General features: G+C 44.9%; 1 protein-coding gene, 1 long non-coding RNA gene and 2 pseudogenes across 2 annotated transcripts in view; 1 reads left to right on the plus strand and 3 right to left on the minus strand.

Moving 5' to 3' along the window:
• The window catches only part of LOC116991583 (UDP-glucuronosyltransferase 2C1-like), a 5,920-nt gene extending 4,388 nt beyond the window's left edge, over positions 1-1,532 (minus strand). The window contains exon 1 of the mRNA XM_033050297.1: positions 1,409-1,532. The gene's annotated coding sequence lies outside the window, so the exon portion shown is untranslated. The remainder of the gene's footprint in view (positions 1-1,408) is intronic.
• Positions 1,533-39,021: 37,489 nt separating this feature from the next.
• On the minus strand, positions 39,022-44,944 carry LOC116991461 (annotated as a pseudogene).
• On the minus strand, positions 41,082-49,330 carry LOC116991462 (annotated as a pseudogene).
• A 3,232-nt stretch (positions 49,331-52,562) lies between these two features.
• LOC116991629 lies at positions 52,563-60,640 on the plus strand. Its single transcript, XR_004416844.1, has 4 exons — positions 52,563-52,573; positions 53,394-53,399; positions 56,297-56,300; positions 60,533-60,640. It is a non-coding gene; the product is annotated as an uncharacterized LOC116991629 (long non-coding RNA).
• The last annotated feature ends 308 nt before the right edge of the window (positions 60,641-60,948 follow it).

The following is a 60,948-nucleotide window of genomic DNA, read 5'->3' on the forward strand; positions in this document are numbered from 1 at the left end:
AGCGGGAGGGGGACTGAGTTTTATATAAAATCAATATACAGTGCAAACAGTAAGTTGGCAAGTTTAGACTTTAAATCATTTCCCATTTCAAACCAACCACCACCAACCATTTGCTGTGCTTTATTTCGAACCAACCACCACCAACCATTTGCTGTGCTTTATTTCAAACCAACCACATTATCATTTTCAAACTACATTAAGGGCACTCAAGGTCAGTAAAACCAAACTCAGTTTAGTAGACATGTGTTCAGTGTTATTCACAGCTCAGACTGAGACGTGACCCTCTCGATTCCCCCATCTTACAGAGACTGAGGCACTCAACACCTCCGGGTTTTATAGTCCCTCTGGAAGGGGCGTGGCCTTCAGGAGAGAGACACAACTTTTTTTAAACACTAATAACTTTTATTTTTAAGCTCTTGTCCTGCACAGCGAGGGGGACTCTGAGTAAGATGGCCAAAAATCACCGCCCTAAGTGGCAGCGTTTTTTTCTAAAATTAATATACAGAACAACAGGAAGTGGTCAAGATCAGACTTTTACTAATATAGATTAATTAGAGATATGTCAAAAAGTAACGATGGAAGAGTAGGTTTGAAAATGAGACATTAAAGGGGACGGATATCAAGGAACAGGTTGTATGGGATTCAGGAACTATAATAATGAAGTCTGTGCTTGAGACGGGAATCATGGCCAATGCGTAGGTGTGAGAGCTGGGCTGGCGCCTGGCCTCAGCACGGAAGGATGAAATGGTTAAGTGATTAATGCTAGTTTACAACAGCATTAACTTTGTCAGCGGACATCGGGATTGTTAAAACAGCTCTCATTCTTCATCAGAGATCAAGGGAACATTGCGACAAACGCAAGTGTGTATGCGAAGCCCACAACAAAACATGGGATAGACACAAAAAGCTGGAGTATCTCAGCGGGCCAGGCAAGATCTCTGGAGAGAAGGATCGGGTCGAGACACTTCTTCATACAAAACATGGGCTTCAGTTTAAAGCAAGTAAAAGCAAAAACAGTCAAATGAGCCGGGAATGGGATAATGGATTTGGAATATTGAATATTGAGCGAAATCTGGGGAGTAGAAATGTGTGTGTATGGAGGATACAAAATACATGTGTTTTGATAATATCGAGTATGAAAACCATTGGTGATGAACCGAGATGCGAGAGAAAAAATGATAAATAGAAATCATGCATTGAAACAATACAGAGATGGGGAATTTAGAAGTGTTTTCAACTTATATACTCATCGATTAATTCGATGTAATTTGAATGTAAGGAAGATGTGACTGCGGTGGGACTTGGACTCTCGGACACTGCGGCCGCTTCCCATCCCCACAAGAAAACAAAACACCGGCCCCCTAACACCTTGCTCACTTGCCCGCGAGTAACACAGGAAAATACTTACGGACAAATACAACACCAAAGCACCCGCTCCCAAACTGTATTTTAAAATAACCGCAAGTATGAAAGTTCATTTGGTAAATACAATCGCGATGGAAGTTTCCTTTCCAATGTCGCTTAAATTTCAATCGAAATGATGAACGATTTTCAGTTGATGGGACAAAGTCTAAGAAGAGCTTTGGTTGGGTAATGTTTGCTTTGATGCGTTTATTTTACATTCCGAGCTGCATAACATGTTTGGTTGGTCTTTTTTTTTTGGCAAGAATAAATTTAGTTTACATGTTGCCTCGGAGTCAACACAAAGTTCAACCTCCTGACTCTGTTACCCTAGACTTCCAGGAATACAAACTGATCAAGTGATTTTTACTTTTCCGTAATAAAAATATTAATGAACCAGATGGATTTTATAACAATCCAGAGATTGCATGGGCTTTGCATTTAAACGTTGCTTGGCAGAAGAGAGTAGTGGTGGATGCCTTTTTGTTTTGACCGGGGCACTATGACCAGTGTTGTTCCACAGGTATCAGTGCTGGGACCTTTGCTGTTTGTGAATATATAAATGATTTGAATAAATAAATTATTTGAGTTTATAAATGATTTGGTGGGTTGATTAGTAAGTTTGCAGACAAGACAAACATTGGGCAGTTTACAAACCCAGCAGTATGAGTATTTTAGTTTAGTTTAGAGGTACCGTGCGGAAACAGGTCCTTCGGTCCATTGAGTTCGCGCAACCAGCGATCCGTCCACATTAACACTATCCTACACACAAAGGGCAACTGCCAATTTTCACCCAAGCCAATTAGCTTCCAAACCTGTACATTTTGGAATGTAGGAGGAAACTGAGAGAAATCCCATGCGGTCACAAGGAGAACGTACACACTCCACACAGACAGCACCCGTAGTCAGTATCAAACCCAAGTCTGGCGCTGTAGGGCAGCAACTCTACCGCTGCGCCACCGTGCCGCCCTCTATTAATATTAATTTATCTAATCTGAATGGATATTTTTAAGGTGGAGAATGGCAGATTCTTGATTATTACGGGTGTCAGGGGATTTGGGGAGAAGGCAGGTGAAAGGGGTTGTGAGGGGAAAATAGACCAGTCATGATTGAATGGCACAGTATTTCAATGGGCCGAAGGGCTGAATTCTGCTCCGATAACTTCAGAACTGTAAGGTATTCTCGTCCGAGGTAAGGCTTCGTTGTGACTAGCACAAAAGACAGGTCCACACCGGGTTTGTGTTCCAGAGCAAGAGCATGTTTAATCTGCAATCATTGCGTTTTATCTTGAAGGTCACTTGACCTCAGTCACGAGGCTCATGCACGAGTTTCTGTTACATTGATTGCAAAGACATCACAGACATCACATCTCCCTCTTTACTTTTCAGATGTTACAGGCACTTGTATTTACATTATATACATATTACATTTATTACATAACGTTGTATATATATATTACATTTATTACATAACGTAGCAAGAAATCACATCTCCCTCTTTTCACTTTGTTTATCATCTTTTTTACAGATACATCTCCCCCTTTTCACTTTGTTTATCATCATTCTTCAGATCATACATCTCCCCCTTTTCACTTTGTTTATCAATTTCCCTGGTGTCCACTTAATTTTACACTCTAGCAGAGGGCCTCTCTCAACTGCCTTCAGCTGCGACTGGGAGACTGGCTCCCACCTCTCGTCTAGCTAGGCTTCTGGGGACTTCTTCTGGCATCTAGGAGACGGGCTCCTCTGGCCATTTCCCACCCCTGGAAGACTGGCTCCGCTGACTAAGTTTCTCCTACTTAAAGACCCTTCTGGGAGACTACTGCTGGATTCAGGAAGACAGGCTCCTCTCTCCAGGTTTCTCCCATCTGGGCATCTGACTTCTGATGCTCCATCCACGGCTATCCAGGGTTTTTTTACACATTGCTACACAGGGCTACAAGAGAAGAGATAATGAACTGCATGATCAAGACAAAACATTGATTGCCCCCCAATTAGTACACCCGAATCACCTGTGCAGACTGAACAGTTCCAAATGCATGTTTTTTTAACTCAAAGCACAATGGCAGTATATATCAGATAAACAAAACCCAATTGGGAGAGACCCATTTCTTACAGCATGTCATACAGCATTTCAATATAATTTCTTTTACAGCACTTCCACATGTGTCTGTGTCTTTGCTCTTCGCTTCTTCTGTTGTGACTTCATCTCTCTGCAGGTCCCGCTTCTCTGCCCACCGTTGGTTCTCGGGCTCACCTGGTTGCTGCCATACCGGTCGCTGCTTCTTCCGTCGGGGCTGCACCTCGCTCCCCTGCGTCGGGACTGCACCTCTCGTCGGGGCTGCACCTCGCTCCCCTGTGTCGGGCTGCACGTCTCTCCACCGCTGGTCACTCCAGACCTCCGATACGGGTTGCCTGCTGACCTTCCTCTTTACCTCTTTCCCCTGCGTCGGGGCTTTCACGACCGGGCTGACACTCCTTCCGGCCGGGCTCACTCTGTTTCGTCGGTCTTGTAGTGGCTCCACTGTCCTGTTTGAACCTTCCTCTTTTACTTCACTTCCATGGAGGCTTGAGGCTTGTTCTCCTCTACTTCTTTCCCTTTTTTCTTTGTTTTCTTCTGACACCATGTAAGGTATTCTCGTCCGAGGTAAGGCTTCGTTGTGACTAGCACAAAAGACAGGTCCACACTGGGTTTGTGTTCCAGAGCAAGAGCACGTTTAATCTGCAATCATTGCCTTTTATCTTGGAGGTCACTTGACCTCAGTCACGAGGCTCATGCACGAGTTTCTGTTACATTGATTGCAAAGACATCACAGACATCACAAGAACTGATTAGCACCTTTTTCTATTGTTAAATTAGTTTTCTGCCTGATTTATAGTTTAGCTCCCTGGTCAGTCAATGTATGCTGCATTCTGACAAACACCTTTCACAGTTTATTCAATGGTTATAACTCTTGTCATCTAAACTGTCCTTCTCCCTCTACTCATCGCAAATAAGTGGTGCAGCAGATAGGGTTGCTGTTGCATAGCACCGGAAACCAGGTGAGACCCTAAACTCTGGTACTATCAGTGTGTAGTTGGCACATTGACCATATGAGTTTTGATCGGATGCTCCGGTTTCCTCACACACGTCAAAGATGTGTGGGTTTGCAGGTTAATTGGCCTCTAACTTGCCCCCAAATGTGTCGGGAGTGGATGAGAAAGTGGGATAACATAGAACTAGTGTGATCGGGTGATCGATGATCAGCATGGACTAGGTGGGTTGAAGGGCCTGTTTCCATGCTGAATTTTTAAACATAGACTGTCTGGGATAAAAATGTCACATTGCTATTGTAAGTTATTGGGGCAAATCCTCCAAAATTATAGAAGAACTCGGGGATGATGACCATGGACTATTTTAAAACAGACTTGCTGGCTGCAAAGGAAAAATTCCCAATCCACAAAGGAAGACCCAGTTTCAGACCTGTCTGGGCCTGGGCATTACACAACTATGCGAATGGTGTGAACAGGAAAGGCTGAGACGGAGATAACGAGATTATTGGAAAGACAAAGGAAGGAACCGAGCCTCAGCAGACTAGCGGTAAACAGCCCAGCAGCAACACAGTCACCATCGTGGATGACCCATCCATCAGGACAATGGGAGCCCATCCAGGTGGTGGGATAACTGATCAGGCTGATCATGACATCAGCAAACCCCTTATCATCGGAAGCCTATTGTTCATGCCAGATCGAAACTGGGAATCATCGAAAGACCCTTTTGTCCAGAGGACAACCTGGGGGGTTTCAAGGGAGCAACTCGGGTATAAAAAGCAGGAGTCAAGCCAGAACTCGTTCTCTTTTCTGCTCTGCTGGACGGCTCCGGACCCTGCATCAATCTAGCTGTAAGCACCCCAGTGACCTGGTGAAGTTCCCGAAATAGGATAGAGGTGTACTTGTAAGTAAAATTGTGTAAAGTAAGTTTTACGACGTGCCCGATAATTTTCCTTCCATAGTCTTAGTTTAAAGCATAAGTTTGGCCACGTATTATGTAGTGTTGGTGAGATTCGATTTCTCATTGTTTAATAAAGCCTGTAAATTTTAGACTTGCTTTGAGTCCGTCTTGGTTTCTGTTTTCTCTCATCAGCAAGCTCTGGTCAAGTCAACCTTTTATCATATCGCACCATAATTCTGAGGTCGAGAACCCAGGGGAACCCCTTTCTCGGGCAGTTGGGCCCGAAGTGGAGTCAAGGGAACCAAAACCCCTAAAGAATGGCGACTATGGCAGGACCTCGGTGGTTTGGGATAAGTGATTTGCCAGAGGGGGTGAGAGAACGTAGCAAGATAAAGGGATAAAGGAAAAGGAGGTGGGGTAGCGTTGCTGGTTAGAGAGGAGATTAACGCAATGGAAAGGAAGGACATTAGTTTGGAGGATGTGGAATCGGTATGGGTAGAGCTGCGAAACACTAAGGGGCAGAAAACGCTGGTGGGTGTTGTGTACAGGCCACCTAACAGTAGTAGAGAAGTTGGAGATGGTATCAAACAGGAAATTAGAAATGCGTGCGACAAAGGCAAAACAGTTATAATGGGTGACTTCAATCTACATATAGATTGGGTGAATCAAATTGGCAGTGGTGCTGAGGAAGAGGATTTCTTGGTATGTATGCGGGATAGTTATCTAAATCAGCATGTAGAGGAACCAACGAGAGAGCAGGCTATTTTAGACTGGGTATTGAGTAATGAGGAAGGGTTAGTTAGCAGTCTTGTTGTACGTGCCCCCTTGGGCAAGAGTGACCATAATATGGTTGAGTTCTTCATTAGGATGGAGAGTGACATTGTTAATTCAGAAACAATGGTTCTGAACTTAAAGAAAGATAACTTTGAGGGTATGAGACGTGAATTGGCCAAGATTGACTGTCAATTAATTCTAAAAGGGTTAACGGTGGATATGCAATGGAAGACATTTAAAGACTGCATGGATGAACTACAAAAATTGTTCATCCCAGTTTGGCAAAAGAATAAATCAGGGAAGGTAGTGCATCCGTGGATAACAAGGGAAATCAGGGATAGTATCAAAGCGAAGGATGATGCGTACAAATTAGCCAGAAAAAGCAGCATACCACTGGGAGAAATTCAGAGACCAGCAGAGGAGGGCAAAGGGCTTAATTAGGAAAGGAAAAATAGAGTATGAAAGAAAACTGGCAGGGAACATAAAAACTGACTGCAAAATTTTTTATAGATATGTGAAAAGAAAGAGATTAGTTAAAACAAATGTAGGTCCCTTGCAGTCAGAAACAGGTGAGTTGATCATGGGGAACAAGGGTATGGCGGACCAATTGAATAACTACTTTGGTTCCGTCTTCACTAAGGAAGACATAAATAATCTGCCGGAAATAGCAGGGGACCGCGGGTCAAAGGAGTTGGAGCAAACGTAACCCCACTTTTTAAGAAGGGAGGGAGAGAGAAAACGGAGAATTACAAACCAGTTAGTCTAACATCGGTAGTGGGGAAACTGCTAGAGTCAGTTATTAAAGATGGGATAGCAGCACATTTGGAAAGTGGTAAAATCATTGGACAAAGTCAGCATGGATTTACGAAAGGTAAATCATGTCTGACGAATCTTATAGAATTTTTCGAGGATGTAACTAGTAGCGTGGATAGGGGAGAACCAGTGGATGTGGTGTATCTAGACTTCCAGAAGGCTTTCGACAAGGTCCCACATAAGAGATTAGTATACAAACATAAAGCACACGGCATTGGGGGTTCAGTATTGATGTGGATAGAGAACTGGCTGGCAAACAGGAAGCAAAGAGTAGGAGTAAACGGGTCCTTTTCACAATGGCGGGCAGTGACTAGTAGGGTACCGCAAGGCTCAGTGCTGGGACCCCAGCTATTTACAATATATATTAATGATCTGGATGAGGGAATTGAAGGCAATATCTCCAAGTTTGCGGATGACACTAAGCTGGGGGGCAGTGTTAGCTGTGAGGAGGATGCTAGGAGACTGCAAGGTGACTTGGATAGGCTGGGTGAGTGGGCAAATGTTTGGCAGATGCAGTATAATGTGGATAAATGTGAGGTTATCCATTTTGGTGGCAAAAACAGGAAAGCAGACTATTATCTAAATGGTGGCCGATTAGGAAAAGGGGAGATGCAGCGAGACCTGGGTGTCATGGTATACCAGTCATTGAAAGTAGGCATGCAGGTGCAGCAGGCAGTGAAGAAAGCGAATGGTATGTTAGCTTTCATAGCAAAAGGATTTGAGTATAGCAGGGAGGTTCTACTGCAGTTGTACAGGGTCTTGGTGAGACCACACCTGGAGTATTGCGTACAGTTTTGGTCTCCAAATCTGAGGAAGGACATTATTGCCATAGAGGGAGTGCAGAGAAGGTTCACCAGACTGATTCCTGGGATGTCAGGACTGTCTTATGAAGAAAGACTGGATAGACTTGGTTTATACTCTCTAGAATTTAGGAGATTGAGAGGGGATCTTATAGAAACTTACAAAATTCTTAAGGGGTTGGACAGGCTAGATGCAGGAAGATTGTTCCCGATGTTGGGGAAGTCCAGGACAAGGGGTCACAGCTGAAGGATAAGGGGGAAATCCTTTAAAACCGAGATGAGAAAAAAAAATTTCACACAGAGAGTGGTGAATCTCTGGAACTCTCTGCCACAGAGGGTAGTTGAGGCCAGTTCATTGGCTATATTTAAGAGGGTTAGATGTGGCCCTTGTGGCTAAGGGGATCAGAGGGTATGGAGAGAAGGCAGGTACGGGATACTGAGTTGGATGATCAGCCATGATCATATTGAATGGCGGTGCAGGCTCGAAGGGCCGAATGGCCTACTCCTGCAACTAATTTCTATGTTCTATGTTTCTAAGATGGAGGAGAGAATCTCCTCTTATCTGTTTAAAAAGATCAATCTCACCAAACAATGGGTGATAGCACTTTTGACAGCACAGCAGCCTTCAGAAGCTGCAGCACAATGGACGGAAAGCAAAGGGTATAATAAAGGGCAGGAAAAAGGCAGTTTGGCTAGCGTGCCTATCACAGCAGGTAGCCAAAATGGAGAGACAGGTAGATAGTCTGGAAGAGCAACTGAGAGAAGCTAGGGCCAGCGCTGAGGAAAGCGCTAGAGATGGGGAAGGGCTATATGAGGAACTCAGTGAAACCAGGCAGTGTATCTTGCAGGCTAGGGAGTCCCACAGAAATGCCCAGGAATTCCTCCAATGCCAGGTGGTAGAGGCAAAGGAGAGGGAACAGAACGCCCAGGTACTCCTGGCTCAGAGTACACAGAAGTACAGGGAGCTGGAGGGAAAGTTCCAAGATATCCAAGCAGCATACAGGGTGGCCCGTAGCGAGCTAGTGGATTGTGATCACGGTCCTTGCCAGGCAAGGATAGCGCAGCTGGAGGAGACTCTGTCCAAGACTAGGGGACGGGTCCCCCTGGTTGGACCAGGGGGGCCCCCAGGGGCATAGGGCTTCCCTCAGCAGATGATTCCCCAGGGGCAAAGGGAAATAGACCGCCTCCTGAGGCGCCGGGAATAGGTCCGGGTCGGCAGTTGGTGTTCGGGTTGTCCGGGGAGGGACAGGCCCAAGGAGGCGCGAGAGAGCACCCTCAGTTAGTGGCATCTGCGCCATGTGTAGCACACCACGAGGTGGTGGGGTTACCGATCATGGTGGGAGAGCCGGGGGTAAAGGGGCAACAGCCCCGGGTAGGGCAGATGTGCCCGGTACGGCAAAGGAAATATGGTCGCCCGGTAGGGCAGGCAGATAGGGGGCCCATAGAGAGTGATATCAGGTTCCCAGGTTAACCAGGGCGGGAGACCCGTCATTGCATTTTATGGAGGTGCAGCAGGCAGCCGACATAAACGATTGCGATGAGGTAGAATGGGTAAAGCTACTACTGATGACCCTGGATTCCTACCTATGCAAGGCGGTGACCTCCAGGGAAGGGGGAAGACCTGAAACATGGGTAGCGGCACAGACGGCGGTTCCGGAGGCCATGGGGTTGAATCAGGGTAGCCCTTTCGCCAGGGTGGGGGAGACGAAGCAGCAGGTAGCTGAGTCCCCGGACATGTTCGCAGACAGACTATGGGCAGTGTATGAGGGAGCGTGTCGGACGCTTTTAGATAGGCGGAATTTAGATGAGAGAACAGCCTACTGGCTGAAGACTCTAGTATCGAATTGCCTAGTTAGGGCAAAGGCCAAGCACTGGTTCGACCCAGCGGACCCAAACCTTAACGAGGCGGAGGTGATAAGGAAGCTCACCCTTGCGTATCGCAACGAGGAGAGAAGTGAGGAGAAGCCCTTTAAGGGCAAGGTGCACAATATAGTACCGGCATCCCCCAAAAGGAGGGAGTGGAAACAGGAAGGTAGCCGGACCTCTTCCGAGATGAGGCCGGTGTGCTACGGGTGTGGGAAGCCCGGGCACTACAAGAGGGAGTGCAGAATCCCAAGTAGAGCAGCGGGGGATAGGACCCCGGTAACAGCCGCCCCAGCCCCGGAGGGAGCAGCAGTGCCGGGAATAATAGACGTAAAATATCTATTGGCCTATTTGCAGTCCAAGGCGAGAGGTACCGGACAGGTAGCCATGGCAACAGGCCAGGGCGCGCCCGTATCCGCACTCCCGGCACCTTTATGACTGCCAGCGAAACAGCCCACGTTCCTATGCCCGTTAAAGTATGGCCCATGTGGGAGACCCTGGGTCAAGATGGAGGTCCAGGATGTGGTCGGGAGTTACCTGCTGGACACAGGTACTTCCAGTACTATTGTCCACATGGACAATCCCCATACATCCCCTCTATCTATTGGGGCGCCCTATAATCCACGGGGTGAGGGAAATCAGAGGGCGGATCGCTTGGCCAGAGAAGGAGCCAGGAGTGGGAAAGCATGGGACCCCTATGAGGAAGGACAGGTAGCTGCAGCCAGGGAGCAGCCTCGAGAAAAGGAGAGTGCGGGAGTGGTTTTGGCCCCGGACCTGACCACGGTCCAGGCACAAGACCCCATTTTAAAGGCTGCCTTAGCAGCCATTTGCAGGCAGGAGAAGATGGGGGTAAAGACATGTCAGTAAAGGAAGGCATGTTATTCAAGGGAGATAAGTGGGTAGTGCCTTCCCTGTACAGAAGGGAATTTTTAAAACTAGCCCATGAGGGTCCAGGGGCAGGTCAACCCGGGCAAGAGACCACATGGCAGCGAGTAGAGATGGCAGGATGGTGGCCAGGGCTCAGGGAAGACGTTCGCGACTTTTGCGCAAGCTGTCTGGTTTACGCAGCAAACAACCCAGACCCCCAGAAAAGGAAGGTTTCTATGGGACACACCAGGAGGGTGGAGGGGCCATGGCAGTCGATTCAAATCGACTACATCGGACCCCTTCCAACCGCTCAAGGGGGTTACAAGTACTGCTTAGTCCTTGTGGATGTGTTCACAAAATGGGTAGAGGCCTTCCCTTGCAGAGCAGCCACCACTATGGGTACGGCAAAAATCCTGGTTAGGGAGGTGTTCACCAGGTGGGGACTCCCACAGTTCGTGGAGTCAGATCAGGGGAGCCATGTCACGGGACAGGTCATGCAGTCCACCCTTAGAATACTGGGCATCAAGGCCAAGTGGCATGTGGCCTACCACCCCCAGTCCTCAGGTCCGGTAGAGCGGTTGAACCAGACAATAAAGGAAAGGATAAGGAAGGAAACAGGGGACTCACCCAACTCATAAAACTCATAAGGGTGGAGGTTTTACTCCTGGTCCTTATGGGGATTCGGGCCAGCCAGTCCAGGAGTACGGGGTACTCTCCCCATGAGCTTATGATGGGCCGGGTCATGAGATCGCCCATGCACGTTATGGTCCCAGCCCTAACAGAGGGACAGCTCAGGGAAGTGAACCGGGACAAGTTCGCCAAGAAGCTATTTGAACAACTTAGGCAGGTTCACTGGCAGGCAGCCAGAAACATGGGGGCCCAGCACCAAAGAAACAGGCTACTGCTGGAGCCTCTCAGGCATTGCGAGTGGGCAGTGGGGGACAAGGTAATGGTCAGGAGATATGCTAGGGTAGGGGTGTTCGAACCCTTGTATGCAGGCCCATACAACATAGTGGACAAGGCCAGTCCCATGGTATATGCCATTCAGCTTCCCCGTAGAGTCAAATGGTTCCACATCAACCAGTGTAAATTGTTCGACCCCCACAAGGGCAGGGTAAAGTAAGAAAGGGGTACATGTCATGTTTGGCGTGATCTTTTTGGCGTGATCTTTGATTCCACCCTCTCCCTTGAGCCTCACATCCGTCATGTCATTAAAACCTCCTTCTTTCATCTCCGCAACATCGCCAAACTCAGACCCTCTCTCACACCTCCCGCTGCTGAAAGGCTCATCCATGCCTTCATCTCCTCCCGACTGGACTATTGCAACTCACTTCTCCTTGGCATCAGCTCCACCTACATCAACCGACTCCAACTGGTCCAGAACGCAGCCGCCCGACTCATCACCCACACCAAATCCTGGCATTACATCACTCCAGTCCTCAAACAACTTCACTGGCTTCCCATCTCCCACCGGATCACCTACAAAATCCTGATCCTCACCTACAAAGCCCTCCACCATCTGGCCCCCCCCCATATCTCACTGACCTCCTCTCCCCCTACCAACCCTCACTGGTCCCTCAGATCCACATCAGCCGGTCTCCTCTCCATCCACAAGTCCAACCACCGCAGTTTTGGGGACAGAGCCTTCTCCAGGGCAGCTCCCAGGCTCAGGAACTCCCTCCCCCAACTGATCCGCAATTCCGTGTCCCTCACCATCTTCCAGTCCCGCCTCAAGACCCATCTCTTCACCTCTGCCTATCCTTAGCCCCACGTCCCCCTCTCTTTTCATCTGTGCATTAATTGCCTCATATTGTGTTTTGAATTTTATTCTGTCTTTACTTTGTGTACTAGTCATGTCTCTACTATTTATTTCATTCCCCTTACATGTTTTTCCTCTACCTGCTAAATTTTTGTAAGGTGTCCTTGAGACTCTTGAAAAGCGCCCATAAATAAAATGTATTATTAGTATGTCAGGGAACAGGATCAAGAACACACCCGGGTTGATGTGGAAACCGTAGGGGAGCCAGGCGAGCCCACAGGTAGTCAGCCTGAAGTAGCCTGCTGTGTCCCAGGGCGAGGACTGGAAGCAGCGGGGAAGGATGCTGACTCCAGCCCTCCGCAGGCAGGTACCATAGACTGCCTAAGAGAGGCAGAACTAGCAGAAGCAGAGGAGATGGAGGTATCACCTCTAGTGTGGGAACCCCCGGTCAGACGTAGTGGTAACAGGGTCACTAAACCCCCAGTAAGATGGTCCCCATCCCTAATTAAACCTAGGGCTAGGGCCAGCCACAGGAGGGCCGGGAAGGAGAGTGGCCGAAAGAGGGCACTTCGGAGTGCGGCTGGAGGGAGCCCAGCCTCCGCAGGGAACGTAGGAGTATCTCGAAACCCCGTAGTGCAAAGGGAGGTGAGGGGCAGTCAGGCCCCTCGACAGGAGGAGTTCTGGCCTGCACGGGTGGGCCCACCAGAGGGGTGGCCCCAGCGTGACGGGGACCAGTTATGAGTTGGCCACCCGGAGACGGGTGGCGTTGTATATAGCATTGGTTTGTGTGTGAGTAGATTTTTATTAGTGTTTGGTAATTAGATATAGGATTTTGTATAGATGCAGGGGAGTACAGGGACGGACAGTATGGGAACGTCGGCTGCATCGAAGGGATGGGCTGTGGAAAAGTAGACCACAACAGACAAAGACAAAACCCCGAATGCCATTATTAGGCAAATAGCTTTGTGGAGGCAAGGAGGTGTTTTGCTTTGTTTTCCAGATGGGTAGCCCCGCCGTATGGATGATGGCAATGATGCACCCCTCGTGTCTACTGGGCAAGGAAACCTGGTAGCAGATAGCCAGGCCGGATACTCCCATGAGGGGAGATGGCCTGTGTGGCTGGTGTCGAACTCGACCATGTTCTCCAGCCACAGGAGCTTCGCCTACGGGGAAGCATCCGTACCCTGTGCCGAGATACAGGTGGCTACTGACCGGGTTAGGGTGACTGAGGGCAGGCGGGTGTGTTTAACCTGTAAGGGGGACGTTCCTTTGGGGAGATGGTGGTGGCTCAGAAAGCTGAGCTCGGACATGAGGGATCGATCCTCGGACTGGGAAAGACTGGACAATGATACCTACCGGACCATCATGGGGTTACTGGGAGGGATCACTGTGTGTTGGGACAAATGATGGGCCTATGACCAGGGGCTTTATTTATGTCTATGGGGGTCTGCCAAGGTGTGTAGGGGCATCAATCACCTTCGTCAAGTGGTGGCAGGACCCCGGGAACGGGATAGATTGGGACCGCAGTGGGCAGGCATGTGTGGCCCCCAGGACTGGGATGATGGTAAAAGCCACCAAACTGCTAGTTCAGGTGAAGAAGCCCCTACCCACAGCCCAACCAATCGACCCTCACAACTGTCCAACCACCACCAAAGGGCCGGAGAATGGGTTAGCGCTTGTCCCAACCAAGAAGGTGCTGTACTAGGGAGTGCATTACGCTGCGGCCTCAGTAATATTAAATTTGACTGAAGTGCGGTTACCCGCATGGTGCCCCCGCGAGACGGAATTATTATATCAGGCCCTGTTAAAAGACATGTTCCAGAAATTCCACAACCTGGATTTCGGGGACATAGACATAGAAGAGATGTACTGCGGGGGAGGAGATTTCACTATGGGGTCCGGTAGGCAAAGACGAGGGGTGGTTAACGACGGGTTTACAGCATTTAACATGGGGACGTCCATTATTAATAGCATGGACAACGTAGAACTGGCGCTGCAGATCAATCAGTTGAAGGGCCAGTTACGAAAGATTCTGGGGGAGGAAAATGCGGTGGTAGGATCGGGGCTACAGGAAGAGGTGGCAATGACTCTACAGGCAATGACTCTACATCTAAAAGAAATCATAGCACAATTGGAGACACATGCAAAAACGATAAACGCTTTGATTAAAGAGGACCGGAATGCGTCCGATCAGGCTGCACAGAATGAGGTGTGTGGGGCTGTATGGTGCGTAGTTGTTGGGGGAGGGGAGGAGCAACCTGGAAGACCTGAGGCAAGGTCGGGTCCCCTCCTGGATAAGCAACCAGCACCTAGCAGCGCTACACCCTTATTTTGTACAATGCATTGGTACAAAAACGATGTTAACATATTACATTCTCTGTACAACTTCCCTTTTTTTATTTTTAAAGAGAGAAGTGAGAAAGGAGAGAAGAAAAAGAGGTTGTGAAAAGTGAAGAATAGATTAGTAAGCGTGGGTGAAAAAACAATAAAGAAAAAGTGAAAGAGAAGGAATAAGTGAAGAAGGAAAGCAGGAGGGAGATTATTCCATTGCCACAGTGAGATGATTTTTTTAATATTCTAAATCATCTTTCACCCATACCTGAAACTGTTGGTTTTCATGATACTATGTCACCACATGAATCCAAGAAATCAATAAATGGGGACCAACTCCTTAAGAATAGGTCTTGTTTGTCTATTAGGAGGAGTCTCATTGTGTCCAGCATATTACTGATCCACATTTTAAATGTTGGTATATTAGCATTTTTCCAAAATTTAAGTATAAGTTTTTTTGCTGTTATTAACCCATAATTGAAAAATGAGTTTTGGTGTGTATTTAATTTGTTCCCATCTCCACTTACTCCAAATATAATCATTTCAGTGTTAGGTTCCATTTTTGTCTTAAATAGCTTTGAGAATAAATCAAATATATCACACCAAAATTTATAAAGTTTTGAACAAGAGACAAATGAGTGTGTAATATTGGCATTTTGAGAAAGACATTTATCACAAATGGGAGAAATATTTGGATAAAATTTATTCAACCTAGTTTTGGAATAATATAATCTATGTAATATTTTAAATTGAATTAAGTTATGTCTAGCATTGATCGAACATTTATATATATGTATCAAATATTTTTCCCATGTTTCTTTTGAGATTTTTATCATTAATTCTTTTTCCCAGTCTTCTCTAATTGCCTCTGTTGATGGTAATTCTATATTTAAAATACTGTTATACAAGTATGATATTAATTTTGTTGACTCCGTATTGATATTCATTACTTCTTCCAGTGGGTCTAAAATTATACTTTGGAATCTTGGTATATATTTCTTCATAAAGTCACATACCTGTAGGTATTTAAAATATTGATTGTTATTCAATTTAAATTTTGATTTTAGTTGTTGAAATGATAATAAATTTCCCAATACATACAAATCACCTACCTTTTTAATTCCCACTTTTTCCCATTGTTTATATATTTTATCCATACCAGATGGTTTAAATACTGGGTTATTCACTATTGGTGTTAACACTGATAAATTTCTTAATTTTAAAGTTAATTTTATTTGTTTCCAGATTCGTTTTGTATTTTGTATAATTGGATTCTTCTTATATAACATATTATTCAGCTTAATTGGGGAAAAAATGATCGCTCCTAGATTGTAGTCCTCTTTCTCCATTCTTATCCATTCCAACTGTTGAGCAGAACTGTCCAACCAATAAATTATATTTTTAATATGTACTGCCCAATAATTGTTTATAAAATTTGGTAATGCAAACCCCCCCCCCCCCCCCCCCCCCACCTCTTTCGGTTTGCACAAGTGATTTCTTTTAATTCTATGTGCTTTATAATCCCAAATAAAATTAAAAATATTCGAGTCTAATTTAAAAAAAAAGTGTTTTGGTATATGTATCGGTATAGATTGGAATAAATATATTATTTGTGGTAGCGCTATCATTTTTATAGCGTTTATTCTGCCGATTAGTGACAGTGGGAGCGTTCTCCAAAATTTAATCAGTAAATCAAATGTATTTAATAATGGTATAAAATTAGCATTAAATAATGATTTATATCTTCTAGTAACTTGAATACCCAAATACTTAAATTTTTCCGTTGCGATTTTAAATGGAAATTTTAATAGGTGATTCGCTTTCTGGGGTTTTAATTACATAATTTCACTTTTATTCCAATTTATACTATAACCGGAGAAAGAGCCAAATTCCTCTATTAGATTTAATAAATTCGGGATGCTCGTTTGGGAATTTGTAATATATAAAAGTATATCATCTGCATATAGTGATATTTTATTAATAGTATCCTTAGTATTATATCCCTGAATATCCGGATGCCTTCTTATCCTTTCAGCAAGCGGCTCTATCATAAGTGCAAATAGCAGGGGTGATAAAACACAGCCCTGCCTATTGCCCCTCGATAATTGAAATTTTGAAGATAATATATTATTAGTTAGTATTCTTGCCATTGGTTTATCATATAGTAATTTAACTCATCTGATAAAATTCTCTCCCATATTAAATTTTTGGAGTACTTTGTATAAATACTGCCATTCTACCTGATCCAATGCTTTCTCTGCATCCAGAGATATAACTGACAAGCCTTCCTTTTCCATTTTGTATGAATACATTATTAAAAAGGCGTCTCAAATTGTTAGATGATTGTCTTTTAGGTATAAACCCCGTTTGGTCCGGATTTATCAATTTATTAATGTATTTACTCAATCTTCTTGCTAAAGTTCTTGCTAAAAATTTCTGATCTGTATTTAGGAGTGATATGGCTCTATATGAGCCCGGTTCTTCTAAGTCCTTATCTTTTTTAGGTATTAACGTAATTGTGGATTCGGCTAATGTTTCTGGTAATTTACTTTCGGTAAAGGCATATTTATATAACTTAAATAACCGTGGTACCATTAACTCCTGGAAACCTTTATAGAATTCATTATTAAAACCATCTGGTCCTGGCGTTTTCCCATTTTTCAGCTCTTTTATTGTTTCACTTATTTCTTCCCTTGTGATCTGTGCTCCTAATTCATCTTGTTCCAAAATATCCAATTTTGGCAGATTACAATTATCTAAAAAATCTACAATTATATTGTCTTCTATTTTAGTTTTAGACGTATACAAGTTTTGATAAAATTGGGCAAACCTTTTATTGATATCATGGGGTCACAGCTTAAGGATAAGGGGGAAATCCTTTAAAACCGAGATGAGAAGAACTTTTTTCACACAGAGAGTGGTGAATCTCTGGAACTCTCTGCCACAGAGGGTAGTCGAGGCCAGTTCATTGGCTATATTTAAGAGGGAGTTAGATGTGGCCCTTGTGGCTAAGGGGATCAGAGGGTATGGAGAGAAGGCAGGTACGGGATACTGAGTTGGATGATCAGCCATGATCATATTGAATGGCGGTGCAGGCTCGAAGGGCCGAATGGCCTACTCCTGCACCTAATTTCTATGTTTCTATGTTTCTATGTTAATAGTTCCCCATTCTCTGATTTGATTTTAGTAATCGTCTTTTCCTTCTCCTGTTTCTTCAATTGTCTAGCCAGAAGTTTATGTGGTTTATCACCAAATTCAAACTGTGCCTGTTTTGTGATCTGAAATAATCTTATTACTCTTGCCGACAATATTCGATTGTTTAAATTTCAATAATGTGATCTTATTATGTTTATCTATAGTTGGGTCTTTTGCGTTATCTAATTCTAATATTTTAATTTCCTTTTCTAAAGTCTCTTGTTCTATGGAGTTCTTTTTATTTTGGTAACTTTGATATGAGATTATAACTCCACGTATAAATGCCTTAAAAGTTTCCCATAATAAAGATGGTGAAATGCCTGGTGTCTCATTTGTAATCAAAACAGAATTTCATTTGTTGTTTTAAATACTCATAACCTTGTGGATTATTAATTAACTGTATTAAAACGCCAAAACGATTTTATACCTGGCGTTCCCTCTAGTTTTAAAGTAAAGGTCAATGGTGAGTGATCAGAAATAATACTATTGTGATATTTAGGGTTAATCGTATAAGGAATTAATTTTGTGTCCACTAAAAAATAATAAATTCTCGAATAAGTTTTATGTACCGCTGAGTAAAATGAGTATTCCCTTCCCGTAGGGTTGACTATTCTCCATACCTCTGTTATATTAGTGTTTTTTATATATATGTTTAAAAATTCACTAGTTTTAGATTCAACCTTACTCTTCCTTACTTTTATTGATTTATCTAAATATGTATCTATAACACAATTAAAACCCCCCCCCTAATATTACATTTTGGTAATTATACTCATCTATTATATCCGTAATTTTCTTTAAAAATTGGGGGTTATCAAAATTTGGTGCATAAATATTTATCAGTCAGTAGTGTAGAATAAATTTCTCCTGCCACTATAGTGTACCTTCCTTCCTTATCAGATATAGTGTTCTTTGATATAAATGGTATACCTTTCTGAATAATAATAGCCGTACCTCTAGCTTTAGAAGTAAATGACGAATAATAAGTTTGGCCTATCCAATTTGATTTTAGTCTCATCTGTGTTTGTAATTTCACATGCGTTTCTTGTAAAAACGCAATATCCACCTTTAAAGATTTGAATTGAGCCATAATCTTACCCCTTTTAATTGGATCGTTCGCACCCCTAATGTTCCAACTACAAAATGTGATTCCTCCATTCCCTTTTCCCCTAATGTCTTGCATTCTTAATTAGTTTTGCTAGTTTTAATTCATGTGGTGTGGTTAAATACCTTGAGGTTTTGGGTGTGGGGTAACCGTCCCCTATTAACGTTATTTTACATCTCCTCCGTCTATTGAACCACCATAGGAAGAAAAAAGAAGTGCGTTGAAAAATACATAGAAAAAACAGAATACTATTATTAAGTAAACCATATAACAGTGAATTATAATTTTAAAAAAAGAGTGATTTTAAGGTATCAAAAATGGGATACCTTAAATTCTCGTTGCCACCTAAGGTGGCCCGAATATTATTGACTTCCGCCGGAATTGTACATTGAGCTCAGCCCCCAAATTAAGCTGTCCTAGATAATATCATGCCATTCCCCCTTAATATAGCCAAAAATCTTAACCTACATAGAAAAAATAAAAAAATAAAAAATGTAACCAGTCAAGCCAAAAAAAACAAAAAAAACAACAACCAAAATTTCATCATAAAAAATTATCATCATCATTACTTTTCCACGTAATCTCTTAAATACCCAAACTTTAAACCTTCTATAATTCTTATTCCTTACTTACAATCATGAAATCATAAGACATAAGGACAGGCCTTGTCCTTATACTCAGAGATGCACCTAATTACCAGCCTGTTCCAAGGGTTAATTTTCCTTATCTTAATAGTAACCATCTTCCTGTCAGAACCTTTGGAACTATTCCAAATCCTTAACCCCCCCCCCCCCCCTTTACTACAGGTTTATAGTATTATAATCTTCTTATACCTATTTTCATTAGTTATTGTGTATTAGAATACATCCAGGATATATTTCCTTACATTTCATCTATTGGAATTATTTAACTGTTAGTAATTTAATAAGATTCATATAATTAGTTGGTTCTTTACCATTTAATCTTCATTATAATAGTTAAAGCTTTAAATTCAGTCCATAATATCAGTTCTGCTGTTTTTCTTCAGCCTGTCATTTTTTCTTCAGTTGTTTATCTTCTAACTTTTCGTTCAAGGTGAAATCTGAACTCTGTCATTGAAAACACATTCCATTGAGATAAGGCTGTCTGGTTAGTGTCTGAAGCAGGTCCGCCATCTTAATTGTAGTACAGACTTTTATTGAAAGTTTTAATCATCATCCTTCTCAATTTTCTGTACAATCTCTTGTGTGTACTTAAGTGCCTTCTCCGGATCCCTGAATGAACGTTGAGTTGTTTTGTAAGAAATAAACATCTTGGCCGGATAGACCACGCCGTATCTTATCCCTCATTGTCCTTGCAAAGTGTTGCTTGCTTTTTTGAATTGATTCCTTTTCTCCATTACTTCGCGAGGGTAGTCCCTATAGAATCTCACGGACTCTCCCTCGAATATAAGCCTCTCACCGTGTGGTATCATCTTCAGGAGTTTTTCCGGGGTTGAAATATCTAAGAACTTCGCAATAATTTGTCTTGGGGGAGCATTTATTTCTCTTCGGGGAGGACCGACTCTGTGAGCCACATCAATCCTCACATTTTCCTTCAGCTTAAAGACCTCTTTGATTATTTTGGAGACAAGCTCCGGCATATCAATTCCTTGCTCTCGTCCCTCCTTTACTCCTACAATCCTTAAGTTCAGTCTTCTTGACTTCGCCTCCAAATCTTGACATTTGTCCGTCAATTTAATCAATTTCTCCCGATTATCACTTTGTTCCTTTTTCAGAATCGATATTTCACGAGCCATCTCCTTCATTTCAGTTGTAATCTCTTCTGTCACGATGTCAGACTGTTTCATCTCTTCAATCAACATATCAAATTTCTTTTTATGATCACTTTCTAGTCTTTCAAATTCCAGTGCTGTTCTCTGATCACAGTCACTGAGTTTCTGCTTCAGAGAAGTATACATTTCCCTTGATTCTTCTCAAGCAGCATCAATTTTCTTGGATAAATTAACTTCCAGTTTACAGAGATTGTTCTCCAGTGTAGTATTAATACTGGCAAACATTTCGGAGAAGTCTTTAGTAAGATCTTTAGTAAGATTAGCTCTTCCCGTTTGTTCCAGCTGTTTCAGCTCCTTCTCCTTTTCTTTGGCCTCTCCTCTTGTAGCCATTTCAAATACTGCTTGTTGAGGAATGGACTCTTCTTCTGAGCTTTCCGTTGTTTGATATGAAACAGACTTTGTTGATTGAAGAGCTTCCAAATCTTCTTGAACCTGAAGTCTGATAGTGGCTTTCCTGGGTACTCATGTGAGTTTTCCTTTTCTCTTCTAAAGGTCCCGTTAAACTCCGATTTTTGTTGTTGATTTATGATGACGTCACTCCCACGACACCAAGCAACCTTCGTTGAGTATTTTTTTAAATCGTTCCCTACTTTAAAATGGCTTTTTATGCGATTCACTGGGAGCAGAGCTCAATGCTGTGCCCTCACCACAACATGGCCACACCGGAAGTGCGCTACACCCTTATAACAGCACTTTGAGTCCTTGCCAGCTTCGTGTGGCCTCCGAGGCCTACCCGGTACCGGTGGATTGCGGAAAGTCCAATCACACCATAATGGGAGTGGTCGTAAGAATCCCAGTGATGGGAACCTCGGCACGACCAGCTCCTCTGTACCGAGTGGAGAACGTGGGAGTTGTTCGTGGGGGGGTGCATATTCGCTACGGGAAGGTCCCGCCCTATGTCATAGTGAGGGAGCAAGCTGTGACAGGCATTGACCTTTTGGGTTGTCGGAGCCGGGGAGCACAGGTAATCCTGTGTCCCCAGCACATGGGCGCCGAGGCTAGGCCTCAGTGTGGGTTCAGGGCTGTTGGTGCACAGCCTATAAACTGTACCATGGAGGCAGACCATGTCCCTCCACAGGTGGCGTATATAGGCAGTGGGACGTACCAGCGGTATCAGCACGGATCACAGCTGTGGTGCCTGATACCGCACAACAGCTTTTGTTTTAAACTCAGGGCAGAAGTCCATGTGGCACAGCAGCGAATATTACCCATCCCGGAACCTTCTTCGGTTCAGCACTCGGTACGAGAAAATGTAACTGACTTATTTAACTATGTGGCCCATTTCGGGTATGATATTCCCCCAGTGAAGGAAAAATTTAAAAAGGTTGTTGGTGGCGGTCAAGTTGTCGCACAAACACTTCTTCTCCCTGGAACAAAAGACACTGGATATCGCCAGGGAGATCAAAGAGATCAAGTCTCCACATTGATGGGACCTGGAGTCCTGGATCATAGTTCCAGAATGGGTCCGCATCGTGTCCCATGTTCTGATCATCTGCCAGATGATAATTGTGGTGTATTTGTTATGCATTAACTGGAAATTTAGAAGGCGGAGGAGGATGGCCAAATTACAACAGCTGGTAAATCGAGCCGCCCGACGTCGCTGTAACGACACCTCGTCACTGTAAAATGTCTGTACTCTATTGCAATGGTTTCGTACATATGTTGTGATCCCTGCATTTTCAGGGAATGGTCGTGATGGTACTGTATGGTTTGTGGGATTGATTTAAAGTAAAAGGTGTATAGTGTAAATTAATGTGCTTCGAGGGCCTAGTTTCGCAATTAAGGGGTCTTTCGGGGTACATAATTTCACCATCTCGCCAGGAGTGTTTACAGCTCTTGAGGCTGGAGGAGTTGCCCACTAACTTTTTCAATCGATACGGTCCGTGCAAGCCTGGACGTATCGTAGGGGCATGTAAGTTATTGGGGCAAATCCTCCAAAATTATAGAAGAAGTCGGGGATGATGACCGTGGACATTTTTAAAACAGACTTGCTGGCTGCAAAGGGAAAAACCCCCAATCCACAAAGGAAGAACCAGTTTCAGACCTGTCTGGGCCTGGGCATTACACAACTATGCGAATGGTGTGAACAGGAAAAGCTGGGACGGAGATAACGAGATTATTGGAAAGACAAAGGAAGGAACCGAGCCTCAGCAGACGGCGGTAAACAGCCCAGCAGCAACACAATCACCATCGTGGATGACCCATCCATCAGGACAATGGGAGCCCATCCAGGTGATGGTGTTCACATTGTTTTTGATTTTTGTTTTGGACTGAATTCTGTTTTTAATTTGTGTTTCTGTGATGTCTTTATTATTTATTTTATTCTGATTATATGTTTATATTTCCTGTTAACCTATGTAAGGTGTCCTTGAGATGTCTGAAAGGCGCCCAATAAATAAAATTTATTATTATTATTATTATTATTATAACTGATCAGGCTGATCATGACATCAGCAAACCCCTTATCATCGGAAGCCTATTGTTCATGCCAGATCGAAACTGGGAATCATCGAAAGACCCTTTTGTCCAGAGGACCACCTGGGGGGTTTCAAGGGAGAAACTCGGGTATAAAAAGCTGGAGTCAAGCCAGAACTCGTTCTCTTTACTGCTCTGCTGGACGGCATCAATCTAGCTGTAAGTATCCCAGTGACCTGGTGAAGTTCCCGAAATAGGATAGAGGTTGAGAGAAGAAGGGGAAAGGGGGTGTACTTGTAAGTAAAATTGTGTAAAGTAAGTTTTACGACGTGCCCGATAATTTTCCTTCCATAGTCTTAGTTTAAAGCATAAGTTTGGCCACGTATTATGTAGTGTTGGTGAGATTCGATTTCTCATTGTTTAATAAAGCCTGTAAATTTTAGACTTGCTTTGAGTCCGTCTTTGTTTTTGTTTTCTCTCATCAGCACGCTCTGGTCAAGTCAACCTTTTATCATATCCCACTATAATTCTGAGGTCGAGAACCCAGGGGAACCCCTTTCTCAGGCAGTTGGGCCCGAAGTGGAATCAAGGGAACCAAAACCCCTACACTATTTTGGGGGAAATTGATTGCCTCTGACTTACAGGAAATCCAGATTGTGTTCAATTCACAGGAGAGCAACTCTTACATAACCTGGGGAACCCCTGTATACAGTAGAGCAGGGTGGTGCAACAATAGAGCTGCTTCCTTACAGCGCCAGGGTCCCGGGTTCAATCCCGTCTGTGGGTGCTGTCTTTACAGAGTGTTTGTGTGCGGTGATCACTGGCCGGAGTGGACTCGGTGGGTTGAAGGGCATGTTTCCGCATGGTATCTCAAAACTGAACTAAACTAAAGTTAATGGCATGACTGCTTAGGGGCACTGTGATACAGAGAGATCTTGGATTGCAAATCCTTTGCATCCTGAATGTAACAACACAAGTGGGGAGGGTAGTGAGGCCGGCATAAGACTAGCTTGCCTTCATCTGTGGGGGCATTGAGTACAGAAAGTTCCAATTCATTTTGCCTTGGGCACATTTAGATTATTGTGTACATTTCTTGTCACCACATCACATAAAGGTTATGGAGAAGAGTGAAGAGTGCGCTGTGATGCGGTTTTCTACAAGTGATCCGGTTTCCTCCAAATACAGGCTTGTGGTTTAATTAGCTTTGGTTAAAAATTTGTATATTGTCCATAATGTGTAGGTTAATCCTAGTGTATGGTGTCTGGGAAGGGTTCTTACTAGAAACAGCATCTAATCTTTTTCTCCAGTGATGCTGCCTGACCCGCTGCATTACTCCAGCATTTTGTGTCTATCTAGTGTATGGAGTGATCGCTGTTCGGCGCGGACTGAGTGGGCCAAAGGGTCTGTTTCCGCGTTGTATCTTTAAAGTCTAAAGGAGGCTCACTGTGATAATGGGGTACTGGAACGAAGGCAAACATGCTGACAGATTGAGAGTGACAGAGTTGGCATGATTGACTGGAAGAGATTATACAGGCCCGTACGAAGCTTTCCAAAAAGGGGGTGGCATGACAGGATTACAAAAAATTTAATGTGAAATAGTGTGCGCACTGCGCACATCATGAGCGCGAAGCATGAAGTCCCTCGATGCCAGGGTCCAGGGCCCGCTTAAGGGCACAGGAAGCTCTGGGGTTTTAGATGCTCTCTGATGCATTCTGAGAATTATTTTGGAGCATTTTGCACCAAATTTTTGAATAATATTTCAGAAATTAACAAGAATCTGAAGTAGCTTTTTCACACAAAGGGTGCTGGGTGTATGGAACGAGCTGCCAGAGGAGGTAGTTAAGGCTGGGACTATCCTAATGTTTCAGAGACATTTGGATACGTACATGGATAGGACAGATTTAGATGGTTATATGGGCCAAACGCGTGTGAGTGGCGCTAGTTTAAATGGGACATGTTGTTCGGTGTGGGCAAGTTGGGCTGAAGGGCCTGTTTCCACACTGCATCATTTTAAGACTAAAAAGCTAAGAAGAAAAATGAATGTAGATAAGTGGAGCAGATTTGAAAGAGGAGTGAAATGTAAAGACAGAGAGGTTTATGGGTGGGAAGGAACATAGGAAAGGAGGGGGGAGAGTGGACTTGGGCAGATGGGTGAAGGGAAAATAGACACAAAGTGCTGGAGTAACTCAGTGGGTCAGGCAGCATCTGCAGAGAATATGAATAGGTGACGTTTCACAGACCTCCCAACCGCCATACTCAGCCTGACCCGCTGAGTTACTCCAGCACTCTGTGAAACGTCACAGAACAGGGCAAGATTAGCAAGTTTGCTGATGATACAGATGTGAGTGGTTTTGCATATAGTGAAGATGGTTGTGAAAGATTGCAGCAGGATCTGGATCAGTTAGCCAGGTGGGCAGAGGAATGGTTGATGGTTGCATGATTCCTTGAAGGTCGTGTCGCAGGTATATCAGGTGGTCAAAATGTATTTTGGCACTTTGGCCTTCATCAGTCAGAGTATTGAGTATAGAAGTTGTGAGGTCATGTTGCAGTTGAATAAGACGTTGGTGAGACCGCATTTAGAATATTGTGTTCAGTTCTGGGCACCATGTTATAGGAAAGATGTCAAATTGAAAAGAGTTCAGAGATCCCCATCCTGGATTAATCAAATCAGGGTTGTGTCGTCTGCAAACTTGAGAAGCTTGACAGAGGTATTTGTGGAGGTGCAGTCATTGGTGTGGCGAGAGTAGAGGAGAGGGGAGAGTACGCATCTTGCGGTGCTCCTATGCTTAGCGTTTGCGGTTCCGAGAAAAGCTTTCCCGTCTCACATGCTGCTTCCTGTCTGTCACCGACAGAGGGGTCCAGACACAGTCAACTCAGAAAGTTTGGAGCATAGTAGTTCTAGTACAATGGTGTTGAATGCAGAGCTAAAATCAACAAACAAAATCCTCGCATAGGTGTCCCGGCGGTCTAGGTGCTGGAGGATGAAGTGTAGGCGCAGATTGACTGCATCATCCACAGATCTATTGGCCCAATATGCAAAATGCAGAGGGTCCAGCAGAGGGATTGTGATATTTTTCAGCTTGGCCAGCACAAGCCCTTCAACGGTCTCCATAACTGCAGAGGTCAGTGTGACAAGCCTGTAGTCATTAAGACCAGTAATCCTTACCTTTTTGGGTACAGGGACAATAGTGGAGACTTTGAAGCAGGCAGGGACAGTGCATTGTTGCAAGGACTGGTTAAAAATGAGTAATTGGTGTGAAGTGTTGGTGGGGGTGGGAAAGGGTCCACTCTTTTCATTACTGGAGTCTTGCCTTAAGTAGGTGTAAGGTGGTGAATGGGAAGGAGAGGGTGCAGGGTCCATTCTTTGCAGACTGGCGTCTGGCTGTGTTTGTTGGGGAAGGGGTACCAAGGTTACGTTTCTGATTTTCAAACCTGCAGTAAAACTCATTCAGTTAGTTCGTCAGCTGATGATTGTCCAAAGAGCGGGGGGCTTTCCTCTTATAGCTGGTGATTTCTTGCATGCCCTTCCAAACTGAAGAAGAGTCACTAGCTGAGAACTTGCTCATCAACTTCTCAGAGTACCTTTCCTTGGCAGCTCCGATTCCTCTTCTCAGCTCTTTATCGATTAGGCTATCTTTTAACACTTTAACGATTAGGTTATAGGGTTGACGCATATTTGCCCCACCCCTCCCCCCCGATCTCGAAATGGAAATGTTACATCTTATATCTAATGATCCCAGTAAAATGTATATTTATGTCACAAACTACGGAATTCATATTTTTCAGTATTATTATCAAGGAGAAGAAAGCAGTTCCAATTATTTGATATTATTTGATTTTGTTTAAAATTATTCATATGGAGGAGAAAATATAATAGCTCTAAAACCTACCTTAATTTTGCAATCTCACTAAAGATAATCCCCCTTTCCCTCTTCCCTCCCCCATCTCTCTCTCCCCTCCCTTCCCCTCTCTCTCTCCCCCTCCCACATCCCCCCCCCCCCTCTGGTTAGGGGGACGAAGATGAAGGTGGCATGGGCCCAGCGGGGGTGGTGTGGGCCCAGTGGGTGTCAGCGGGGGTGATGTGGGCCCAGCGGGGGTGGCTAGGGCCCGGTGGGGGTGGCGTGGCCCCAGCGGGGGTGGCGTGGGCCCAACGGTTTCTTCCGATTACGATTTTTTTTTTTTCCCCCTCGGGATTTTTTCTTACTCTGGGGGGGAAATGGGGGGCGCGGTCGCACCCAACGCACCCCCCCCCCCTTTGGAAGGCCATGGAATAGTGCAGTAAAGGTCCACTCTGTCAGTGAATCCCAAAGGTTTGTGCCCAAATAACCAAAGGTAACTTAATTTTGAATAACTGTCGGTAAATTTAAAGCTTCGGAAAATGAGGTTCAGCTATTGACACTTTTCATCTGCATATCAATGCACAAAAGTTATTATTTCACTCACCTTTCTGGCTTTTATTAGACATGTTGAATCCAAGTTTAGTAGAAAGGTGACTCCGTGGATCAAAGGCATGAAAAACTTTATTTGATTAATTTGAAAGAATAAAATATACCAAGGGAAAACAAATCTCACTCAGTCTTTTGCTTTTTGGTACAAACAATACGACAAAGTTTCTTCAGTGTTCCAACCACCAACACAGTGAACAGGAGTAACACAGACAACAAAAAGATCATCACATCTACACAATAGTAAGCGTACCAAGGGAGTCGGTGGGATTCTGAGCGTAAATGCCCCGCTCCTTTGTGTCGGGCAACGTACTCAACCCAGAAAACGGTTCTTTCCAATGGCGACTCTGGCTGGTCCCGATGGAGAGTGGAGAGTCTCTTCATGTTGTCCCCATAAGACGCGCAGTTCATCACATCGTTGAGTACCTGCAAGAGTTCTGAGGAATGCATGTTTACAACATTGATCACTTTTGCTGCTCCTCGGGATTCGAGCTTGAGTAGATTGTCAAACTGGTCAAAAAGCAGAGGCATGCCGATCACTGGCACCCCATGGTAGATGGCTTCATAAATCCCATTGGTGCCATTTTGCCAGCAGTGTATTATTCCCTATATTGGGAGGGGTCTATGGGTGAACTGGGGCTGGGGACTGGACATTATGCCTTCCCTCATGGTGGGGGCCATTGTGGGGGGGTGTTCTTTATGTTTAAAACTCTTATTAATGTTATGTCTGTATTCCTTCTTCATGTGCTGTATTGGCAAGAAGCATTTCACTACACCTAGGTGTATGTGACTAATAAATAATCTTTGAACTTTTGTCTCACCATCATATCTCCAGATAACTTTCTGGGGGATTTGAGATAAAGCTTCTGCTATTTTCATTGTAATCCCCATTGGTAAAGAGTGGACAAAGGTCCCCAATGACATTACAACAAGTCCATGTTTCCCTGAGCTTTGGACAAACTCCTCAAACTCTGCTGCCAGAGACCGTGCTGGTTTACACTGGAAGCCTCCGATGTACACAATGTTTGGCATGGTGGGTCTTGGGAATTCAAACACAAAATCCACCCTCATCAGCCACACATCAGCTCTGAGGAGAATCGACTTGATGTACGTGTCTGGTCCCAGATACCGATGGCAGATTTCATTATGAAGTGGATGTATCAAAAACTCTGAAATCAAGTGTTGAAAGAGACTGTGAATGACATTTTCTGTTCTTTGGAGAAAATCCATTTTGTCTGTGAGTAGTGAGCCAGGAAATGGGATGTAGGAAAGTGGTGACGGGGCAGTGAGAAAATGGGCTTCCCCCCTGATCTGCCATCGAACGTTGTACACCAGCGGTACTTTTAAATAATACGCAAGCATTGACCCGGTACCAAATATAGGATCTGTGAGAATTAGGTCAAAGTTTGCATTTTTAAATTGATTCAACAAGATTTTGTTTTCAAAAATCGCCATGTTAACATTTTGATAAAATCTATGTACATTGTACATAAATGTAACCATTAGATTTTGTAACATTATGTTGCCCCATAATGTGTGACTATTCTGTAACCTGTCCAGCGACATTCACACAAATGTTTCCATCACCTCTTTACTTAAATTTGCTTCAATGTTTTCTTGTGCTTGAACTATGATGGTTTGATACAGATCGGGTCTCTCTTCGACGTGTCAGTTTGCGGAGTGAAAGAGCACAGTGATGTTGTGGCCACGAAGGTTCAGTTCTTCCATTAGAATTTTCATATTGATCCAGTGACTTCCATCAACAGGCACGACCAATATTCTAGCTGCTTGGGTAATTGGACAAGACAGGGCGAAGATGATACCGAGAACAAATGTGACCTTTGATCTGCTTTTCCATCCAAGACCACCCATGTTGAGGAAAGATGATCACACTGATCCTGTGGTAGAATTGACTGGACATGTTGGTAAGTGACAAACATTGGCAAAAAGAAACACAAAATGCTGGAGTACTTCAGCACATCAAGTCTTCTCATTGCTGATCTATCTTTCCCTCTCAACCCCATTCTCCTGCCGCCGCCCTCTTGACTCATGAAACATTAACTGTTTCTATTCATCAGCGATGGTGCCTGACCTGCGGAGTTAGTCCACCATGGTTTCTTCTCTCATCCCAAAGACATGCGGATTTATAGTTAAATTGGCGTCTCTATATTGCCTCTAGTGTGTAGAGAGTGGATGGGAAATTGTAATAATACAGAATTAGCATGAACGAGTGATCGATGGTCAGGGTGGACTCAGTGGGCCAAAGGGACAATTTCCGTGCTGCATCTCAAGGGTGTAGACTCGTTAATTGTGGTGGTTAGTGGGTTGTTGTGGACATCAGTGGATAATGTGGTGAGTTTGATTAAATGAAGGAGTTCGGCATGGGTGGAGCTGGCAGCTCAGATACTGTCGTCAATGTGGAGAAAGAGTTGGGGGGATGATGCCAGTGTACACTTGGTTTGTTTGACATAACCAACAACAATAACAGGCATAGCTGGAGCCCATGCAGTGCCAAAGGACTTTAAACTTCTGAGAGACAGCGTGGAAACAGGTCCATCAGTCCACCGAGGCTGCACAGACCAGTGATCACTTTGGACAATTCACATTTTACAGATGCCAATTAACCTACAAACCTGCACATCTCTGCAGAGTTTGGTAGTCACGGGGAGAACGTACAAACTCCGTACTGACAGCGCCCGTAGTCAGCATCAAACCCAGGTCTCTAGTGCTGCGCCACTGTGCAGCCCCTGAATTGAGGTATTTAAAGATGAAACCTGTGGGGCCGGCACCGGCAGAAACAATGGGTCTGCCAGGGCTGTCCTGTTTGTGGATTATGGGATGAACACAGACATAAAATGCTGGTGTAACACAGCGGGACAGGCAGCATCTCTGGAGAGACGGAATGGGAGATGTTTCTGGATCGAGACCCTTCTTTAGACTGAGAGTCGGGAGAGGGAGTCAAGCGATATAGATGGTGATGTAGATATGTAGAACAAACTCCCGTTGGGTCCCATGTTCACAAGGGAGGGCTGGTCCCCCAACGCAATATTGCACCACTCACCATTTCCAATATAGGTGGCCAGTGGGGGGGGGTTCTGGAGCGCACGTATGGGCATTGTGGGCCAAATGGATTCTTGGGGAGGCAGCTCAGTCACTCAAGCCTGATGTGCTGGCAGCGCACTCAAGGCTGCTGGGCTAGCAGTTGACTCACGGCTATTCATTGAAATTCCATTTCATGCAGGGTGCAATGCCACCAAATTCAAATGCAGTTTCCTACCATTTCAAACAGGGTGCAAGGTCACCAAATTCAAATGCAGTTTCTTACCACTTCAAGCAGGGTGCAAGGCCACCAAATTCAATTGCAGTTTCATACCACTTCAAGAGGGTGCAAGGCCACCAAATTCAGGTGCAGTTTCCTACCACTTCAAGCAGGATGCAAGGCCACCAAATTCAAGTACAGGTTCATGCCTCGTCAAGCAGGGTGCAAGGCCACCAAATGCAATGTTGTTTCATGCCATTTCAAGCAGGGTGCAAGGCCACCAAATTAAAATGCAGTTTCATATCATTTCATGCAGGTGCAATGCCACCACATTCAAATGCAGTTCTTACCATTTCAAGCAGGGTGAAACCACCATAAAACCTACACAAAACACCACAAAAACTCCACACACAGTTCAGTAGACTGTGTTCAGTTGATTCACAGCGCGGACAGAGTCGTGACCTCTCCCTCCCCCACCTTGCAGAGACTGAGCCACAGCCACACTTCCGTGTTTTATAATCCCTCCCCCCCCACCGGAAGGGGCGTGGCCTTCATGGCGTGATCGACGGGAGAGAGATTCTCAACATTTTTAAATACTAATAACACTTTTATTTTTCATTGATGGAAAGAATCCTCTGCACCTGATGAGCGGAGGGGGCCTGAGTAAGATGGCCAAAAATCACAGCCTTAAGTGGTAGCGTTTTATCTAAAATCAATATACATTGCAAACAGGAAGTTGTCAAGTTTAGACCAACAACCATTTGCAGTGCAGCATTTCAAAACAACCATCACCAACAACAATTTGCAGTGCAGCATTTCAAAGCAACCTCCACCAACAACCATTTCCATGCAGCATTTCAAAGCAACCACATTTTCATTTTCAAACCACATTAAATGCACACAGTTGAGTGTTCAGTGTTATTCACAGCTCAGAGCGTGACGTGACCCTCTCGCTTCCTCCATCTTGCAGAGACTGACCGAGGCACAACACTTCCGGGTTTTATAGTCCCTCTCCCCTCCCACCAGCAGGCGCAGCAGAGAGAATCTCAGCATTTTTTTCACATTAATAACTTTTATTTTTCATCGATGGGAAAAATCCTCTTGTCCTGTGCAGGGAGTGGGACTCTGAGTAAGATGGCCAAAAACTCACAGCCATAAGTGGCAGCGTTTTTTCTAAATCATGAAACAGAAAAACAGGAAGTGGTCAAGATCAGAGTTTTAGTAATATAGATGAAATGGAGATATGCAAAAATCTAATGGTGGAAGGGTAAGGTGTGAAAAAGAGACATCAATGGGAACGGATATCGAGGAAACATGTTGTATGGGATTAGAGGACTGTAAAATTGGAGTCTGCTTGAGTCCGTGGAGTCATGGCCAATGCGGAGGTGTGAGAGCTGGGCTGGCACCTGGCCTCAGCACGGTAGGATGAAGTGGTTTAGCGATTAAGCTAGTTTACAACAGCATTACCCTTGTCAGCGCACATCGGGATCGTTTAAAACAGCTCTCATTCTTCATCAGAGATCAGGGGAATACTGCAACAAACTCAAGTGTGTATGCGAAGCCCACTACAAAATATGGGATATACACAAAATTCTGGAGTATCTCAGCGGGCCAGGCAAGATCTCTGGAGAGAAGGAACAGGTCGAGACACTTCTTCAGCCAAAACATGGGCTTCAGTTTAAAGCAAGTAAAAGCAAAAACAGTCAAATAGGCCGGGAATGGGATAGTGGATTTGGAATATTGACTATTGAGTGAAATATGGGGAGTAGAAATGTGTGTGTATGGAGGATACAAAATATATGTGTTTAGATAATATCGAGTATGAAAACCATTGGTGATGAACCGAGATACGAGGGAAACATGAGAACAAATGTTGCATGAAACAAAATAAGTTCTCGGCAAGTTTGTTCAAGTTAAAAATAAATTTCAATATTGCTATTCGTTGCCGAAATGATAAATATAAAGCATGCACTGATACAACACCGAGATGGTGGAGAATTTGGAAGTGTTTTCAACTTACATACCTTGGGTATCAGTGAATTCGATGTAACCTGAATGTCAGAAAGATGTGACTGCGATGGGACTTGAACCCGCGGCTGCAGTGCCTTCACCCGCTGCTGAATTGCCAGTGAAACAATCTCCTTCACTGGAGCCTGGGACACTGCGACCGCTTCCAGTCCCCACAAGGAAACAAAACGCCGGCCCCCCCCTCACACCTTGTTCATTTGCCCGCGAGTAAGGTAAATACTTGCGGACAAATACAACACCAAAGTATCCGCCCCCAAACCGTATCTAAAAATAACCGCAAGTATGAAAGTTAATAATAATAACAATAAATTGAATTTATATAGCGCTTTTCAGGGACTCAAAGTCGCTTTACAAGGTAAGGCAAAAAAACAAAAACAAAAACAAAACAAAACAAAACAAAAAATGAGCAACAATTCAAGCACAGATGAAAAGGGAGGGGGACGTGGGGCTAAGGATAGGCAGAGGTGAAGAGATGGGTCTTGAGGCGGGACTGGAAGATGGTGAGGGACTCAGAATTGCGGATCAGTTGGGGGAGGGAGTTCCAGAGCCTGTGAGCTGCCCCAGAGAAGGCTCTGTCCCCAAAAATGCGGAGGTTGGATTTGTGGATGGAGAGGAGACCGGCTGATGTGGATCTAAGGACCGTGACGGTTGGTAGGGGGAGGTCAGTGAGATATGGGGGGGGGGGGGGGGGCAGATGGTGGAGGGCTTTTTAGGTGAGGACCAGGATTTTGTAGGTGATCTGGTGGGAGATGGGAAGCCAGTGAAGTTGTTTGAGGACTGGAGTGATGTGGTGCCAGGATTTGGTGTGGGTGATGAGTCGGTCGGCTGCGTTCTGGACCAGTTGGAGTCGGTTGATGTAGCTGGAGCTGATGCCAAGGAGAAGTGTGTTGCAGTAGTCCTGTCGGAAGGAGATTAAGGCATGGATGAGTCTTTCAGCAGCGAGGGGGTGTGAGAGGGGTCTGATTTGGGCGATGTTGCGGAGGTGAAAGAAGGAGGTTTTAATGACATGGCGGATGTGAGGCTCAAGGGAGAGGGTGGAATCAAAGATCACGGCAAGGTTGCGGGCCTGTGGAGATGGGGAGACAATGGTGCCGTCGATGGTGAGAGTGCGATTATTGATTTTGCTGAGTGTGGATTTGGAGCCTATGGGGAGGAATTCTGTTTTATCGCTGTTGAGTTTGAGGAAGTTATGTTGCATCCAGGTTTTTATAGCTGACAAACAGGAGTTGATATGGTAGGGGGGGGGGGGGGGGGTTGGGGGGGGATTTGGTGCTGAGGTAGATCTGGGTGTCATCGGCGTAACAGGTTGAAGTGGCGGAGTATCTGACCAAGGGGGAGGATGTAGATGATGAAGAGGAGGGGGCCGAGTACGGAGCCTTGGGGAATGCCTTGAGTGACTGCGGCTGTAGCAGAGGTGTGGTTATGGAGAGAGATGAAGTGGGATCTGTTGGAAAGGTAGGAATGGAGCCAGCTGAGTGCAATACCTTCGATACCGAGGTCTTTGAGTCTGGTGAGCAGAATATTATGGCTCACGGTATCGAAGGCTGCACTCAGGTCGAGGAGGATGAGGATGTTGAGGGAACCAGTGTCAGCAGAGGTGAGGAGGTCATGAGGACTTTGAGGAGAGCAGTTTCTGTGCTGTGGAGGGGACGAAAACTAGATTGGGGTTCGAATAGGTTATTGGCATGGAGATGGGATTGAAGTTGTGAGGGTGACGATATGCTCCAGGGGTTTAGAAAGAAAGGGGAGGTTTGAGATTGGGCGGTAGTAGTTGTTGAGAGAGGAGGGATCCAGACCAGGTTTCTTTAAAATTGGGGGTGACAGCAGAAGTTTTGAAGGTGGAGGGGACAGTTCCTTGGGACAGTGAGGAGTTGAAGAGGTTAGTGAGGTAAGTGCAGAGGACGGGGGGAGGCAGGACTTCAGCAGGGGAATGGGGAGGGGGTCAAGGGAGCAGGTAGTGGGTTTGGAAGAGCTGATGAGTTTGGAGATTTCAGGAGGGGTGACCGGGTCAAACTGGGAGAGGAGGCAGTGTGGAGGAGGGGTCGGGAGGTCAGTAGAGATGGGGAGAAGAGGGGCCTTGGCAGGTGCTGGAGTAGATGCTGGGGGGTCAGATACAGGGGATAAAGATTGATAAATGATGTTAATTTTATCAGCGAAAAAGGGGAGGAATGAGTTGCAGAGAACCGGAATAGAGGTAGGGAGAGTGTTGTTCCGAGGCTTGAGGAGGTTGCCCACTGTTGAGAAGAGGGTTCTGGGGTTTTGTCAGGGGTCGGTGAAGATGGTGGAAAGGTAGGCAGATTGGCAGCAATGAGGGCGTCTTTGTAGGCAGTGAGGTGGAGTTTGTAGGCTTCATGGTGGACTGTGAGAGATGATTTCTTTGTGAGTCGTTCAAGTTGGCGGCCAGTCTGTTTCAACTTACGGAAGTGCAGGTGTCTGTACCAGAGTGACGATGGTGTTAAAGTTACGATTTTTGTTTTGAGGGGGGCCAGAGTGTGAGGGAGGTAGACAAGGTGGAGTGAGATGGTTTGTGAGATCATCCGGTGAGATGGGGGTTGAGTCCAGGGGGAGAGTGGTGGAGAGCAGGTCAGAGAGATGGGGGTATCGATGGATTTTAGATTACGGAAGGTGATTTCTCTGAGGAGGCGGGGATCGGGGGGTGGGAGAAGGGATGGTGAACCATATGAGTTTATGATCAGAAAGGGGAAAGGGGCATGGATGGAGGTCGAGCACCAGTTGATTTGTGGAGCAGACCAGGTCGAGGATGTGTCCTTTATCATGGGTGGGGAAGGTGACATGTTGGGTGAGAGTGAAGTTGTCCAGTAAAATGGTGAATTCAGATGAGAGCTTGCAGGTGGGGGAGTCCATGTGGATATTTTAAGTCACCGAGTAACAGCAGCCGTGGGAGAGAGGTTAGTGTGAGGTTCAGTGAAATCCGAGAGGAAGGAGGTGTTTGGTTTAGGTGGACGGTAAATGAGGATGACTGTCATGGAGGAAAGAGCTTTGAATTCAAATGATGATACTGAGGGGAGGGTGAGTTCTGTGATCCGGAAGTTCTGATTGAAAATAACGGCGAGGCCACCTCCACGGTGGGAGGGGCAGGGTTTGGAGATGTAGTTAAAACCAGGGGGGGATGCTTGGTTGAGGGAGAAGAAGTCATTGGGTTGTTGCCAGGTTTCAGTGAGCAGAAGGAAGTCCAGAGTGTTGTCAAGGATTAGTTCATGGAGGGCAGGGGCTTTATTGTTGAGCGATCGGGTGTTGAGGAGGGCAAAGTTGGCATGGTGATAGGGTGGTGGGATGGGGGCAGGCTGGGGAGATCTGAGGTTGTCCCGGTTAACAGTGCGTGTGGTCAGTGGGGAGGGGGGGGGGGGGTGTTGCAGTTGAAGGGGGGCAGTGAGTGGATTTGCAAATGATTGGACAGTGGGTAGTTCAGTTTTGTTCAGAGGTGCGACAGAGCATGCAGGTGACCAGATGGATGGAATGGATTGTCCGTGGTGGAAGTAAACAAACTTGCGGCGAGAACCTCTGTGGATGTAACGGGATCGATGTAGAAGTCCGAGCTGTTTGATGACTGGGATGCAAGATGGGATGGAGTAGTTGAAGAGTTCAATCAGCTGCAAAGTTGAATATTTGAACATGATGTCGAGCGGAGGGACTGAGAGCTCCGTGATAGCGGTTAGCCATGGGCTAGGTGCACAGAGGTGGATGACTGTTGTGAGTGCCAAAATTATCCACAGTATGATAGGAGGAGATGAACATCCAGTCTTGGTCACGGCTCGCATCTGGTGGGGATTGCCTGTAAGAAGGACGGAGGCGATCAGGTCAGCCGCTGTAGCAGCTAGATTGGTAAATCCAATCACGATGGAAGTTTCCTTTCCAATGTCGCTGAAATTTCAATCAAAATGATCAGCGATTTTCAGTTAATGGGGAGAAAGTCTAAAAAGAGCTTTGGTTGTGTAATGTTTGCTTTGATGCGCTTATTTTTCATTCCGAGCAGCATAACATTTTTGTTTGGCATTTTTGTTGTTGACAAGGACAAATTCAGTTGGCTCGTTGCCTCGGAGTCAACACAAGGTTTAACCTCCTGACTCTGTTACCCTAGACTTCCAGGAATGTACTAGAATGTTGCCTGGGTTTCAGCACCTAAGTTACAGAGAAAGGTTTGAACAAGTTAGGTCTTTATTCTTTGGAGCGCAGAAGGTTAAGGGGGACTTGATAGAGGTCTTTAAAATTATGAGAGGGATAGACAGAGTTGACGTGGATAAGCTTTTTTTCCATTGAGAGTCGGGAAGATTCAAACAAGCGGACATGATTGGAATTAAGGGACACAAGTTTAGGGGTAACATGAGAGGAATTCTTTACTCAGAGAGTGGTAGCTGTGTGGAATTGAGCTTCCAGTGGAAGTGGTGGAGACAGGTTCGCTTTTATCATTTAAAAATACATTGGATAGGTTTCTGGACGGGAAAGGAATGGAGGTTATGGTCTGAGTGCAGGTAGATTGGACTAGGTGAGAGGTAAGTGTTCGACGCGGAACTAAAAGGGCCGAGATGGTCTGTTTCCGTGCTGTAATTGTTATATGGTATATGGAATACAAACGGATGAAGCGATTTTTAACATTTCTGAATAAAACTATTAATGAAACAGATGGATTTATAACAATCCAGAGATTGTACGGGCTTTACATTCAAAGTTGCTTGGCAGTCAGTAGAGAGTAGAATTGGATGAGTTTTTGTTTGGACTGGGGCTCTGTGACCAATGTTGTTCCACAGGGATCAGTGCTGGGACCTTTACTGTTTGTGAATATATAAATGATTGGGATATTTAAATGATTTGAGTTTATAAATAATTTGGTGGGTTGATTAGTAAGTTTGCATACAACGTAGAAATTGGGCAGTTTACAAACCGAGCAGTATTAGTATTTTAGACCAACCCTTACATAACACGGGAAATCCCTGTATACGGTACAGCACGGTGGTACAGCAGTAGAGCTGCTGATTACAGCGCCAGGGACCCAGGTTCAATCCTGTCAGTGGGTGCTGTCTGCACGGAGATTGTGCGTTCTCTCCGTGACCGTCGTGGGCTTTCACGAGGAGATCCGGTTTCCTCCCACACTCAAAAGACGTACAGGTTTGGAGGCAAATTGTAAATTGTCCATAGCTTGTGCAGGCTAGTGTTAGTGTGCGGAGATCTCTGGTCAACTCGGTGGGCTGACGGGCCCGTATCCACGTGGTATCTCAAAACTAAACTAAACAGTAAATGGCACTGCGAAACAGAGAGATCTTGGATTGCAAATCCATTGCATCCTGAATGTAACAACACGAGTGGGGAGGGTAGTGAGGACGGCATAAGGCAAGCTTGCCTTCATCTGTGGGAGCATTGAGTACAGAAAGTTCCAATTCATTTTGTATATCACTTTGCCTTGCCCACATTTAGTTTACTGTGTGCATTTCTGGTCACCACATCACATAAAGGTTATGGAGGAGTGTGAAGAGTGGAGAGTGCGCTGTCATGCGGTTTTCTCCACATGCTCCGGTTTCCTCCAACCCTCCAAATACAGGCTTGTGGTTTAATTAGCTTTGGTTAAAAATTTGTATATTGTCCATAATGTGTAGGTTAATGCTAGTGTATGGGGTCTGGGAAGGGTTCTTACTAGAAACGTCACCTAATCTTTTTCTCCAGTGATGCTGCCTGGCCCGCTGAGTTACTCCAGCATTTTGTGTCTATCTTGTGTGTGGAGATCGCTGGTCGGCGCGGACTGAATGGGCCGAAGGGTCTGTTTCCGCGTTGTATCTAAAATCTAAAGGAGGCTCACTGTGATGTTGTATGACAATAACGGGGAACTGGAACGAAGGCAAACATGCTGACAGATTGAGAGTGAGAGTTGTCATGATTGACTGGAAGAGGGAATAGTGCAGTAAAGGTCCACTCTGTCAGTGAATCACAAAGGTTTGTGCCCAGATAACCAAAGGTAACTTCATTGTGAATAACGGCCAGTAAATTTAAGGCTTCAGGAAAATGAGGTTCAGCTATTTACACTTTTCATCTGCATATCAATGCACAAAGGTTATTATTTCACTCACCTTTCTGGCTTTTATTAGCACATGTTGAATCAATGTTTTGTGGAAAGGAGACTCCGTGGATCAAAGGCATGAAAAACTTTATTTGATTAATTTGAAAGAACAAAATATACCAGGGAAAAATAAATCACTCAGTCTTTTGCTTTTTCCTACAAACAATACGACAAAGTTTCTTCAGTGTTCCAACCACCAATCACAGTGAGCAGGAGTAACACAGACAACAGAAAGATCATCACATCTACACAATAGTAAGCGTACCAGGGGAGTCGGTGGGATTCTGAACGTAAATGCCCCGCTCCTTTGTGTCGGGCAACGTACTCAATCCAGAAAACGGCTCTCTCCATTGGCGACTCCGGCTGGTCCCGATGGAGAGCGGAGAGTCTCTTCATGTTGTCCCCATAAGATGCGCCGTTTATCACCTCGTTGAGTGCCTGCAACAGATCTGCGGAGTGCATGTTTGCAACAGTGATCACTTTTGCTGCTCTCGGGATTCGAGCTTGAGTAGATTGTCAAACTGGTCAAAAAGCAGAGGCATGCCGATCACTGGCACCCCATGGTAGATGGCTTCATAAATCCCATTGGTACCTCCGTGTGAAAACAAATGCTCGTGTGTTGGGGTGACCCAGCAGGTCGTTCTGAGGGATCCATTTTGCCAGCAGTGTATTATTCCTATATTGGGAGGGGTCTCACCATCATATCTCCAGATAACCTTCTGGGGGATTTGAGATAAAGCTTCTGCTATTTCATTATAATCTCCATTGGTAAAGAGGGGACAAAGGTCCCCAATGACATTACAACAAGTCCATGTTTTCCTGAGCTTTGGATAAACTCCTCAAACTCTGCTACCAGAGGCCGTGCTGGTTTACACTGGAAGCCTCGATGTACACAATGTTTGGCATGGTGGGTCTTGGGAATTCAAACACAAAATCCACCCTCATCAGCACAAATCAGCTCTGAGGAGAATCGACTTGATGTCCGTGTCTGGTCCCAGATACCGATGGCAGATTTCATTATAAAGTGGATGTATCAAAAACTCTGAATTAAAGTGTTGAACGAGACTGTGAATTACATTTTCTGTTCTTTGGAGAAAATCCATTTTGTCTGTGAGAAGTGAGCCCTGGAGTGGGATGTAGGAAAGTGGTGACGGGGCAGTGAGAAAATGGGCTTCCCCATTCATCTGCCATCGAACGTTGTACACCAGCGGCACTTTTAAATAATACGCAAGCATTGGCCCGGTACCAAATATAGGATCTGTGAGTATTAGGTCAAAGTTTGCATTTTCAAATTGATTCAACAAGATTTTGTTTTCAAAAATCGCCATGTTGAATTTTGATAAATTCTTTGTACATTGTACGTAAATGTAACCATTAAAATTTGTAACATTATTCTGTCCCATAATGTGTGACTATTCTGTAACCTGTCCAGCGACATTAACACAATTTTTTCCATCGCTTCTTTCCTTATAGGTGCTTCAATGTTTTCTTGTGCTTGAACTATGATGGTTTGATACAGATCGGGTATCTCTTTGATGTACCAGTTTGCGGAGTAACAAAGCACAGTCATGTTGTGGCCACGAAGGTTCAGCTCTTCCATTAGAATGTTCATATTGATCCAGTGACTTCCATCAACAGGCACGACCAATATTCTAGCTGCTTGGGTAATTGGACAAGACAGGGCGAAGATGATACCAAGAACAAATGTGACCTTTGATCTGCTTTTCCATCCAAGACCACCCATGTTGAGGAAAGATGATCACACTGATCCTGTGGTAGAATTGACTGGACATGTTGGTAAGTCACAAACATTAGCAAAAAGGAAAACAAAATACTGGAGTACTTCAGCACATCAAGTCTACTCTGCCATTCAATCATGGCTGGTCTATAATTCCCTCTCAACCCCATTCTCCTGCCGCCGCCCTCTTGACTCCCGAAACATTAACTGTTTCCATTCACCAGCGATGGTGCTTGACCTGCTGAGTTAGTCCACCATCGGTTTCTTCCCTCATCCCAAAGACATGCGGATTTGTAGTTAAATTGGCGTCTCTATATTGCCTCTAGTGTGTAGAGAGTGGATCGGAAATAATACGGAACTAGCGTGAACGAGTCATCGATGGTCAAGGTGGACTCAGTGGGCCGAAGGGACTATTTCGTGCTGTGTCTCAAGGGTGTAGTCTCGATAATTGAGGGGGTTAATGGGTTTGTTGTAGACGTCAGTGGATAATGTGTCCCCTCGTGGTGAGTTTGATGAAATGAAAGAGTTTGGCCTGGGTGGAGCAGGCAGCTCCGATGCTGTCGTCTATGTGGAGAAACGGTTGGGGGATGATGCCAGTGTACACTTGGTTCAAGGACTGTTTGACATAACCAACAAAAATAACAAGCATTGCTGAACCCCTTGAGAGTGCAAAAGGATTTTAAACTTTTGAGAGACAGCGTGGAAACAGGTCCATCAGTCCACCGAGGCTGCGCAGACCAGTGATCACTTTGCACAATTCACATTTTACAGATGCCAATTAACCTACAAACCTGCACGTCTGTGGAGAGCTTGGTAGTCACGGGGAGAACGTACAAACTCCGTACTGACAGCACCCGTAGTCAGCATCAACCCCAGACCTCTAGTGCTGCGCCACCGTGCTGCATCTGAATTGTGGAATTTGGAGATGAGATTGACGGGGACGGTGCAGGCAGAAACAATGGGTCTGCCAGGGCAGTCCTGTTTGTGGATTATCGGATGAACACAGACACAAAATGCTGGTGTAACACAGCGGGACAGGCAGCATCTCTGGAGAGACGGAATGGGTGACGTTTCTGGGTCGAGACCCTTCTTCAGACTGAGAGGGGAGAGGGACAAGAGATATAGATGGTGATGTAGAGAGATGTAGAACAAATGAAATAGAGATATGCAAAAAGGAGGAGATGGAGAAGGGTAGATCGGAGATGTCAGTGTTACAGTTGAATAAAGGGGACTATGCGGCATGAGGGCGGAGCTGGCCAAATTTGACTGGAAAGATACGCTAGCACGCATGACAGTGGAACAAAAATGGCAGGTGTTTCTAGGAACAATACAGAAGGTGCAGGATCAGTTCATTCTTAGGAGGAGGAAAGATTCAAGGGGCGACCGTGACTGACAAAGGAAGTCAGGGACAGTATAAAAATAAAACAGAAGAAGTACAACATAGCAAAGATGAGCAGGAAGCCAGCGGATTGGGTAACGTTTAAAGAGCAACAGAAGATAACCAAAACGACAATACGGGGAGAAAAGAGGTGCGAAGGTAAGCTAGCCAAGAATATAAAGGAGGATAGTAAAAGCTTCTTTAGGTATGTGAAGAGAGAGAAAAACTAGTTTAGTCCAAAGTTGAACCCTTGAAGACCGAAAAGGGTGAATTATTATGGGGATCAAGGAAATGGCAGACGAGTTGAACAGATACTTTGGATCCGTCTTCACAAAGGAGGGACACAAACAATCTTCCTGATATAGTAGTGGCCAGAGGTGCTGGAGTGACAGAGGAACTGAAGGAAACCCACATTAGGCAGGAAATGGTATTGGGTAGACTGATGGGACCGAAGACTGATAAATCCCCAGGGCCTGGTGATCTGCGCCCCAGGGTACTTAAGGGAGTGGCTCTAGAAATCGTGGATGCATTGGTGATAATTTTCCAATGTTCTATAGACTCAGGATCAGTTCCTGTAGATTGGAGAGTAGCTAATGTTATCCCACTATTTAAGAAGGGCGGGAGAGAGAAAACAGGGAATTATATACCAGTTAGCCTGACATCGGTGGTGGGGAAGATGCTGGAGTCAATTATAAAAGATGAAATAGCCGCACATTTGGATAGCAGTAACAGGATTGGTCCGAGTCAGCATGGATTTATGAAGGGGCAATCATGCTTGACTAATCTTCTGAATTTTTTTGAAGATGTAACTAGGAAATGGACAAGGGAGAGCCAGTGGATGTAGCGTACCTGGACTTTCAGAAAGCATTTGATAAGGTCCCACATAGCAGATTAGTGGAAAAATTAAGGCACATGGTATTCGGGGTGGAGTGCTGACATGGATAGAAAAATGGGTGGCAGACAGGAAACAGAGTGGGGATTAACGGGTCCCTTTCAGAATTGCAGGCAGTGACTAGTGGGGTAGCGCAAAGCTCGGTGCTGGGACCGCAGCTACTTACAATATACATCAATGATTTGGATGAAGGGATTCAAAGTAACATGAGCAAATTTGCAGATGACACAAAGCTGGGTGGCAGTGTGAACTGTGAGGAGGATGCTATGAGAATGCAGGGTGACTTGGACAGGTTGAGGGAGTGTGCGGTTGCATGGCAGATGACGTTTAATGTGGATAAATGTGAGGTTATCCACTTTGGTAGCAAAAACAGGAAGGCAGATTACTATCTAAATGGTGTCAAGTTGGGAAAAGGGGAAGTACAACGGGATCTGGCTGTCTTTGTTCTTCAGTCTGTGAAAGGTAGCATGCAGGTACAGCAGGCAGTGAAGAAAGCGAATGGCACGTTGGCCTTTGTCACAAGAGGCGTCGATTATAGGAGCAAATAGGTCCTTCTGCAGTTGTACAGAGCCCTAGTGAGACCACACCTGGAATGCAGTTTTGGTCCCCTAATTTGAGGAAGGACATTCTTGTTATCGAGGGAGTGCAGCATTGGTTTACAAGATTAATTCCCGGGATGGCGGGACTGCCATATGCTGAGAAAATGAAGCAGCTGGGCTTGTACACTCTGGAGTTTAGAAGGATGAGAGGAGATCTTATTGAAATATATAAGATTGTTAAGGGTTTGGACACGCTGGAGGCAGGAAACATGTTCCCGATGTTGGGGGAGTCCAGAACCAGGGGCCACCGTTTAAATATAAGGGGTAAGCAATTTAGAACGGACACGAGGAAACACTTTTTCTCACAGAGAGTTGTGAGTGTGTGGAATTATCTGCCTCAGAGGGCGGTGGAAGCAGGTTCTCTGGATGCTTTCAAGAGAGAGCTGGACAGGGCTCTTAAAGATAACGAAGTCATGGGATATGGGGAAAAGGCAGGAACGGGGTACTGATTGGGGATGTTCAGCCATGATCACATTGAATGGCGATGCTGGCTCGAAGGGCCGAATGGCCTACTCCTGCACCGATTGTCTATTGTAACGACGGAACGGTAAGGTGTGAAAACGAGACATCAAAGGGGACGAATATGAAGGAAACAAGTTGTATGGGATTAGTGAACTGTAAGAGCCTGCGCCTGGCCTCAGCACGGTAGGATGAAGTGGTTTAGCGATTAAGCTAGTTTACTGCAGCATTACCCTTGTCAGCGGACATCGGGATCGTTAAAACAGCTCCCATTCTTCCTCAGAGATCAGGTGAACACGGCAACAAACACAAGTGTGTATGCGAAGCCCACAACAAAACATGGGATAGACACAAAAAGCCGGAGTATCTCAGCGGGCCAGGCAAGATCTCTGGAGAGAAGGAACAGGTCGATACACTTCTTCAGACAAAACATGGGCTTCAGTTTAAAGCAAGTAAAAGCAAAAGCAGTCAAATAGGCCGGGAATGGAATGTTGGTTTTGGAATATTGACTATTGAGTGAAATCTGGGGAGTAGAAATGTGTGTGTATGGAGGATACAAAATATATGTGTTTAGATAATATCGAGTATGAAAACCATTGGTGATGAACCGAGATACGAGGGAAAACATGAGAACAAATGTTGCAAGAAACAAAATAAGCTCTTGGCAAGTTTGTTAAAGGAGAAAATAATTTTCAATATTGCTATTCGTTGTCGAAACTGTAAATAGAAAGCATGCATTGATACAACACAGAGATGGTGGAGAATTTGGAAGTGTTTTCAATTTACATACCTTGGGTATCAGTGAATTCGATGTAACCTGAATGTCAGAAAGATGTGACTGCGATGGGACTTGAACCCGCGGCTGCAGTGCCTTCACCCGCTGCTGAATTGCCAGTGAAACAATCTCCTTCACTGGAGTCTGGGACTCTGCGACCGCTTCCAGTCTCCACAAGAAAACAAAACGCCGGCCCCCTCACACCTTGCTCACTTGCCCACGAGTAACACGGGAAAATACTTACGGACAAATACAACACCAATGTACCCGCCCCCAAAATGTGTCAAAAAATAACCGCAAGTATGAAAGTTAATTTGCGAAATACATTCTCGATGGAAATTTCCTTTCCAATGTCGCTGAGATTTCAATCAAAATTATCAACGATTTTCAGTTGATGGGGACAAAGTCTCAGAAGAGCTTTGGTTGTGTAATGTTTGCTTTGATACGTCTAGTTTTCATTCCGAGCTGCATAACATTTTTGGTTGGCAATAATTTTTTTTATCAAGGACAAATTCAGTTGACTTGTTGCCTCGGAGTCAACACAAAGTTTAACCTCCTGACTCTGTTACCCTAGACTTCCAGGAATACAAACTGATGAAGCGATTTTTACATTTCCTTAATACAAATATCAATGAACCAGGTGGATTTCATAACAATCCAGAGATTGCATGGGCTTTACATTCAAACGTTGCTTGGTAGTAGAGAATAGTGGTGGATGAGTTTTTGTTTTGACCGGGGCACTGGTCCACAGGGATCAGTGCTGGAACCTTTACTGTTTGTGAATATAAAAATGATTTGTATATTTAAATGATTTGAGTTAATAAATAATTTGGTGGGTTGATTAGTAAGTTTGCAGACAACAAAAAAATGGGCAGTTTACAAACCGAGCAGTCTGAGTATTTTAGACCAACACTTACATAACCCGGGAAATCCCTGTATACGGTACAGCACGGTGGTACAACAGTAGAGCTGCTGATTACAGCGCCAGGGACCCAGGTTCAATCCTGTCAGCGGGTGCTGTGTGCACGGGGTTTGTACGTTCTCCCCGTGACCGGCGTGAGCTTTCCCCGGGAGATCCGGTTTCCTCCCACAGTCCAAAGACGTACAGGTTTGTAGGCAAATTGTAAATTGTCCATAGTATGTGCAGGCTAGTGTTAGTGTGCGGAGATCGCTGGTCGACTCGGTGGGCTGACGGGCCCGTATCCACATGGTATCTCAAAACTAAACTAAACAGTAAATGGCACTGCGAAACAGAGAGATCTTGGATTGCAAATCCATTGCATCCTGAATGTAACAACACAAGTGGGGAGGGTAGTGAGGACGGCATAAGGCAAGCTTGCCTTCATCTGTGGGGGACATTGAATACAGAAAGTTCCAATTCATTTTGAATTTCACTTTGCCTTGCCCACATTTAGAGTGTTGTGTACATTTCTGGTCACCACATCACATAAAGGTTATGAAGAAGAGGGAAGGGTGAAGCTGTGACGCGGTTTTCTCCACGTGCTCCGGTTTCCTCGAACCCTACAAATAGGTTAATTAGGGTTGTTTTATTAATTGTATATTGTCCCTAATATGTAGGTTAATGCTAGTGTACGGGGTCTGGGAAGGGTTCTTACTAGAAACGTCACCTAATCTTTTTCTCCAGTGATGCTGCCGGACCCGCTGAGTTACTCCAGCATTTTGTGTCTATCTTGTGTGTGGGGAGATCGCTGGTCGGCGCGGACTGAATGGGCCGAAGGGTCTGTTTCCGCGTTGTATCTAAAGTGTAAAGGAGGCTCACTATGATAATGTATGACAATAATGGGGAACTGGGACGAAGGCAAACATGCTGACAGATTGAGGGTGAGAGTTGTCATGATTAACTGGAAGAGAGAATAGTGCAGTAAAGGTCCACTCTGTCAGTGAATCACAAAGGTTTGTGCCCAGATAACCGAAGGTAACTTCATTGTGAATAACTGTCAGTAAATTTAAGCCTTCACGAAAATGAGGTTCAGCTATTTACACTTTTCATCTGCATATCAATGCACAAAGGTTATTATTTCACTAACCTTTCTGGCTTTTATTAGCACATGTTGAATCAATGTTTTGTGGAAAGGAGACTCCAAGAACAAAGGCATGAAAAACTTTATTTGATTAATTTGAAAGAACAAAATATACCAAGGGAAAAAATTAACTCAGTCTTTTGCTTTTTCCTACAAACAATACGACAAAGTTTCTTCAGTGTTCCAACAGTGAGCAGGAGTCATCAAGTTCGCTGACGACACCACTGTTGTGGGACGTATCACTGATGGGGATGAGTCAGAATATAGAAGAGAGATCGAGCAACTGTCCATATGGTGCCAGCACAATAACCTTGCCCTCAACACCAGCAAAACCAAGGAACTGATTGTGGACTTTGGAAGGAGTAGGATGGGGAACCACAGTCCCGTTTATATCAACGGGTCGATGGTTGAAAGTGTCAAGAGCTTCAAATTCCTGGGCGTGCACATCTCTGAAGATCTTTCTTGGTCCGAGAACACTAATGCAATCATCAAGAAAGCACATCAGCGCCTCTATTTCCTGAGAAGATTACGGAGAGTCGGTTTGTCAAGGAGGACTCTCTTTAACTTCTACAGGTGCACAGTAGAGAGCATGCTGACCGGTTGCATCATGGCTTGGTTCGGCAACTTGAGCGCCCTGGAGAGGAAAAGACTACAAAAAGTAGTAAACACTGCCCAGTCCATCATCGGCTCTGACCTTCCTTCCATCGAGGGGATTTATCGCAGTCGCTGCCTTAAAAAGGCTGGCAGTATCATCAAAGACCCACACCATCCTGGCCACACACTCATCTCCCTGCTATCTTCAGGTAGGAGGTACAGGAGCCTGAAGACTGCAACAACCAGGTTTAGGAATAGCTACTTCCCCACAGCCATCAGGCTATTAAACCTGGCTCAGACAAAACTCTGATCATTAATAACCCATTATCTGTTATTTGCACTTTATCAGTCTATTTATTCATGTGTGTATATATTTATACAATGGTATATGGACACACTGATCTGGTTTGTAGTAAATGCCTACTATGTTCCGTGTGCTGAAGCAAAGCAAGAATTTCATTGTCATATCAGGGACACATGACAATAAACTCACTTGAACTTGAGTAACACAGACAACAGAAAGATCATCACATCCTACACAATAGTAAGCACACCAGGGGAGTCGGTGGGATTCTGAGCGCAAATGCCCCGCACCTTTGTGTCAGGCAACGTACTCAACCCAGAAAACGGCTCTCTCCATTGGCGACTCTGGCTGGTCCCGATGGAGAGCGGAGAGTCTCTTCATGTTGTCCCCATAAGATGCGTCGTTTATCACATCGTTGAGTGCCTGCAACAGATCTGTGGAATGCATGGTTGCAACGTTGATCACATTTGCTGCTCCTCGGGATTCGAGCTTGAGTAAATTGTCAAACTGGTCTAAAAGCAGAGGCATTCCGATCACTGGCACCCCATGGTCGATGGCTTCATAAATGCCATTGGTGCCTCCATGTGGAACAAAGGCTCGCATGTTGGGGTGATCCAGCAGGGATCTGAGGGATCCATTTTGCCAGCAGTGTATTATTCCTTATATTGGGAGGGGTCGCACCATCATATCTCCAGATAACCTTCTGGGGGATTTGAGGTAAAGCTTCTGCTATTTTCATTGTAACCTCCATTGGTAAAGAGTCGACAATGGAACCCAATGACATTACAACAAGTCCATGTTTCCCTGAGCTTTGGACAAACTCCTCAAACTCTGCTGCCAGAGGCCGTGCTGGTTTACACTGGAAGCCTCCGATGTACACAATGTTTGGCATGGTGGGTCTTGGGAATTCAAACACAAAATCCACCCTCATCAGCCACACGTCAGCTCTGAGGAGAATCGAATTGATGTCCGTGTCTGATCCCAGATACCGATGGCAGATTTCATTATAAAGTGGGTATATCAAAAACTAAAATGTTGAAAGAGCCATTTTCTGTTCTTTGGAGAAAATCCCTTTTGTCTGTGAGAAGTGAGCCCCGGAGTGGGATGTAGGAAAGTGGTGATGAGGCAGTGAGAAAATGGGCTTCCCCACTGATCTGCCATCGAATGTTGTACACCAGCGGCACTTTTAAATAATATGCAAGCATTGGCCCAATGCCAAATACAGGATCTGTGAGTATTAGGTCAAAGTTTGCATTTTCATGATTCAACCAGGTTTTGTTTTCAAAAATCCCCATGTTGAAATTTTGATAAAGTCTATGGAAATTGTACATAAACGTAACCATTAGATTTTGTAACATTATGTTGCCCCATAGTGAGTGACCATTCTGTAACCTGTCCAGTGACATTAGCACAATTTTTTCCATCGCTTCTTTACTTGAAGGTGCTTCAATGTTTTCTTGTGCTTGAACTATGATGGTTTGATACAGATCTGGTCTCTCTCTGATGTACCAGTTTGCGGAGTAACAAAGCACAGTCATGTTGTGGCCACGAAGGTTCAGCTCTTCCATTAGAATTTTCATATTGATCCAGTGACTTCCATCAACAGGCACGACCAATATTCTAGCTGCTTGGGTAATTGGACAAGACAGGGCGAAGATGATACCGAGAACAAATGTAACCTTTGATTTACTTTTCCACCCATGTTGAGGAAAGATGATCACACTGACCCTGTGGAAGAATTGACCAGAAATGTTGGTAAGTGATAAACATTGGCAAAAAGAGAGTAAAGACACAAAGTGCTGGAGTACCTCAGAGAGGTAACTCATCACTTCAGGGATAATAATAATAATAATAATAATAATAATAATAATAATAATAATAATAATAATAATAATAATAATAATAATAATAATAATAATAATAATAATAATAATAATAATAATAATAATATTTTATTGTCATTGCACATAAGCGCAACGAGATTTGGTATGCAGCTTCCAACCGATATCATAACATAAATAACTAATAAAATTTAGATTTAGATACCCCGAGAACATGGATTGTAAAAAGAACAGTGAAATAGTCAAAACAGTTCAAACAGACTAAAGTGCAGATGTGTATGTGCGACGTGACCATCCGAGGGAGACGTTCCAGGGGGGGGTGGGGGGGCACTCAGCAGGGCCAGTTCAGAGCCGCTATAGCTCGGGGAATGAAGCTGTTCCTGAGTCTGGAGGTTCGGGCGTAGAAGGCCCTGTAACGTCTGCCGGAGGGAAGTAGTTCGAAAAGTGCATTACAAGGGTGTGAGGAGTCTTTATGGATGCTGACGTCCTTCCTGAGGTACCGTGTGTGGTAGATGCCCTCCAAGTCTGGTAGCTGTGTCCCAATAATCTTCTGCGCTCTGTGGACGACGTGCTGAAGAGCTCTCCTCTCCGCCTCCGTGCAGCTGAGATACCACACAGAGATGCCATACGATGCCACATATGCTCTCTGTGGTGCAGTGGTAGAAGGTTGTCAGCAGCTGTTGGGGCAGACCAGTCTTTTTTAATGTCCTCAGGAAAAACAGTCATTGCTGTGCCTTCTTGACCAGCGCAGCGGTGTTGGTGGACCATGTGAGGTCCTCTGAAATGTGAGTGCCCAGAAACTTAAAGCTGGACACTCTCCACACTGTCCCCGTAGATGGAGATTCTCTATTATGTGACCTCCTGAAGTCAATAATCAGCTCCTTGGTCTTGGAGGTGTTTAGTGACAAGTTGTTACGTGAGCACCAGTCCGCCAAGTTCTGCACCTCCGCTGTGTATTTTGTTTCAACACCGTTGGTGATCAGCCCAATCACTGTTGTGTCGTCTGCAAACTTCACAATGGTGTTGGTGTCGAATGCAGGAACACAGTCATGTGTGAAGAGAGAGTAGAGCATGGGGCTTAGTACACAGCCCTGTGGTGTGCCGGTGCTCAGAGTGATAGTGGAGGACAGGTGCGGGCCCAGTCTCACTGCCTGCGGTCTCTCCGTCAGAAAATTCAGGATCCAATCGCATATCGGCGAGCTGAGGCCTAGCTGGTGGAGTTTGATGGTGAGCTTGGTGGGGATTACCGTATTGAATGCAGAGCTATAGTCTATGAAGAGCATCCTTACGTACGTGCCCTGTCTATCCAGGTGAGTCAGGACAGTGTGAAGAGCCAGAGAGATGGCATCCTCTGTTGATCTATTTGCCCTGTATGCAAATTGATGAGAGTCCAGTGAGGCAGGGATGCTGGATTTGATGTGGGAGAGGACCAGCCTTTTGAAGCACTTCATTGGTATTGGAGTTAGGGCAACCGGGCGGTAGTCATTCAGGTTGGTGACTTTAGACTTTTTTGGCACTGGCACTATGGTAGCTGTTTTCAGTCACTTGGGGACTGTTGCCAGAGATAGAGACAGGTTAAAGATTCTCGTGTATACCTCTGCCAGCTGTACAGCACAGTCCTTTAGTACCCTTCCCTGGACTCCATCCGGGCCTGCAGCCTTGCTGCAGATGCCATGTTCATAAATTCTCAGGGCAGAATTAGGCCATTCGGCCCATCAAATCTACTCCGCCATTCTATCATTGCTAATCAATCTTTCCCTCTCAACCCCATTCTCCTGCCGTCGCCCCATGACCCTTTGGCATCAGAAACATGACCTGTTCACGTTCACCATAGATGCTGCCTGACCCACTGAGTTAGTCCGCCACCGGTTTCCTCCCACATCCCAAAGACGTGCGGGTTTGTAGTTTAATTGGCCTCTGTATATTGCCTCAAGTGTGGAGAGAGTGAATGGGAAATTGAGATCATACAGAACTAGCATGAACGAGTGACCGATGGTCAGCGTGGACTCGGTGGGCCAAAGGGCCTGTTTCCATGCTGTATCTCCAAACAAAACGAAACTAATTTGCAATTGGGGGGACAAAAGGATTTTCATTGTTGTGCAATATTTTTCCAAAAGCTTAAGGCCACATTTCATTTTTCAATGAGAGTTCAGTGTATTTTGAAGGAAATAAATATGTACATAATTTCAAGGAGAAGAATTAAGCCATTTGGCCCATCACGTCCACCACCATTCAATCATGACTGATCTATCTTTCCGTCCCAACATCATTATCTCTCCTGATGTCAGTTGGCCTAACATCGGTGGTGGGGAAGATGTTGGAGCCAATTATAAAAGATGAAATAGCAACACATTTGGATAGCAGTAACAGGATCAGTCTGAGTCAGCATGGATTTACGAAAGGGAAATCATGCTTGTCTTATCTTCTGGAATTTTTGGGGATGTATCTAGGAAAATGGACAAGGGAGAGCCAATGTATGTGGTGTACCTGGACTTTCAGAAAGTCATTGATAAGGTCCCACATAGGAGATTAGTAGGCAAAATTGGATGACATGGTATTGGGGGTAAGGTACTGACATGGATAGAAAATTGGTTTGCAGACAGGAACAAAGAGTAGGGATAAACGGATCCCTTTCAGAATGCCAGGCAGGCAGTGACTAGTGGGTGCCGCAAGGCTCAGCGCTGGGACCACAGCTATTTACAATATAAATTAATGATTTAGATGAAGGGATTAAAAGTAACATTAGCAAATTTGCAGATGGCACAAAGCTGGGTGGCAGAGTGAACTGTGAGGAGGATGCTATGAGGATGCAGGGTGACTTGGACAGGTTGGGTGAGTGGGCGGATACGTGGGAGATGCAGTTGAATGTGGATAAATGTGAGGTTATCCACTTTGGTGGTAAGATCAGGAAGGCAGATTATTTTCTGAATGGTGTCAAGTTAGGAAAAGGGGAAGTACAACGTGACCTGGGTGTCCTTGTGCTTCAGTCACTGAAAGTATACATACAAGTACAGCAGGCAGTGAAGAAAGCTAATGGCATGTTGGCCTTCGTAACAAGAGTGTAGGAGTAAAGAGGTCCTTCAGCAGTTGTACAGGGTTCTGGTGAGACCACACCTGGAATATTTTGTGCCGTTTTGGTCTCTAAATTTGAGGAAGGACATTCTTGCTATTGAGGGAGTGCAGCATTGGTTCACAAGGTTAATTTCCGGGATGGCGAGACTGTCTATTGTTGTAAGAATGGAGTGACTGGGCTTGTATACACTGGAATTTAGAAGGATGAGAGGGATTCTTATAGAAACATATAAGATTATTTATGGAATGGACCCGCTAGAGGCAGGAAGCATGTTCCCGAATTTTGTGGAGCACAGAACCAGGGGCCACTGTATAAGAATAATGGGTTGGCCATTTAGAACGGAGATAGCAGAAAACGTTTTCACCCCAGAAGGCAGTGGAGGCCAATTCTCTGGATGTTTTCAAGAGAGAGTTAGATAGAGCTCTTAAAGATAGCAGAGTCAAGGCATATGGGAAAAAAGCAGGAAGGGTGCACTGATTGTGGATGTTCAGCCATGATCACAGTAAATGGCAGTGCTGGCTCGAAGGGCCGAATGGCCTATTCCTGCACCTATTGTCAATTGCCTTCTCCCCATAACCCCTGACACCCTTACTAATCAAGAATCTATAAATCTCTGCCATAAATATCCATTGATGGTCTCCACGGCCAATATGTTGAGGAGGATCTGATATCAGACTCAAAAATGAACAATCACTTCGCTCCATTTCAACCAGTTGAAAAATGGATCTCTTCCACTGGAAGTTTACAGTACAGTAGGAACATTACAAGAATAAACTAAGATCACTGAAAGTGAAGTGGCTCAGCGGTAGAGTTGCTGTCTCACAGTGGCAGAGACCTGGGTTCAATCCTGACGACCGGTGCTGTCTGTCCGGAATTTGTACGTTCACCCCGTGATTGTGTGGGTTTGCTCCAGGTGCTCCAGTTTCCTCCCACAGTCCTAAGATGTGCAGGTTTGTAGGTTAATTGGCTTCTGTAAGTTATAAATTGTCCCTAAAGTGTGGATAGTGCAAGTGTACGAGGATCACTGGTCAGCGTAGACTCAGTGGGCTGAAGGGCCTGTTTCCACATTGTATTGCTAAAGTCTAACATTTGAAATATGGTTGTGTGTTCTTGTTACCACTTGACTAAATCAAATGTTTGCACTAGATGTATTCTGAAATGTAATTGAGTCTGGACGACAAACAACATGTGAGCATAAAGATAGACACAAAAACCTGGAGAAACTCAGTGGGTCAGGCAGCATCTCTGGAGAAAAGGGAATAGGTAACGCTTGAGGTCGCAACCCTTCATTATACCGTAGATCAGGGCCGGATTTAGATGAAGAGAGGCCCTAGGCTATTCCACTTGTGAGGCCCCTCCCTATCCTCCACCCCCATGACGAGAGGAAGATGGAAGAGTTCACCAGTTTGTCACCGATGTGCAGCCGAGCGTGGCCAATGAGATAAGGGCTGGAAAGCTGCGCTTTTTATTTATTGCCACTGCTAGTGTCGAGTTATCGGACAACACTATTATTCTGAAATGGAGGGCAAGGAAAATTACTGAAATGTTGTTTAGAGATTAGAGTGTATTGTGACAGGATATGTAAGAAAGTCCTGTGACAGTGTCAAAAATATTATACGCCGGGCCCGGACGAAGCTTTTCAAACAGGGGGGTGGCATGGCAGGATTACAAAAAAATTATGTGAAATGAGTGCACGCAGCGCATATCACAAGCGTGAAGCTCAAAGACCCTTGTGGCTGGTGTCCAGGACCCTTAAGAGGGCCCTGGAAGCTCTGGGGTTTTAGATGCTCTCTGGTGCATTCTGAGCTTAATTTATGACCAATATTTCAGAAATAATTTTGGTTGAGTCAAGAGTAATGAGTGGTTGGAATGGGATGATTGGGCCATTGTTGTATACATTTTTTTAAATCAAGAATTGAAGCTGTCCTTGTTTTAATAATCAAGTTGTACTGTCGTAAAATGTTATGTAAAATGTTATAAAGGAGCATGCAAACACTGCAAATAAAATACTGTGTTTTTGCAGTAAAGAAAACCTTTTTTTAGAAAATGTTTTGTGTGTTGATTTGATTGCCTGTTACTGTTCGACTGTGTTAGTGTGTGCACATTAGAAATATGATGCAAAATGAAAGTCGCAAATTATGGAATACACATTTTTCAGTATTGTTATCAAGGAAAAGGAAGCAGTTCCAATTGTTTGATATTATTCATATGGAGGAGAAAATATAAATGCTCTAAAACCTACCTTAATTTTGCAATCTCACTAAAGAAAATTACCCTTTCCCTCTCCCCCCTCCTCCGTTCCCCTCCCTCTCCCTCCACCTCCCTCCCTCCCTATCTTGCTCTCCTCATCCCCCCCCTTCCCCTCTCTCTCTCCCCCTCTCTCTCTCCTACTCCCCTCCCTCTCTCTCCCCCCTCTGTCACAACCCCCCCTTTCCCCCTCTCACATCGCACCCCTCTCTCTCGCAGACACTGCAACCCCATCCCCCCCACCCGGCCCGGAGAAATGGGCACTCCCCGCAACGCAATATTCCACTACTTACCTGGAGTAGACACCTGGCATCTTTGGTAGACACGAGGCATTGAGGTGATTGTGTGGAGTGCAAATGGAGATCTGAACCCTCCCGGGCCCACTGCGCACGCGCAGAGAGACAGCGTAATTTTGTGTTGCTACTGCGTCACCAGCTCCCCCCTCTGGATATTCCGGTTTCTCCCACATCCTAATGAAATGCAGCTTTGTAGGTTAATTGGCTTCTGTAAATTGTTCCTGGCGTGTAGGATACAACTGGTGTATGGTAGATTGCTGGTCGGTTTGGACTTGGTGGGCGGAGGGGCCTGTTTCCATATATATGTTATATATATATATCTTAATTTCATTGAACCATAACCGGTTGAATATGTGGCATGATTATCTTCTCGTTTCTATAGTCAATGGGTAAGGTTGATTGACATATTTGTGCAGAAAAGTGATGGAAGTCTGAGAACTGCTGTAGGTTTGGGCGCAACAACAGCAGCAGGAGGTTAGCAAGAGATACGACTGATTGGCTCTAGCCCAAGTGGGAGGAGAGAAGTGAAAACAGTTAAAGTACAGGTCAAGGACAGGCAGACTTAACTCAGAACTGCTGTAGTTTTGGGAGCAACAACAGCAGCAGGAGTTTAGCAAGAGATACGACTGATTGGCTCTAGCCCAATCAGGAATTTGGTTTGTAAATTGGTAAATCAGGCAATTTATCAGTCAATTTAAGCAAGACTGCTCTTAGCGAGCGGCAGTGAGTGAGCGGCCTTGTGAGGGAAGTGCCCTGTGAGAAAAGTGTGAGTCTTTGGCTCAAGAGTCTTCGGCGAGGAGACGAAAGAAGGAGATGTCAGGCAAGCTGATTCAGTGCGATGCTTGCAGTATGTGGGAGGTCAAGGACACCGCCGGTGCCTATGGCTGCTACAAATGCGAGAAGTGCATCCAGGTAGAGCTCCTGAAGGGCCGTGTTGGGGAACTTGAGAAGCAAGTGGATGACCTCCGGTTCGTCCGAGAAACGGAGTCGTTCCTCGACAAGTCCTACAGTACGATTGTTACACCTAAGGTACTGGAAGAGAGAAGGTGGGAGACAGTGTGAATGGGAGGGAAGCATGGAATGCCAACGTCCCCGGGTGTTGTACCTCTTGTGAACAGGTTCACCCACTTAGAAGCTGTCGGGACAGAAGAGGTGTTTACACTGGGCGGCGGACTGGCTTGTGATGCGAATAGGGCTGTTGAGCCAAAACCAAAAAGGCCTAAGGCAGGCAACGCCATTGTAGTGGGAGACTCCATTGTGAGAGGTACGGACAGGGGTTTCTGCGGCAACAGACGGGATGCGAGGATGGTGTGCTGCCTTCCTGGTGCCAGGATCCAGGATGTCACGGACAGAGTGCAGAAAATCCTCAAGGGCGAAGGTGAACATCCGGAAGTGGTAGTGCATGTCGGCACAAACGATGTCGGAAAGAAGGGGATGAATATTCTACAGCGTGACTTTAGAGAGCTCGGAAAAATGCTGAAAAGCAGGACCTCCAGGGTTGTTATCTCCGGTTTGCTTCCAGTTCCTCGTGCTGGCGAGAGCAGGAACAGGGAGATACGGGACCTGAACGTGTGGCTGAGGAACTGGTGCACGGGGCAGGGATTTAGATTCTTAGATCACTGGGATCTGTTTTGGGGTAAGGGGGAACTGTACAAAAGGGACGGATTGCATCTTAACAGGTGTGGGACCAGCATTCTGGCAGGCAGGTTTGCCACTGCTACACGGGTGGTTTTAAACTGAATAAGGGGGGTGGGGTGTCGAATGGGCTAGTGGAGGATGGAGTTAAAGGGAAAGGGTTTCTTAAATGTGTGAGCGTAGAGACAGAGGGGTGTAAAATGAGGGTAGAAGCAATAGGTAGCAAGGTGAAAAGTAAAAGTGGCAGGCCGGAAAATCCAGGGCAAAAATCAAAAAGGGCCACTTTTCAACAAAATTGTATAAGGGGTAAGAGTGTTGTAAAAACAAGCCTGAAGGCTTTGTGTCTCAATGCAAGGAGCATTCGTAATAAGGTGGATGAGTTGAATGTGCAGATAGCTATTAATGACTATGATATAGTTGGGTTCACGGAGACATGGCTCCAGGGTGACCAAGGCTGGGAGCTGAACATCCAGGGATATTCAATATTCAGGAGGGATAGAGAGAAAGGAAAAGGAGGTGGGGTAGCGTTGCTGATTAGAGAGGAGATTAACGCAATGGAAAGGAAGGACATTAGTTTGCAGGATGTGGAATCGGTATGGGTAGAGCTGCGAAACACTAAGGGGCAGAAAACGCTGGTGGGTGTTGTGCACAGGCCACCTAACAGTAGTAGTGAAGTTGGAGATGGTATCAAACAGGAAATTAGAAATGCGTGCGACAAAGGCAAAACCGTTATAATGGGTGACTTCAATCTACATATAGATTGGGTGAATCAAATTGGCAGGGGTGCTGAGGAAGAGGATTTTTTGGAATGTATGCGGGATAGTTATCTAAATCAACATGTAGAGGAACCAACGAGAGAGCAGGCTATTTTAGACTGGGTATTGAGTAATGAGGAAGGGTTAGTTAGCAGCCTTGTTGTACGTGCCCCCTTGGGCAAGAGTGACCATAATATGGTTGAGTTCTTCATTAGGATGGAGAGTGACATTGTTAATTCAGAAACAATGGTTCTGAACTTAAAGAAAGGTAACTTTGAGGGTATGAGACGTGAATTGGCCAAGATTGACTGGCAATTAATTCTAAAAGGGTTGACGGTGGATATGCAATGGAAGACATTTAAAGACTGCATGGATGAACTACAAAAATTGTTCATCCCAGTTTGGCAAAAGAATAAATCAGGGAAGGTAGTGCATCCGTGGATAACAAGGGAAATCAGGGATAGTATCAAAGCGAAGGATGATGCGTACAAATTAGCCAGAAAAAGCAGCATACCGGAGGACTGGGAGAAATTCAGAGACCAGCAGAGGAGGACAAAGGGCTTAATTAGGAAAGGAAAAATAGATTATGAAAGAAAACTGGCAGGGAACATAAAAACTGACTGCAAAAGTTTTTATAGATATGTGAAAAGAAAGAGATTTGTTAAAACAAATGTAGGTCCCTTGCAGTCAGAAACAGGTGAGTTGATCATGGGGAACAAGGATATGGCGGACCAATTGAATAACTACTTTGGTTCCGTCTTCACTAAGGAAGACATAAATAATCTGCCGGAAATAGCAGGGGACCGCGGGTCAAATGAGTTGGAGGAATTGAGTGAAATCCAGGTTAGCCGGGAAGTGGTGTTGGGTAAATTGAATGGATTAAAGGCCGATAAATCCCCAGGGCCAGATAGGCTGCATCCCAGAGTACTTAAGGAAGTAGCACCAGAAATAGTGGATGCATTAGTAATAATCTTTCAAAACTCTTTAGATTCTGGAGTAGTTCCTGAGGATTGGCGGGTAGCAAACGTAACCCCACTTTTTAAGAAGGGAGGGAGAGAGAAAACGGGGAATTACAGACCAGTTAGTTTAACATCGGTAGTGGGGAAACTACTAGAGTCAGTTATTAAAGATGGGATAGCAGCACATTTGGAAAGTGGTGAAATCATTGGACAAAGTCAGCATGGATTTACAAAAGGTAAATCATGTCTGACGAATCTTATAGAATTTTTCGAGGATGTAACTAGTAGCGTGGATAGGGGAGAACCAGTGGATGTGGTGTATCTGGACTTCCAGAAGGCTTTCGACAAGGTCCCACATAAGAGATTAGTTTACAAACGTAAAGCACACGGCATTGGGGGTTCAGTATTGATGTGGATAGAGAACTGGCTGGCAAACAGGAAGCAAAGAGTAGGAGTAAACGGGTCCTTTTCACAATGGCAGGCAGTGACTAGTGGGGTACCGCAAGGCTCAGTGCTGGGACCCCAGCTATTTACAATATATATTAATGATCTGGATGAGGGAATTGAAGGCAATATCTCCAAGTTTGCGGATGACACTAAGCTGGGGGGCAGTGTTAGCTGTGAGGAGGATGCTAGGAGACTGCAAGGTGACTTGGATAGGCTGGGTGAGTGGGCAAATGTTTGGCAGATGCAGTATAATGTGGATAAATGTGAGGTTATCCATTTTGGTGGCAAAAACAGGAAAGCAGACTATTATCTAAATGGTGGCCGACTAGGAAAAGGGGAGATGCAGCGAGACCTGGGTGTCATGGTACACCAGTCATTGAAAGTGGGCATGCAGGTGCAGCAGGCAGTGAAGAAAGCGAATGGTATGTTAGCTTTCATAGCAAAAGGATTTGAGTATAGGAGCAGGGTGGTTCTACTGCAGTTGTACAGGGTCTTGGTGAGACCACACCTGGAGTATTGCGTACAGTTTTGGTCTCCAAATCTGAGGAAGGACATTATTGCCATAGAGGGAGTGCAGAGAAGGTTCACCAGACTGATTACTGGGATGTCAGGACTGTCTTATGAAGAAAGACTGGATAGACTTGGTTTATACTCTCTAGAATTTAGGAGATTGAGAGGGGATCTTATAGAAACTTACAAAATTCTTAAGGGGTTGGACAGGCTAGATGCAGGAAGATTGCTCCCGATGTTGGGGAAGTCCAGGACAAGGGGTCACAGCTTAAGGATAAGGGGGAAATCCTTTAAAACTGAGATGAGAAGAACTTTTTTCACACAGAGAGTGGTGAATCTCTGGAACTCCCTGCCACAGAGGGTAGTCGAGGCCAGTTCATTGGCTATATTTAAGAGGGAGTTAGATGTGGCCCTTGAGGCTAAGGGGATCAGAGGGTATGCAGAGAAGGCAGGTACGGGATACTGAGTTGGATGATCAGCCATGATCATATTGAATGGCGGTGCAGGCTCGAAGGGCCGAATGGCCTACTCCTGCACCTAATTTCTATGTTTCTATGTTTCTATGACTCCTCTTGCCTTGTTTCTATGTTTCTGTTTCTCTATATATATGCATAACAGCATGAATTACAATCTGATTTCCATACATGAATGGCTCCACCATTAGGCCTCAGCGCAGACGGAGGCAGAGAAGGGGGATATGACAAAAAGAGTCGCATTCCCCCGAAGGAAGAGACAAAAAAACATGTTTCACCCCCCCCCCCCTCCCATTCCCCCACACATAACACAACCTAATAAACTAAAATTTAACTAAAACAGGACAACAACAAAAAACAACAAAAAAAGTAAAAACAGATGGACTGCAGGGAACCGCAGCTGTTCAACAGCGCCGCCACTTCCGGAGATCTACTGTGGAATGTAATTAGGAATGTAATTTAGCCGAACCTTATTCAAACCTAATCTAATTATTATTACTAATAATAATAATAATATTAATAATAATAATAATAATAATAATAATATATTTTATAGGTGAAACGAGATTTGGTATGCAGCTTCTATCCGATAATCATAACTTAAACAACTAATAAAATGTAGATACCCCGATTAATAAAAACAAGAACAGGTATTACGGCCGCCAAAATCAAATACCTCAAAGGCCAATAACATAATACAAAACCAGGTTCAAATGGAAAAATTATTTATTTTTCACTAACAAAAAGAACTAAACCTGGATCAAACAAACAAAGAGGGGTCGGATGGGCTAGCAAACAAAAGATAAAGGGTGCTCTGGCCGACCACTCAATGGGCCGTTGGACCAGAGACTCTAAACCTGCCTCAGTGTGAAAATAAACCTGAAACAAAACCACGAAAATAATAATGCCAGTCCCATCCTTCCCAAGCAAAATAAGTTAATACAGAATGAAGAGTTACATAAAGAACACAATGCAATCAAACAAACTAAACCAACACCAGACTGCTGCCACCAGTCTGAGGGGGAAGAGAGAGACAGAGAGAGAGACTGCCAGTGCACATAGTCTT

Source organism: Amblyraja radiata, chromosome 34, assembly GCF_010909765.2.
Source record: "Amblyraja radiata isolate CabotCenter1 chromosome 34, sAmbRad1.1.pri, whole genome shotgun sequence".
Taxonomy (NCBI): Eukaryota; Metazoa; Chordata; class Chondrichthyes; order Rajiformes; family Rajidae; genus Amblyraja; species Amblyraja radiata.